Source organism: Leptodactylus fuscus, chromosome 11 (genome assembly GCF_031893055.1).
Source record: "Leptodactylus fuscus isolate aLepFus1 chromosome 11, aLepFus1.hap2, whole genome shotgun sequence".
In the NCBI taxonomy this organism is placed as follows: Eukaryota; Metazoa; Chordata; class Amphibia; order Anura; family Leptodactylidae; genus Leptodactylus; species Leptodactylus fuscus.
Window position 1 is genome coordinate 34,260,193 of NC_134275.1, and position 72,089 is coordinate 34,332,281.

Here is a 72,089-nt window from a genome sequence, read left to right on the forward strand (position 1 = left end):
AGTTATCCCATATGCTCAGGAACAACCCTATTTTCTCAGTGGCATGCAAATGTCAGCCTCTTCTCCAACATTGGGAGTGGCAGTAATAATGCTATTCCATCCAGTTGTGGAGAGGGCTCCATTGAATGTCTAGCAAAGTGGCTATCCAAGAACTAAAGCCGACCACATGTATAAGATAATGTTGGCAGAGCACTTGTTTAGACAGTAGTTATATTTCCATGATCGGATTGGTTAAGTATTCATGCGTCTGTCATAAATAAGAGGATAAGAAGATCTCTCTGGGAAAACAAAGGGTTGGGCATATTGAAATCCATATCTAACGCCACCATATACTTCAGATATCTATCAGCCGAACATAGCAAATATCTTGCTCAACTCCTCCATACACATGCACGCTCATCTATGAGAAAGGTGAGAAAAATCTGGTTGCAAGATATGAGAGAGCAAAAGGATTGGGAAAATGAAATCCAAATGCTGAATCCTTATCATCCTGACATCTGCCATTGCATGGTCAGCCAAAACTGTCAAAATCGGCAGGTTCAGCCAATACACATCTAAAATATATGGCCAGGCTAACCCTTGTTTGACATGGAGGATAAACAAGATGTCTCTATAGATTAGAATAACCTAATGTGTATGATACATTTCTACACATCTTACAGATGACCATAACTAAAGCCCAAGACAGTTGAGAGTTCTCCCAAACTGACTTTGCTGAGCATGTATGTCTTCAACAGAGAGAAGGAAATGAATCATGTTCCATCATGTCCAACTTAAAAATCAGATGCCCCCCCCCCCCCCAGCACGTGAGATTTTTGGCCAATCCTGGCAAAATTACGATACTTTTTTTGTCAAGTGTTTGGCCATTGTGGTCATTAAAACGTTGAAAAAAATCTTCAGCTCTGGTTATTGATCTGAGAATCTCATCATTTTTTCAGGAGCAATTTCAGTGTCACCTTTTCTCGCCTGCGTGTATCAGAGAGTTATTGCCTGATATCAGACGTGCGGCAGTAACTGCATCTCATTTTACACTACTGACTTTCTAAGCTCTGCAGCCAATTCAAGGAGCGACAGTGATGCCTGTAATTCCCTTCTGATTGACGGATTGTGATACATGTTACATAATATATAAATCCCTTCTGCGCTAAATTTCATAAAAATGCAAATCTCCACTTCCTAAATACAACTTTAAATAAGTAGAAGACATTTACATTGAGTTATCCTGTAGGACATGTTGAATTAATCCTTTGAACTCTTTGAAACTAAAATATATTCCAAGGGTTTTGTAGTTGAAGTCTTAAATGATTTCTTTATGCATTAAAGGGGTCTTCCGGCCCCAGCAGCATTTTGTCTACTATTGACCTTTCAATAGTATTGGCCATCAGTATTTGATGGTTGGAGGTCCAACACCTGGACCCCGCACCGTTCCACCAATCTGGCTGCCTCCAGACATCAAAAGGTGCTGTAGAAAAGGCTGGAGAAAACTCAGGACCTATTTAAGTGATGGGCACAGATCTGCAGCCCCATCTACTGTATAGCAGTGCCATCCAGGTACTGTAGATCTGTGTCTATTATTTGAATAGGTTATACAGAGCCACTTCTGGCCTTGTCCACAGTAGCAGCTTCCGATGGCAAGACGCAGCGGGATCAGTGTGGGGTCTGGGTGTCAGACTCAATCTCTTACTGATCAGATACTGATATCCTACCCCATGGATAGGTCATCTGTATAGGAATCACTGTTGGGCCTGGAAAACCCCTTTAACTGGACTGAAGTTGGCTATAGACGATGGGCAACAATGATTGGATCCCTCCTATGTAAACTGCCTACCTTTGCTTATGCAGTGTGTTTAAACCAGAAAACATTTTAGATAGCCTATGCCAATGTGACCTATTTTGCTATATTTTTACATACATATGCACTCTTGGCTCAACCAATTGGTGCATATGAACTAGTTGCTGCCATACTCCTTTGGCCATGGCCTATTTCCCTCAAAACAAAAGGATCAGGAATGTGAAATGTAATTGCCCATTCTTTATCTCCCCCAACATCTGTCTTCAGGAAAGAGTCAAGAAGACCCTATACACATATAGATGGTTGGCCAAACCCATCAAAATAGGTTGTAATGTGAATGGCCAGCTTTAGACTTGGCTCATATGGAAATGAGGAGATAATGTTCAGTTTTACTGCAGGCTGTAAAACAATACGACTTCTCTTTTGTAGTACACATGGTATGCTGACATCTTGTGGCCGAAGTGAAAACAGCAATATTATATAATGATCTAATGGATTATGGCATATTTCTTTTTCAATGGAACTGTTTTTCATATTGAGCCAATTTATGTATCTTTTATAAGAATATGATAAGAAGCTGGGGAATTGCTAATATAAAATCTCAAGCGGCTCCAAATGTGCTGCTAAGATTTCCTCAGTTGTTAAGCTTTTTTCGATTCATATTTTTCTGATTCTCATTCACTTAGCTTTGACAGATCCACGTAAAATAATGAAGATGAAGACCTCATTTACAGATTTAGTTGCCATACCTTGACAGATTGTTTGGTATTACCATATGTTTAAAGGATAAGTAGTAATTCCAGTTTTATATGAAATAGGGTTACACAATACAAAATACATAGGACACTATTTCCCTTATGGTCCCTATAATAGTGCTCCCATAAGCTGTGACTTGGTTAAATCTTGTCCTGGTAAAGCTGGGTAACAACCAGTATGGTGGGTTCTCAGAGCTGCTGTGTCTGTTTTTCTGCAATGCTATATGCCCAACTACTTAGTGATAGAGGATTCAAGAATCAATAAATTGCTAGGCAGGTTTTCCATTCAGGACCCCAGGACTGCTGGATGAGAACATTATGCAGTACTGGCAGCCATATTGTCACCCATCTTTTTCCATATACCAATATGAGTAGGACTATGTTCATGTCTGTACCGGAAGTCAGTCTGAGGCAGAGGCTGTCTGAAATCAGACAAAAAAGTCCTTTTTCATCCAATCATCTTAATGAGAAAATAACGAACAGTTAATGATTCCCATTAAAGTCCATGGATCCTCGGGATCTTTTGGTGTCTGTCATTAGATGGATAGTTTTTCTCATTTACTGTGATGGACCAGAAGAGCAGATTAAACAACACAGATGTGAACAGACCCTACAGTCCGAGATATAGATTTTTCTATTTTAGGGGAAGGAAGGGGCTAATGTGTTAAACATAGAGATGAGCGAACACTAAAATGTTCGAGGTTCGAAATCCGATTCGAACAGCCGCCCACTGTTCGACTCTTCAAACGGGTTTCGAACCCCATTAAAGTCTATGGGGGGAAATGCTCGTTTCAGGGGTACGCAACATTCGATCAAATTCTACTTACCAAGTCCATGAGTGAGGGTCGGGCTGGATTCTTCTCCCTGCGCAGCATCCCCATGTCCTCTTCCGACCTTGAATTCACTCTGCTAGGCATCGGGCCTAGGCAGAGCCGACTGCGCATGCCCGCACCCGCGCGGACATGCGCAGTCGGCTCTGCCAAGGCCCAATGCCTAAGCAGAGTGAATGCAGAGCCGGAAGAGGACGCGGGGACGCTGCGCAGGGAGAAGACTTCTAAAGGTAAGAGAAGAACCAGCGTTGATTGGCAATGTATAGCATTCTGCCAATCAACGCTGGTTCTGCATCGAATCTTAACTTTGAACAGCTAGTAGTATTCGATCGAGTACGAGTATTTCGAATACCGTAGTATTCGATCGAACACCTACTCGATCGAGTACTACTCGCTCATCTCTAGTTAAACACGGTGTGTGATCTGCTGGTAGCATGTTATAGAGCAGGAGGAGCTGAGCACATTGATAAATTGTTTTGTGGCAAAAAAGGTTTAGTATAATTTATTACGGGATTAGGAGTCCAGCCTTTCCCTGCTCAGGAGTCCAGGATCGCCCACTGGACTCCTCGGCATAAAAAGAGTCATAAAATAAACCACATATCGAATGTCTTACCACAAAACTATATCAATCCTCCTGCTCAATAACATGCCACCACCAGATCAGACACTGTTTATAACTTGACAGGTTGCCTTTAAGCTGCTGGACTGCGGTATTATAATAGATTTCCTCTTTTGTAATATTCCCATAGACTTGTAAATGATAAGTTGACTTTCTAAATAAAGAATAACAGTGATAATGGAGAGATTGGGAAGAATTCTTTTCTAGTGACCATTATAGGATGTTTATTACACATTACGGTAACCAGTTCAATTACGTTCTGGATGAGAAGCGGTAATTAAGATGTCAGCTTTATTGTTATGTATTAGTGGAGAATGGTTTTCGGGAAAGCGTTCTCTCTGTCTGGGTGAGATAAGGAACAAACGTTTTGCCCTGTTATATATAAATCTGTTACTCAGAATAGGTATATAATAGTAGTTTATTCTGAAGGGGACATAGATATTAACATCCCCTTTAAGATGGTACATCATCAATAAGAGATATAGCATTTACAATGCTGTTATATCATCCTTAGGCCACTTCTGTGTGAACAGGCCAATAGACATTTATTAGCCAGACGTAAGCCATGAGGGCGTCCTTTCAGCAGACATTTGCTGTGATATTTATCAGTGCACCTTTGCCTTGTATTTAACTACAGTTTTCAGTAAGACTGTCAAAAAAATTATCTATTGCTATTTTTCCCCCATTGGGTCAAAGGTAGACAACATCTTAAAGAAACCTGCCAACACATATTCAGCCCTTAAAGTGCTCTCATAACGTTATTTATGATGGTAATAGGTTTAGGTTGCCATCGCGTGCAATTTTTTTTTTTGTAGCATAAAGGAAAAAAATAGTTATAAAATATCATGTGTTCATGAGGAGTCATGCAGTTGCAGCAATCCAGTGGAGTCAAGGAGGTTAAGAGTAGTGGTCACAGTTGGGGTCAGGGTCAGGCTAAACCTACAGCAATCCCCAGGGTAGGTGCATGGATAAAGGGGGAGGATAGGAGTAGTGGTCGCAGTTGGGCTCAGGGTCAGGCTAAACCTACAGTAATCCCCAGAGCAGGTGCGTGGATAAAGGGGGGAGGATAGGAGTAGTGGTCACAGTTGGGGTCAGGGTCAGGCTAAACCTACAGCAATCCCCAGGGCAGGTGCATGGATAAAGGGGGGAGGATAGAAGTAGTGGTCACAGTTGGGCTCAGGGTCAGGCTAACCCTACAGCAATCCCCAGGGCAGGTGCATGGATAAAGGGGGGCTGCAGTATATAAAATGGTAGTAGTATCCCTGGGGCACTTCCATGTAGTGCGGCTCCCTGAACCAGTTGATGGTTAGAGTGTCCTTGATGGAGGTTAGAGGACTCGGGAGACAATGTTGAACAGTGCAATAACGTATGGCGTACTTGAGGTAAGGCAGGTAGGATGAAACAGCATTTTCAATGAAAAGTAAGTAGAGTTCTTAGGAACCAAAGGGATGGAGCTAAGGCTGAGTAATGGTTCTTCCTGGGGTCAGTCAGTGTCTCTTTCGCTTGGGTAGTCTTCTCAAAAAGTGTGCTCTAACTCTGCCACAAATACAAAAAATACCTGCAATGCCCATGCTATGGGTGCAGGTTCCAAAAAGTGTATCCAACTACACCTTTGTTTTGTATGTTGGATCGTTGCTATGAGGTCCACCCAAAATTACCCTCACAGTCTCTGTCATGCCCACTAGGTTCAAAAAAAGTGAGCAGGGCAATGGCTCATCTTCTAACTACAACAATGACAATGACAATAGGCTGAAGTGTAACTTACTGCTGTTAGCCCAACTAGGATACTCCAGTTACCTCCTTCTACCAGGGCTAAGGAGTTAGTGAGAATTGTCTGTCTCCCCCTAAGGATCATAGAGAACTTTCTAGTCTCTTCCCACTACCTAGAATACCATCTTCTCATTTTCCACCTTAAAGGTTTGTTCCAATTAAAGTGACACAATTCACATACAACAACGACATCAGGTTTTAAAATACAAATTCACATAAGGCAAAAATAAGCAAATGCAAACTTTTGTTATCCTTGTGCTCCACTGGGATGCTATACAGATGAAGCGGAGACTAGTACAGCTTGCTCCATTGAGGATACGCCCAATACCACAAAAGTTGTCCTGTTAGGACATATCTTGGCCTGTGGGTTGTCAATCAAGCCAGTGGGTGCATGAGATTTCATGAGCTCTCTGCAGTCCAGGACCTTCCAGATGACTCTTTTCAGGTAGCGTGCATTGCTTTATTACTTCATTTCTTTCCTTTATACTGATGACTTTACATTCATGAACTCTATTCAACACCCAACCTTTATTTAGAATGAGATCTGAAAAGGGTTGTGTCAGCGCTGACATTGGTAGCATATTGCTAGACTATACCAACAAGGTCAGACCATACTAAACTCATCGATCACTAGAACAAAGTGGTGGCTGTCAAAATACAATCTCTGACAAAAGCCTAGCTTTGAGGAGACTATTGGGTACTATTGCGTACTATTGGCTCTTTTTTATCACCACTGCTACTATATTATTTGGGATTCATCTTGAAGTAAAATGACCACTGCAAGATGATTTGCAGTAAATTTTTATACTCTAGGGTCTCTTCACTGATAATACATACAAAAACAATATAATTCACCGATACATATGTAAACAGTATATTTCACTGGTGCATATACAAAAATTTCACACACTGATGATACATATATGAATAGTATAATTCACTAATTATACATACTGTCAGGGTCTGGGTTGCTAGGTGGGGTGGCATAGACACACAAGTCTAGTTTCTTTAGTCCAAAACAAAGGTAGAGTTTATTTTCACTCAAAAATGTAGTGCAGCAACAAAAGGAAACAATACAAAAATAAATCCCTGCCCGGCTAGGCTCTAACTGAACATAGAATAGGTTACCTCACCTAGAATAACAGAAATCAAAAGCCAGTTGAGTCATTCAGGACACAGCTCCAAAAATATGACCTCTTTCTTTCACTCTCCAGCCAAGCTCTGCCAAAGTGTTGCTGCTGGAGTAACTTCTTGACGAGGAGACTCTCAACAGCTGAGTCACTGCCGGAACATCCCCAAAGTGTGGACTGGAGGGGGGTAGAATGACAGGTCCCACTACCAACCTACCTGTCATTCCTAAAAATCCAGCCCAATACTGAGCATTTACCAAAATGCTCAGCAAACGAAAGTTGTCTGCTGAGAACAAACATTCCTGGAGTTTTCTCATCTCACCCACCTGAGTAGTCTGGGTGAGATGTACACCCCCTCCATTACCTGACCAGCCATCGGCTTACAATACATTAACAGTATAATTCACTGATGATACATAAACATTATAATACACTGATGATACCTACATGGTCATATCAATTGGCAACCAACCAAGATAAAAGATGTAACTGCTAAGATGGCTAGAGAGAAACTTTTCTATGCCAGTTCCTACCTGGCATAGATTTCCATTTTGGTGCCAGGAACTTTGACATTTGGGCTGTCTATTAAGCCTGGTGTACCATATACCAGTCTTTATAAATTTCCCCCATTGTTTTTATACATAAACTGTATAATTCACTGTATAATTCACTAATGATACCTATAGAAACAATATAATACATACATAAACAGTCAGTGGCATAACTAGGAATGGCGGGGCCCCGTGGTGAACTTTTGACATGCCCCCCCCCCGACCGACACCTAAGACCTCAACCGACCCCCTCCTACGCATTTCTGCGCATTCTTTTATGCCCCATAGTGGCCCCTTAACACAGTATTATCCCCCATAGTGGCCCCTTAACACAGTATTATCCACCATAGTGGCCCCTTAACACAATATTATCCCCCATAGTGGCCCCTTAACACAGTATTATCCCCCATAGTGGCCCCTGCACACAGTATTATCCCCCATAGTGGCCCCTGCACACAGTATTATTCCCCATAGTGGCCCCTGCACACAGTATTGAAAGGAATTTACCGAGCAAACCACTAATTAGTCTTTTGAATAAAAGCCGAAGACTTCGTTATCAAATGGGAGCTTTTAACAGCAGCAGTAACGGCATCCGACACCTCCAAGGGCAAAACAAACGAAAGGACAACGGATCAGTGGATGAGGAAGAACTGCGCTTGCTCCAGGAGGGTAGTTCAAAACACGCACTTTTATTAAGATTCTTTTAGCAAGCGCAGTTCTTCCTCATCCACTGGTCCATTGTCCTTTCGTCTGCACACAGTATTATCCCCCATAGTGGCCCCTGTACACAGTATTATCCCCCATAGGGGCCCCTGCACACAGTATTATACCCCATAGTGGCCCCTCCAGACAGTATTATCCCCCATAGTGGCTCCTGCACACAGTATTATCCCCTATAGGGGCCCCTGCACACAGTATTATCCCCCATAGGGGCCCTTGCACACAGTATTATCCCCTATAGGGGCCCCTGCACACAGTATTATGTCCCACTGTGGACATCCATAAACAATTATTATACTATTATAGTATAATAATCGGAGACCCTGGGGGGAGAAAAACAAAAAAACACTGTTACTTACCTGTCTCCGGCTCCTACGCGGTCTTCTCCGCTGCCTTCTCCGCTGCTGTCCTTGTTTAATGACGTCTGACGTCACATGACCCGGGACGCAGGCCGGGTTCATGTGACGTCAGAGACGTCAGAAAGGACGTCAGGCAGAATCGTGGAGAGGTAAGTAACATGTTTTTTATGTTTCTTACCTCTCCCGTTCCGCCGATCATTATACGCGGGGTCTGCAAAGACCCCCGAGTATAATAATAGCAGCGGTAGCGGCTGTCACTGGGCCCCTAATGTCCCGGGCCCTGTGGCAGCTGCCTCCGCTGCTATGGTGATAGTTACGTCACTGTAAACAGTATAATCCACTGATGATAGCTTCATAAACAGTATAATACACTGATGATACATACAGTATATAAACAATATAATCCACTGATGATACCTACATAAACAGTATAATGTACTGATGATACCTATATAAATCATATAATTCACTCATGATACAGACAGAAACAGTATAATTCACTGATAATACATACATAAACAGTATAACACACTGATGATACATACATAAACAATATCATTCACTAAGGATATATACACGTAGGTTTCTTTCATTACGCATGAGATAAAATTACTGAATCTTCACAGCTAATAAAAACATGTCACAATCTAAAACTGCTGCAAAAAAAGTGATAATAGGAACTTTGTAAATTCCTATTTACTAAGATTACATAGCAATCCGCTGGGGTAAAACACCAAAATAATGAAATCACAGTGTTCTATGTGAACCCAATGAGAAAATCAGCTCTGTACAGCAATAAGTATAGCGTATGTGTATATAAATAATGCATGGAGATTGACAGCGAAATGCTAATTATACACTTCAGAGGGTACTTCATTATAGATTGTATTGTTTTTTTATTACTACACTTGCTGCTATACTAATCCCATATCGAATTTCTCAGATTCCTCCTCCCGCACCACACTGAGTACAGACAAATTTTCAGGTAGGGTTGCTGCGGATAAGTTCGGGATAACTCGCAGTGCTACCCATGCTATGCAGCTTCAATTACATCCCACAGGGAAAAAAGGCACAACCTGGGACTGTCACAAATTTCCATTATAGATAGGTCGCTGGCTTTAATTCCTGACTGCACCACTGCTAAAGGCAGCTATTCAAGCTCATCATCTATAATGAGTTTTTATAGTTATAGTGCCTTACTGACACTGGGGTGAAAGCTGCAGGTAGGGTCAGGGGTTCACCGATGTGTGCTAGCAGGATGAGAATACATATCATTATCTGTGACCCTCTGCTATACGCCCACAGCACTGTGTCTTCAGACGTTCATCCTTCACAAATGCTAACGTTTATGTGTAATAGAGAGAACCTAGTGCACGGTCAGCACTTCTATAGTCAGAGAAGCTTATAACTTCAAAGGCAGGAGTGTTTCTGCAGTGTCAAAGCAGGTAAGACGGACAAAGAGGTGGAGGCGTACAAGATACAAAAGCGGGGCCAGAGAGGCGGCAGCTACACCACTGTCTTCTGACCTGTCTGCACAGTCATCCCTGAGCTCCAGAGGATCAGATACAGGCCTATAATTAATAGCCCGCTTCTAAAGATTTGCTTAGATTTTTCCATTCGTAATCCGGCTGTCATTTCGAAGACTGTCATTTCATACCCTCATCCATCATATGGGCAGGAATGATTACATAGGCAGACCAGCTATTTTTCAGCAGCTTGCATGTGTTTTTTTTTAAGCCAAGCAAATTCTGGTTACCAAAAAAAATGTAATAAAAGCAAAGGTCAAGCTAAAGACATATGGACATGTGCATTAGATGAAGCTGACCATATACCTTAGACATTAACCGGCTGGAACATCCAATATTGGCCATATTGGTTTAAAAAATATTGAAACAATTGACTTAACCATAAATAGATTGGATGTGTTGGGGATTTTTTTTTTCTGCCGTAAACCAAAAATAAGAATATTTAACATTATCAACCACAAAGCACACTTTTGTGCAGAGTTATTCTATTTGTTTTATATTCTTTAATATGTCCTCCTGCTCAGGTAGGTGTTAAGGTGTTAAAGGAGTTAACTGGGGAGTAGTAAAGCATATCCATATACTCTACACCCTGGTCCTCTATTTATTACCCTTGCAAAGGGCAGCTGAGGAGACTAGAACTCTTGTCCCTCTGCTGACAAGCCAACTCTCGAACCTGTGATTGATTCCACGCTACTCCACAAGTAAAGGGGAGACAGTGAGGCTCGAAGTGCCTGCAGAAGGACAGACAAACAATATGTCCTCTATGAAGGTAATAGTTGGAGCTCCAGGGTAAAATTTGGCCAATCATACCATACATTTATATTTTTGGCTGACCCATGATCAAAAATTTCCAACATGATAGATCAGTTTACCAGCAAACAGAGGTCTGTAGTTGATCATCACAAGCAGTTATTCAAGGTGAATTTTTTTAAATGACCATTGGCCGAAATTAGCACTTTTGGATGACTTGCCAATTTTAAAGATTTTCTTTAACCGTCTTAGTGGTAACATCTGTTGTTTTGATAAAGTTGTCAATGGATATGACCATGAGTGCAGGAACTTTCTATGGTCTGGCACTTGTGAGAAACCCAGCCATGATGTCCTTATTGTGGATGGATTATCTTCTCATACATGTAGTGTCCTCCTGATAGCCAGCCATGACGTCCTTATTGTGGCCGGGTTATCTTCTCATATATGTAGTGTCCTCCTGATAACCAGCCATGATGTTCTTATTGTGGTTGGATTATCTTCTCATACATGTAGTGTTCTCCTGATAACCAGCCATGACGTCCTTATTGTATCCGGGTTATCTTCTCATACATGTAGTGTCCCTCCTGATAAACAGCCATGATGTCTTTATTGTGGTTGGGTTATCTTCTCATACATGTAGTGTCCCTCCTGATAACCAGCCATGATCTCCTTATTGTGGTTGGGTTATCTTCTCATACATGTAGTGTCCTCCTGATAACCAGCCATGAAGAAAGCCCACGGAACGGACCCAAAGGGATAGTGTAGGGGGCACATGACAGAAAATGGAATGCAGAGCAGACAGGTTCATGTAAAGGACAGAGGGGGGTCAGAAAAGGGACAATAGGTGGGGTTTAGTTATTGTTTAATAAACAATAGATGCTGGCAGACTCTCACTTAGTGACAGGAGGCTGTTGGAATAACTTGTCCCGCCCGCCCTCCCTTTAATATGGTTTTATTTGTCATGGCGGCGTGCACAGGAGGGGTCTTTGGAGGCACTACGGGGGTGGAGGACTAAGGGGTGATCCTCACCCACTCGCTAAGATGGTTACTGGTTGGGAAACCAGCTTAGTGAACAAGTCCTGTAGTAAGGGGATACAGGATGGAGTTGCCCTCCGATGGCGGTGCCCTTGGGCTAGGTGCATTACGGCCGGGGGTAATAAGCGGAGGTTCTGGCTGTGTCTTGGGGTTGGTGCCTTCAGAGGCCCCTCCTTTGAGGAGGGGAGGAGATTCTGTTTCCATGATTGTTTGGGATTCCAGTGTTATAGTAGTGGGTGGTGGTAATACATATGTTAATGAGATGTTAATGATATGTTAATAATATGCAAATGTCGGGATGACAATATGTTAATGTAAATGTGTATTATTGTTTTTGGTGGTTTATGGTAATATAAGGGATGTAATAATAAAATGCCGCTGTGGCCTTTCCTTCCAACCATTGTGTCCGTGTCCTTAATGGGTAGGTACAGGTAAAAGGGGGTTGGGGGGTTAGCCACAGGCTCTACTAGACCATTTTTATAGTCATGTCCTTATTGTGGTTGGATTATCTTCTCATACATGTAGTGTTCTCCTGATAACCAGCCATCATGTCCTTATTGTGTCCGGGTTATCTTCTCATACATGCAGTGTCTCTGCATGATAACCAGCCATGACGTCCTTATTGTATCCGGGTTATCTTCTCATACATGTAGTGTCCCTCCTGATAACCAGCCATGATCTCCTTATTGTGGTTGGGTTATCTTCTCATACATGTAGTGTCCTCCTGATAACCAGCCATGATGTCCTTATTGTGGTTGGATTATCTTCTCCTACATGTAGTGTCTCTGCATGATAACCTGTCCACAATAAGGATGTCATCGGTGGGTGTCTGACAAGTTCAAAACTATAAAAATTTTCTGCACTCATGGTCATATCCATTGGCAACCAACCAAGATAAAAGATGTCACTGCCAAGATGGTTAGAGAGAATCTTTTCTATGCCAGTTCCTACCTGGCATAGATTTCCATTTTGATGCCAGGAACAGTGACATTCGGGCTGTCTATTAAGCCCGGTGTACCATATACCAGTCTTAATAAATTTTCCCCATTGTTTTTCATTTGCCTGCTACCTTTTTCTATATAAGACATCTTGTAACACGCACTAGATGGGAACAGCTGGAGTCTAAGGAGATGGAAGCTATAAATGTGCCCATACCTGTGGTCACGTACTGCACCTTATTCCTTACAATGCAATTTTCTAAGAATGGGCAGGAGAACTGACTTGCCTACAAGGGAAGTAATTTTCAATCTCTTTGATAGGCACTAAAAGCAGCAGTTTAGTGGGTGAGATTGGGCCCTCTAGTTATACAGTATTAGAGTCTGCCCCAGTTTTAGCTTCCCTTAAAAAGCATTCAGAAGTAATTATATAAAATAGACTTGGGCCTGGGCATGACTTGGCATGGATAGAGGAAAGGTTGTGACTCACTGACTGGTGAGCGGTGGCAGCAGGATTCTGACTCATTGCACGCGAAAATGAGTATATAAAGGAAATGCTTATACATACTATACTTTATATGCGGCTGCCGGGTGTCATTATAAAAAGCTACCTGTCAACTGCAATAGCCCAAAATTCTCTATGCAGTATACAAATGAGGTTACTTTTTCAGTGCACTTTCCGGCTGCACAAAATGATTTTTTATTTTTTAAGGGACCCTTACAAGTCTTTTTGGCTTTTATAGATCCCTTGTGTTTATTTGCAGATGAAGCACAACCTGTAAAATCTAAGGCCCAGCCAAGAGGCGCAGTGGGAAAAACCACATTGGAAACGAATCGTGGGTTTTTCCCGCAGCACTTTTCACAGAAAGTCTGCACAGTTTTCTTCTGTGAACTTTCCGTTTCAATTAAACCTATATGGAAAACGCCAGCATTTCTGTAGGTATAATTGTCATGCTGTGATTTACATGTGGCAGCATGTCTGCTATGGATAGGTCATTGATATGAAGTCTTGGAGAGTCCCTTTATATAAAATTGATGTAGACAATCTACATTCCATCACAGACAGATCAATTATTGTAACTCACCCCTTCTACAAATCAAGATTAGATGTCAGCAAGGTTTGATATGATCTCATGTGGCAGTCACAAAGCAACTGACTCATTCCATGTATAATATATTCTGGTCTAGTCTGGGGTTAATACTGTATATGGCAACTAGATAGCAATGTCTACAGCACACTTCATTGACAAAACAATAGGAAGCAGCGTCACAGTATATAGGAATTCCTGGAACTACACGATAGATAGATAGATAAATAGAGAGAGAGAGAGAGAGAGAGAGAGAGAGAGAGAGAGAGAGAGGTAGATAGATAGATAGATAGATAGATAGATAGATAGATAGATAGATAGATAGATAGATAGATAGATAGATAGATAGCAGGAGTGTAGCAATAGTGGGTGCAGAGGTACCAGTCATTACCATACCCTAAAGAACAAAACCCCCTATAATATAATAAGTATTATACATAGCATGTGACAAATGGGGGCCCTTACAGGTCCTGGAGCTTTCATTTACACCTCTGGATAGAAGAGATATGGCATATAGAGGGAGATATTTTTGGATCTACTATCCATCTTCTTGTGGCATTTACCTTTGGCGCTTTGCATACAAATGACACGTATCCTTGCCTTGTTCACGTGTGCCCATCCATGCATTTTTACCATCTGCTAATGTCATGATACTAGAGTCATTGTAGGGGTATTATCATCAGAAATATCTGCAGTTATTGCTTTATGTGGCATAAGTGATATTTCCCATTACTATTTACACAGCAGTTAAGGGTAAATATCAGGTATGTTTATAGAGGATATATGTCTGCAGCAATGGTCATCTCCTTCAGATAAATGGCAGATTCTTCTGAAACTGTAACCCATTTCTCACCAATTTACTCTGCATTAAGAGAATTATTTCTTCCAAAGCATTTACATATTGTCTAAGGTTCCATTCACACAAATGTTTGCATTGTCATTGCGCTAGCTTTGTTATAAATGGATAAAATACTGACCTATTATATTATAATGGCCCCATACACATGTCCATTAGAGATGAGTGAACACTGTTCGGATCAGCCGATCTGAACAGCACGCACCCATAGAAATGAATGGCAGCACCTGTGACGCTGACTTTGCCGGCAGCCGGCCGACGTTACAGGTGCTTCCATTCATTTCTATGGGTGCATGCTGTTCGAATCAGCTGATCCGAACAGTGTTTGCTCATCTCTAATGTCCATGTAATTTCACAGGCCCTTGTATGGGGTTGTGAGTCTGGAGTCAAAAATTAGGACAGGTACTATTCCTGTCCGTTTTGAGGCCTGAGCTCACTTCAGGAAATCAATGGGTCAGTGGAGGCACATAGGGCACATACACAGATATAATCCCTGTGCCAACCGTGCCATTTTCCCATGAACCCTGAACATATATACATTTGTGAGCATGTAGCCTTACGGTGGGTTCAAAGGATATTGAGAACAAGAATCCAACACACAATGAAAAAGCAAAAAATAATGTACAAGAAGCAAAAACTTCCTATCAATTTGGGGAACCCATATGTCATACATGCTGACACCCCGAATATACAGGCAATTCAAAGATGATGGGAAACCAAATATATGTCTGAAGATTGGATGGCTAGTATAATGTGCATCAAACCTTTATAACTTCAAGCCACCTCCCAAATGTATAGAACTTTCCAGAAGCTCCCACCTTTGTATTGGACAGAGTAACCAGAAAGTTCACCGTTCCGTAGAAATCCCGGTTTTCGTCAGTATGCAAATGAGTTCTCCCGCAGCACTGGGGGAAGGCCCTAGCGCTCAAACAGCACTGGAGGCGTCCCCAATGCTGTGAAAGAACTCTCCAGTGCTGCCTCCATCTGCTTCAGGAGCGTCCTCTTCACGCACCTTCTTCCGGCGCAGGCGGTCAAACTTGTAGGCCTCGGGCAGAGCCGACTGCGCATGCCCACGGCCACAAGAAAAATGGCCACTTACACAGTAAGTAAGCGGTCATTTTCTTGTAGCCTGTGGGCATGTGCAGTGTGATTGTTGGGGTCTGAGTGCTGGACTCGCACTTATCATGAAAATAAAATTACCGAGGTGCAAACCAGCCGTGAAAAAAACTCATAAATCTCTCATATATGAGTGTATGGAGTGATCTGTGAAAATAGCCAAAAACAGAACATGACCTATATTATGATGGTCTGTGACAACAGACCATCAAAATAACAGTTATGTGACTATTCCCCAGACATTGAATTCGATACTGCCATGTGACTTTCGTGCGAATGTAGCTTAAAGGGGTATTCCCATGAACATAATCATAACTATTATTCTAGATAATTAAAAGTTGAACATTTTTGCAAATATAAGTAGTTAAAAATTCTGCAGTGTTTTAAAGATTTTCTCTAACTATCTTAGTGGTGACCTCTGTTGTCTTGATTGGTTGCTAATGGATATGACCACCAATGTAGAAACTCTCTATGGTCTAGGACTTGTCAGGAGCCCAGCCATGATGTCCTTATTGTAGGTGAGTTATCAGATGGGGACATTACATGTAAGAGAAGATATCCCGGCCACAATAAGGACATCATGGCTGATTTTCTTACCTTAGAAAGTTCCTGCATTCATGGTCGTATCCACTGGCAGCCGATCAAGATAACAGACTGTGACCACAAGATATTTAGAGAAAATCTTTAAAACTCTGCAAAATGTTTATTTACTTAAATTTGCAAAAATGTTTAACTGTTAATTATCTACAAATTTAAAAATGGTTATGTACAATACCCCTTTAAGTCTCCTGTGTGATTATAGCAGTAGTGCGCATGCACTTATTCAGCCTCTTCTATAGTATTATTAGAGCACAGTACTCAGCTACCAACATAAGTATCCACAGGACAACAGATAACTGTATGATTGCAGGGATCCGACTGCCGGGACCTGCACCAGCCACAAGTCTCCTACTATTAGAGCATTGTACTCAGCTGCCTGTATAAGCATCCACAGGATGGGATATAAGCAATGGCGTAATGATCACAGTCACATATAATTCTGTATGGGGGCCACTGTGGAGCCTATAATACTGTGTGGGGGCCACTGTGGAGCCTATAATACTGTGTGGGGGCCACTGTGGAGCCTATAATATTGTGTGAGATCCACTGTCGTGCATATAATACTATCTAGGGGCCACTGTGTTGCCCAGATACTTTGTGTGGCCCTGTAACCGTCAATATCAAAAATTTGCTGTAGGGAGGGAGAAGGAGGCCCCGGAAAAAAGTTTGCACCAGGGCCCACAAAACTTTAGTTACAGCACGGGATATAAGGGTATGATTATGAGGTTCCAACTGCAGGGACCTCCCCCTCAAATACATAATCAGGGGTTCCTGAATCTCCTGTGTTCATGGAGCAATAGTACACATATATGACCACTGACTTATTCACTTCAGTGGTTCCACTAGAGCACTGTACTCGGGTGTCTGCAAACGTCACATAGCAGTAAGTGGAACAAAGATTTCACTTGCACACTATTGGTCCAATCAAACGGGTGGCTCGGGGGCACCCATTCTTGTTATTGTAGGGGATTCTGGCAGTTTCACTACCAGTGATCATACATTTGTCTGTTGTGGTGGTCTCACGTGCGCATACCAGTAGACTCAGGGACCTCCACTCTTGTGATCGGAGGGTATTCCAGCAGTCAGACCACCAATAGTCCTATATTTGTCACCTACAGTGATCTGATATCCGCATACCAGGCCATTCACACAGGGGACTTAGGGACCTCCACTCTTGTAATAGGAGGGGGTTCCAGCAGTCAGACCAATGATGATCTTACGTTTATCACCTATCAACAGATGGTGGACCATGCTCTATGATGTTCTTATACACCAATGGAACATATGAAAAGGAGTTATCTTCCTAAGACAACCCCTTTAAGTAGATGTTTTGCAGAAGTTTCCTCAACTTTATTTTTATTAGGTTTGCAGAAATCCATCTACCTGCTCCCACAACAACCACACTAGGATGAATGAACCTGAGTTTCAAGCGCTGAAATTTCTTTGACTAATCTGTCATGAATTAATTTAACCCTTTTTAATATCACCTTGTACCAATAGTAGCATTTGGTCACTTAGAGACATATATAATATGGGAAAAGGATAAATAAATTCCAAGCATCTGCAGCACTTGTATTGTTTTTTTTATTTCTATTGGTTTTCAGCTGTCATATTGGCAGTTTAAAACCAATAATAGTGCTCTGTAGAGTATTTTAACAGATGTAGGGGTATATATAGGTAGCCACAAACTGATAAAGCAATGCATTTGTTGCTAGTTTCATTCCTCATAGATCAAACTTGCACCAAAAATTGGAAAAAAATTGGCAACCTATTAGGCCTTGACTACCACAGCATCTAAGAGGTTAAATGGTCACTGTGAATGAAAGATTATAAATGATAATCTGTTTTCCCTTAGCCCAAACAGCAGCACAACTGGGGTATTCCTGCCCCTATGAGCTGTTAGGACAGGTGGAATTTTTAATTACCTAACAGCTTTGACCCCTATAAGAGGTCGGAAGACCTGCTCCTCCCTTGTGTTAGTAGCAAGTATAAAGTACAGTGTATATTTCACAGAAATAATACAAAATAGTACACTATAGTACAAAAAATACAGCATAGGGAGGGAGCCTTGTGCTACTGTTTGGGCTAAGGGAAAACAGATTATCATTCATAATCTTTCATTCCCCCTATGCCCAACAGCAGCACAACTGGGGATTTAGCAAGTATAGCTTTTACCCTAGGGTGGGTGATCCTGGCAGGCTGATGCCAACACAGAGTGTCCGCGCGCCACGGTTTCAGCCATAAGGGACGTCTGGCCGCCGTGGAGAGAGCCATCGCCCTAGCTGCCAGTCTTGCCTGGAATCGCGTAGCCTCCGAAAGGTGATCCACTAGGAGGTCGATATCCTTGACTGCAGAGAGGAGATCATCCCTGTTGACTCCTGCATCTATATCCCTACTGAGGGAACGTAACTCCGTCTGGAGGCCCGAGACGACCTCATTAGCCATGATGGCCACAAAGGCCTGAGCGGAAGAGACTGCATAAGTACGCCTCAAGGATCCTTCTGCCCGCCGGTCCATGGGATCACGTAGACCCGAGCCGTCCTCTGCGGGGAGTACCGTGCGCCGGGAAAGTTTTGCCACTGCAATGTCCACCTTAGGTGGCGGATCCCAGGCCCCCTTCTGGGATTCAGTGGTAGGAAACAGTGCCCTGAACCTCTTGGACGGCACAAACGCCCTTTCGGGACGTCTCCACTCTCCCTCCATGGTACGAATTAGATCCAAACTGCCTCTGAAGGTCTTAGACCTGTGGCTCGGCCCCTCGCCAGCTTCCCGATCTCTAGGCCTGATGATCTTGAAGAGCCTAGGCATCCTCTCCAGCGGGAAGATCTCCCTCTCCGTATCCTCAGAGGAGGAATCCATCTCCCTGATGTGTAGCTTCTCCAGGGGGGGGGGGAGAGGGCTTGGTTGACTCCAGGCGGGGCCTCTTTGCCAGGTGGGAGACGGTGTCCTCCACCTTCCTCATGGAGTGTGACACAAAGTCCTTGACCCACGACACCACCTCGCGGATGGGGGTGGCTTCAGAGGGAGGAGCTTTGCACCCCTGGCAAAACCTGTATTCACAGGAGTCTGGCAGCGGGATCCTGCATTTGGCGCAGGCCAGATGCTTCCTCTTGGACGCACTCTTTCTCCTGGGAGGAAGGGCGGAAGAGGATGACATTCTAGAAAAGAAGAGACAAAACAATCAATATCCTTAAAATCAGCCACCCACACCCTCCCCCTCCACCAGACCTCACGCAGCGTAACTTTGTTTCAACAAAGCAAACAGCAAGCGAATACTACTCTGACACAGGGTGCTTGAGTAGGTGCTTGTAACCGGAGCGACAAGCAAAGACTGAGTGGTGGAGGAATGTTTTTAACTGTCTTCAGACAGAAGGGGTGGGGCCAGGATCCGAAGCCCCGCCCCCTAGCAAACCTGTTTTGACAGGCCCAATCACGGTCACTACCCCCTCTTGTAGCAGCTGTAGGGCGGAGGGGGTGGGACCGGCCATGCCTGGGAGTCCATTAGGACTATTAAAATGTAAAAATGTTGCCTCTACTCCTAGGTCGCGGCCTAGTCCGGGCCACGACCTACCATGCATGCCCGGCCGGACCGGAAGTGGCCGCCCGCATAGAACTGCCGCCAGAAACCCGCCCGCGAAACAAAGTTCCGCCCGGCCGCCGGAAAACAGAAAGTTCCCCCCCCTCCGGCTCCAGTGCGAGATATGAGCTGGCGCCAGCAAGAAGCGGAGGAGTCGACAAACCGGAGTGCGGCCAGGAAACAGGCCGAGGTAAGAGTCCAGGGGAGAGGGAAAGCCCTGGCCCCAGTAAGAGGCCAGAACACCTCTCCCCCTGCCACCTGTCCTGTCCCACAGGACAGAAAAAAACACAATGGGGAGTTGGTCTTCCGACCTCTTATAGGGGTCAAAGCTGTTAGGTAATTAAAAATTCCACCTGTCCTCCACAGCTCATAGGGGCAGCAATACCCCAGTTGTGCTGCTGTTGGGCGTAGGGGGAAAGGTTCTGCTAGGCACAGGACACCCATGCATTATCTTATAGTGGCGTAAAAACACAGTGATGTGCCTGGAGTCATCTTGATAGCCGCCATAAAAATGTGTTAATGGCATAAATATCGTGGTGATCATGTAAATTTAAGGCTCTGTTCAGATCATGTTTTTTACATCTGTTTATGGGATGTAAAAGAATTTACGCAAACATATGCCCGTCCATTTACATAGACAAATATTCATTAATATCAAAAATATTGATTTGCATCCATTTTTGTAAACTTTTTGTATCTGTTAAATGAATGTAGAAAATATGATTTGAATGAAGCCCAACCTCACTTATGCTATGGTCAATTTTTACCACAATATCCCTTCTGACATGTGAATGGCCCTCGACAAAACTGAGGGAGCCATTCTGTTACTACAGCAGCTAAAAGCCTTGTGAAGACTCCCAGACCTGCCACAATAAACTATTACAATATAATAATAATACATTTAATAATACATTTTATTTATATAGCGCCAACATATTTCACAGCGCTGTACAATTTGTAGGGTTCAAATACAGACAGAAAGATACATTATAAGAAAAGTCATTTCACACAATGGGACTGATTGCCCTGCTCGCAAGAGCTTACAATCTATGAATATAAATATAAATATAACATTATTCATACTATATTGTGAAAGGAAATAAAAAATTACAATGTACGAATTGCAGTTTTTTATTCACCTTACCACCCACGTAAAAAAGAATAAAAAGTTATATGTACCCTATAATGATATCAATAAAAAAATAGCTTGACAACAAAAATGAAAAAAGAAAAAAATGACAGGTCTCAGAATATGGTGATGCAAAGAAAACAATGAAGCATATAAACAAAACTTGTGAAATACTGGAGCAATTACATATTTTTCTAATTCCACCCCAATAAGGTGTTTTCTGGCATTTATATACTGATGACCTCTCCTTTGTACATGTCACCACTATGTGATAGGTGGGGATTGGACACCCAGCCGCCTCAGAAATCTGCTGGTTGAAGACGCTGCATCATTAGAGTGAGTGCTACAGCCTCTTTACTGCATGCCAAGCACAAGTCCATACATTGTGTAAGGGGCTGTTCACACAGGCACAGAGGGGGCGGATTATGTCGCAGAATCCACGTCATAATCCGCACCCTCACAATGGTGGTCTATGGAGACCCCTCGTGATCTTTTTTCTGTGAGCGTCAACATGCCGCTCACGGAAAAAAGAAGCGAGCTGCCCTTTCTTCAGGCGGATTCTGCGGCTAATTGAGCCGCAGCGTCCGCCTCGCGGCAGCACTCTCCTGACTAGGCCCACTCCAGAGTGGCTTCCCGCGTCAAAATCAGGACCAAAATACGCTATTACGCGCACGTGTGAACTAAGCCTAAGGGTTATGCTTGCTATTTCAGCTCAGCCTCATTCACGTCAATGGGACGGAGCTGCTGCTGTACCATGTGATGACGATTGTGATGTCATTGGCACAAGGTAGAGCCCACAGTGTTCATGAGCCCCGCAGCCTCTTCAGAAAACTAGATGCAGGGGCTCCAAGTGTTGGACCCCCACCAATCAATTATTGATGGCCGATCCTAAGGCTAGATCATCAGGATGTAGGTCCTGGTAAAATAATCTTCCAGCTTCTGAACTGTATGGAGCATTAAATGGTGCCATTGGAAAATACAACTTGTTCTACAGAAAATAAGCCTTCACCTAGCCACAGTATGTGAATGGAAAAATAAAAAAAAGTGCTTGTTTTTGGGAGGCAGGGTATAAAAAAATTATCAAAGAAAATGGGTGCAGCATGAAGGGGGCACTGAACACAGTAACTGCAAAACCTAGATAAATTTGGTATCACTGTAATTGTAGTGATGTTCAGCAGGGGCGTAACTACTAGAGATGAGCAAGTACGTTTCGAATAGCACGCACCCATAGCAATGAATGGAGCCTTCCAGCTTGCAGACGGGGCCAGCCTGCCATTTCGAATAGTACTTGCCCATCTCTAGTAACTACCAGGGTAGCAGCAGTAGCGGCTGCCACAGGGCCCAAGACAATAGGGGGCCCTGTAGCAGCTGCTATTGCTGCATTTTATTTTAATAGGCCGTTACCTGCTGGAGTAACTCCAGCAAGTAACAGGCCCTATTTACTTACCGATCCTCACAAACACTATCATTATACTCAGCGGTCTTTTCAGATTCCCGAGTATAATGATTGGAGGCCCAAGGGAGGCGAAGGAACATAAAAAAACACTGTTACTTACCTCTCCTGGCTTCAGGCAGGCTACAAGCCTACTTGTGTGATGTCCCTGACATCATATCAACCAGGGTTTGTGCCCTTATGTGTTGCAACACAAGCCCCGGCTCAAGTGACGTCCTGTACGTCATTGAAGATGGCCAACATTAGCAGGGACTGCATCGGAGCCCAGGGAGAGGTAAGTAACAGTGTTTTTTATATTTGTATCCTCCCCCTGGTCTCCGATTATTATACTCTGGGGTATATTCTGTGTACAAGGGCCACTATGGGGCACATCATACCATGTGCAGGGGTCACTACTGGGCATAACGCAGTGAGCAGGGGCCACTATGGGGTATAATTGTGCATGCAGGAATGTGGGGGAGGGGGTCGATCGGTTGGGGCGGTTGGTTAGTCAGGGTCTCCGACGGGATCAGGAGGGAGATGTCAAAACTACGCAACGGGGCCCCGCCATTCCTAGTTATGTCACTGGTGATGTTTCCATCATGTACCCAATATGGGCAGGAAGGGACAAAGGCAACCACAAAGGGCCAGGGTTTGTGCAAAATTAACCCCAAAAAGTTGGCACTTTTTGGGCATTCTTGGGTTGAAAAGGGTGTTCCCTGTGTTGGGGTGTGGGTGAATTTTGCTGCTAACTATGTATATACCAATTTCTTTTACTGTACATTATATGTACCTCACAATGGGATCATTATAAAATACAGTTCCACAAAAAAAACAAGCCCTCATATGTCTATACTGATGGAAACTTGAAGGTTATGGCTTCTTATGGCATGGGAAGGGTCAAATAAACGAAACCCAGGCTTACAACTTTGGTGCCACAGATAGGTAGCTCAGAGGGCATGCTGGAAGTTGTAGTTCTCTATTTTATTCTCCCACTGGCACAAATCATATGACGAGGACCACGTGACAGTCACAGGTCCTTAGGGCGGGCCGGCAATGAATGAGGTGGTCACGTGATGTGACAGTGACGTGTCTGGTCATCTGACACGGAGAGAAGTAACACTGTGGTGAACGGCGAGCCGGGAAGCTGAGAGAACATGGCGAGTCAGTCAGCGGGGATCCAGCAGCTGCTCCAGGCCGAGAAGAGGGCGGCGGAGAGAGTGACCGAGGCCCGGAAACGTGAGAGCGGCAGTTACCGGGAGGGGGGCGCCAGTGCTGACAACCTGTTGCATCTCCTCAGCGCCTGCCCAGGATTATCCCTGAGAGTCCCGGTGTGGCAGGCCGGCTTATGCTGGGCAGGGGGTGATGGAGGTTGTAGCTTACAGCAGTTAGAGGGCCACAGGTGGCCATAGAGTGGTGTCACTGCGCAGGCTTCATGTGGGAACCCCAAATATGACACCGCAGCTGCCTCATAGGTGGGGGGAGGGAGGAAAATAGTAACATGTATGGCAGGCAGAGGGTTAACTTCCTGTACCGGTGGGGGAGGGTACAAGTACCTTGTAAAGGTATAGAGATGGCCGGCATTATGGTGGGGATCATTTAAGGGGTCTTCCGATGTTTCCATAAACTGTGAACTGCTTCCACCTTATGGAAGGTTCCTGGGATCTGCACCTGTCATCAATCCTTCAGGCTGGAGTCCCTTCAAGGGAAACTTTACATTTTACCAATGCCATTATTCATCACAGAGCCCATCAGGCTCCTTGGTCATTGCTTTCGCTTAGATATGACCTTATCTATCTTTGCCCTGTATCCTTAGTCAAGAAGGACACAAATGACTGATTTAGGCCCTGTTCACACAAATTAATACAGACTGGAAAATCCGATCCCTACGTTTGCAGGATTTCCTGGCCCGAGCTCAGACTAGAGACACAGACTCCATGGATTGTAGTGATCTATGATGCCGGGAGTCCCTGCCTGTAGCGTCACTGTCCTATACTGTTATATAGTATAGGCCAAGAGGGCCGCAGTGCGGCAGGGACTCCTAACATTATACATCACTATGATACATGGCGTCTGTGTCCTGGCCAGGAAATCCAACCAATAATACGCTGCAGTGTAACACTGTAACAGAAGTCAAGTTACTACAAGATGGTCATAAACTCCATCAGGTTTTTTGTATTTTTTTGTGTCCTGGCCAGAGCTAATTATGAGTAGCAACGTAAAAGTATGGCAATGAAAGCAGCGCCACATTGCGATCTGTACCCATGCAAAGTGTGTCCATGCCTTGCTCACTATGTTACCCTAGTGTCACATACATGTTGCAGATCACAATGATACATTGCAATATAGTATTTCATGTTTATTCATGTGGTCAAGTTGCAGCATATCACATGACTGTCACAACCAAACTTGTTGGATTTTTTTTCTGCTAGTCACAAGTAACACCATGGACAAGAATGCAAGGTTTTTTTTTTTGTAAAATTAACCCCAAAAGTTGGCACTTTTTGGGCATTCCTGGGTGTGAGAGGGGCATTGCCTGTTGGGGTGTGGCATCTCTGGTTGTATACCACCTAGAAAAATGGTTCTGTTATTATGAGTAAGTTTTAGCTATAACAGAACACGAGATATCACAGTCAGAAATTTGCATATATAAAGCCATTAGTCTGGGTGTTAGAAAACCAGAGATACAGCCATTTGAAGTGACGTTTTGTACATGTGCCACACTGAGTACATGGGTACGGGCAAAATTGCCCTGGCATTGCTAGTGGTAACTTTACATTACAAAAAAAACAACACAATAGCAAAAAAATAACGTGAGTGACGCTTAAATATAGTCTATTATAGGGGTATTCCCATTTAAGTCATATTCTGCCCCTCTAGCCTTAGAAGTGAATGGAGAGAGCCAGACCTGTCTCTGCTCACTGAAGCCATTAGACTTGGTCCATGGACCCCATTCTCCAGATAGGTGTGAGTCCCAGGTTTGGGACGAGCGTTTGTCTGGTATTTAGAGCATGTATCTGGATATCCCATTAAATTATATCCCTTTTGTGGACGATAGCTATAGAAGGAGCACAAAATATGTGTTCTATGGTCCGTATCATGTGATCATCATCTTTATGCCTTAAAAGGGTTATCTAGTTTTTACTATTGGTGGCCTATTCTTAGTATCGGCCATCAATATTAGATCTGTGAGGATCTGATATCAAGGGATCCTGCAGATCAGCTGTACCAAGACAACATGGGTCCCAGTATTGTTTACACGAAGGAGCCACGCGGCTCACTTGCCATACAATGTGTAGTGGCAGGTTTTGGTAGTGCTGCATTGAATTCTGTGGGGCAGCGTTGCAGTACCTACCCCCACTGCTACAGTTTGTATGGTAAGTGAGCAGCATGGCTCCCAGCATGTCTGCGCTGTCTCAGTACCGCTGATGCCAGTCAGTCTGTGGTAGGGTCATGGCTGGTGCTGTTGGTGTAGCAGCAGTCGTATTGTTGCCCTCTATTCATGGCAGCTTCCACCATGTTTGCAGATGATGTGTTTACTACTGCTGCTGATAGTTAGCGCTGTCATGTTTCCAAAAGGCATTCAGCTTCTCACAACTCCCACTTTCTTCTACTTCAGGAAAGAACAGACGTCTGAAACAAGCCAAAGAGGAGGCGCAGGCAGAAATTGAGCAGTATCGGCTGCAGCGTGATAAGGAGTTCAAGTCTAAAGAGGCTGCAGTACGTATTGAACCCATATTTCTACAGGAGGCTTAAAGGGGTTGTCTGGGGAGTTAAGATTACCGTAACTGAGTCGAAAGACACTTGTTGATGAACCCGGAGGTTCTGGCCTGGTTGTAACCCCTGGGTCACATGATTGGAACCAGCCACCAATCTCCGGTCCCTCCACCCTCTCCTTCTGCTGGGCATTGAAATTTAAAAAAATGCAACCTGTTCTTGACTGCCCTGTTCCTCCAATCTAGCAGGAGCAAGTTGCGTGTCGGGGATATTGGGCAGGAGATAGGTGGGTTATTACTGCCTCTGTCTTCTCTTTTAAACGCTACTTAGTGCTGAATGATCTCTTTGTAGTGAATAATAGAAGGAGATACTGTGACACACTTAACTTTTTTTGGCATGGCCAGATTCCATTTTATTAAACCAGGCCCAGTTTCTTATTGCTTAGTTCTATAGCATACGGGGAAGCTCATGCTGCAGCCAGTTATAAGTGGAGGAGAGGGGACATGACTGACTTCCTGAGACAGAGATTTCTTTTATAGATTTAATTGTAATGCAGCATGGAAGGGGTTAATGGCTGGCATATTTGTGCAGTTCTTTCTGCGTGGTGTTCCTATATTGGAGAAGGTTCCTGTGTGTTGCCCTCCCCCACACACATGTATGCCTTCCTGGGTGTGCTCAGTCATTTGTTCCACTTGAAGTTCCCCCATATTAACATTTCACGTGACCTTGAAAATCACAGTAAATGAATGGCCATTGCCTGAAAATCGCTTTATGTCAAGCATTAGGATTTGACAAACCATAGGTTGGCGAGGGGAATCTGACAGGTAGGGTTTGCCTGCTTATTGTTGTGCATTCATTATTCTACATGCTTGAAAGCTGGCGGCAGTCTCTTCAGGTGGAAAATGAAATGTCTGCAGTCCTCAGAAGAAGTAATAAATGTATGATTTTTGGGCGTCCTAAGCCCCTATTCTGGGGGTGTTTGAGATTGACATTGTGAATGGAACACTAGTGCGCTTGTGTGACTGGCACTCCATTCACTTCTGTGGGGTCACCAGGACTGTAATGCTCCTGCCGGACCGTAGAATTGAAAGGAGTGCTGGCCGTGCAATCGCACTGGTGCTCCATTCTCAAGGAGGACTTCTGATCACTGAGGGACCCGGTGTTTGGGCCTCGGGCAATCAGACACTTATTCCCTGTCCTGTGGAAAGGAGAGAAGTGTCCATAACAGGACCACCTCTTTAATTTCCCTGCAGTGCTACCACAGAAAGAAATTGAGAATCACACAGTGTCATTGGAAATGAGCATGTGGGGTTATGTGAGAGGCACCTTGGCCAAGAGATGAAGATTCTGAGCGGAGATCTCCTTCTCTGTTAGCCTAAAATTTCCTAATAGGGTTTTGGAAAATGGGTTTCTAAACTAGCCAATGCCTTTAAATATGAATTTGTGTCCCTTTGTATTGTGGTAATGGTTTATGCATCTTTTCACTTTGCCTCTGCTCTTTTTTAGGCTTTGGGCTCTCATGGTAGCTGCAGTGAAGGAGTGGAGAAGGAAACCATTGAGAAGATCTCCATCATCCAGGGGAACTATCAGCAAAACAGAGAGATAGTTTTAGAGCAGTTACTGTCCCTAGTGTGTGATATAAAGCCCGAAATTCACATCAACTATCGTATCAATGGTTAAAGCCTCTTAGGTGAAGTTAGCCATTGTCCCCCTCATTACTATGTATTGTGCCCAGGCACATGAGCAGCTTTCCCTGGATTTAGCACTACCCACTGTTGTCTATGCAAAGCCCTAATGTAATAGTTGGTGGAGCCACAAGCAGCTCTCATTAGGACGTAGGGTTATCCAGATTTTACCGTGAGCCTTACACAAAGGAGTTAACCAATACACTGTATGAAATTTCTGATATGAAAGGGGAACCAAAAGACCGGAAATACTGAGGGCTGAAGGATCTAGAAGACTTCTGGTTTTACAAAGAATTGTGTCTTAATCAGGTCTTTCTCAGATTTTTTTCTGACATCTTAGTTTGCACTTCTTACTACCTTTTAAGATTAAATCTTTTCAGTTTTCCTTCACCATTGGTGTCTTTATTTCAATGCAGCTCCTTTTCGCTATATACAGGTTTTGCTATAGGAAGATCAAGAAGAAAGCTCAGGTGTTATTGAAATAAACCTCAAGATTGCAGGTACATGTTCTCTCATATTTAGGGACTGCATTATATGTGACTGCCTAAAATTATTACTTTAGTTATTCCTACCATTTGCCCCAACTGTCTCTAACGTTTCAGACAGTGTCTTCATTTAATAGCTTGCGATTCTGAACCAAAATGTAATGCATTTTATTTAAAAACAGTGCTGCTTTCTGTCTGAAGCACCTGTCTAAGGATCCGTTCACACAGCAGAAATGGAATTTGAGGTGGACTTCCATATTGAATTCCTCTCCACTTTGAGAGACTCTGGCTTTCCACCCCAGCTTTTACTCACTGACTAGCCCAAATCCAGGTTCACATCATCTTTATGCAACTGGAGACTCCCGTTGCAGTGTATATCAAAAATCAATGCACAGAAAAGTGGTGGAAGTTTGACTTTGTTGTCCAATGGTTTCAGTTTGAAAGAATGGAGCCCCAACAGATCCCATTATAGTCAGTGGGGTCCATCGGGCACAGTTTGTGTCCATTTTACCGTTCCGTGTGTCCATTGTTCTGGTCCATCAAAATGGACACATGAGCGCAGATGTGAACATAGTGTAGTGGGGTAAAAATGGGGTAATTCAGTGGAGTGTCTTGTGTGATGTGTTCAATTCCGCAACAAAGTTGATCAAAGTGACTTTGTTTTTTGCCTATTTTTAATCTCTGCTTCCCGTACAATAAGGATCAGCCTCAAAATCTGTACTAAATTATGCTGTGTGAACGTACCCTTGAAGTTCCTGCCACTAGGTGTCTCCCTCCTTACAAATCTGCTGTTCACTCCCTGGCCATCACAGGAACACGACAGTTGTCACGTGACTGAGTAAACATCAGCAGCAAAATGTGAAGTTCTTTCATACCCATAGAACATTCTTTGGTGTATTTTCAATAAGCTGACAAACTTTTTAACACTAGGTTTACTCTAGCGTTCGGCTTTCTGTCCTTCGGATCTTCTTGGGGACCTGAAAGGCGGGAACCCTATCCTTTTAAAAAGCTGTTAGACGCAGATAGAGTATGATTGGGTCTGCCTGGTTTCTGCCAAAAACAAGAAAGTCTTTGCAGGATGTTTCTCTTCCGATTTTAAGCAAAATCTGGGACAGAGAGGCTGGAACGCTAGTGATAGAAGATGGAAGCTGCATCAATTTCTCATCGCATGAGGCGTGCATGTAAATTTACCTGTATCTGAAAGGCACCTCTATTATCAGTATAGGAAAGGGTTCAAACAATGTATTGCACAGAATGTAAAAATGTTATGGATTTATGTTACAACTAATGTTATAAAGAGGAAGTGGGGGTGATTTTACTCCGATCGAAGCAAGTTACAGAGCGATAGTATGAGAGGATGTCTCACAAGGGGAAGCCAGTGGACCACAATACAGTGGCATATAAAATTCCTGCTCCAGAACTGCAGAGGACTCTGTTCGGCCATACTGTGACAGGCATGAGGCCTAAAGTGCAAATCTCTTGGTTGGTAAGCTTCAAATTATTATAATTTTTTTTTTTGTAGTTTTAACACTTGTTAGAGAACTGCTGTTTATGCATTTCACATATAACTGGGGGTTCACCTATACAGACCTACACCATAGCGCGGACTGTAACATTCCTGTAGAATCGAGCACGTGCATAGCATTTCCACGTTGGTGTTGTCATGAATACCTGGCCTTATCTGAACATCTGCACAGATATATATTTAATGAGTAAGTCCCAGTATCCTGCAGCGCTGATCAATTTGCATCCATGTTTGTAACAGTATAGAATAGTCAGAACATAAGAAGCATAAAAAGATCCAAGTCCAAAGGATGTTATTCCCTATTCATTGGCTAGGCGATAACTTGCAGATCAGATCCTCTACCCTCTCATTTTTGGGGCAAATAAAGAATCTAATGTTAAACTTCATACTTTTTGCTCCTCTGAGAGAGAAGTTTATTGCAGAGGTGTCTGGCTGTCACTTACTCCCCTCTCCACAATGATAACACATACAAGCTCAACCTTCCCATGCATTCATTTGTGTGGGGAAGCTGTCTGGTGATAAAGCTATTCTAGGTGTATGGGCAGCCTTAGGCTAAGGTCCCATATAGTGGAAGTGTAGCTGAAAAAAATGTGGTGTTTTTTTATACAGTTCCAGCAAAGTGAGTGAGATTTCCTAAAAGGGATTGTCCACAAATTTCAAAAACCCTAGAGGGGGAAGGGGAAACAATTTCATCATCACTGTTATGTTTGTTTGTTTTTTTGTTTTTTTTTAAATGTATAACTGTAATCTTTTATTGAAGAAGAAGATTTTTTCTCGACAGTTACAGAATCCAGAAAGAGAGACAAAACAAAAAACACAGAGACTGGGTGGGGAAACTATCACAAAACTCAGGGGTGAAACAAAGGGGGAAAACAGGGAGGGAAAGAAGGGAGGGAGGTAGTAGTCACAGACTCTGTAAAATACAGTACTTATCCCAGGGGGCCTCCAGAGTGTGGTTAAGGCTAGCAGGAATTCTAGGCTCCGCACATCCTTTATTCTGGCCAGAAGCTCTGGGTCAGACGGAAGAGCCACACTCTTCCAATTTCTAGCAATGTGAGTACATAGTGGTGGAAAGATACAATAATAGTCTGGATGCCTTTTTATCTAGCTGGAAGGTTCAGGAGGTACAGTAGATAAGAGGGTCGAAAGGGACCCCCTGTACAAGAGAGCATTCGTCAAGGCCCTAACCTCCCTCCAGAAGCCCAGGATGAGGGAGTACAACCAGAATATATGATACAAAGTGCTCACTGCAGCACCAACACTCCGAGGGGCTTGCTGGGTTCAGGGTATGTAGGAGAGCAGGAGTATAGTACCAGTGCATCAACAATTTGCACTGGGTCTCCACACAATCTGCCACTGTCCCGGGGATATAGAGCTACCCACCGCCTCCTCCCTTCTAGACATGTAATGGTGAGGGGGGGGGGGGAGAGAACTCATAGCTTGGGAGGAAAGAAGCTGATAAACTAAAGAGGTAAGGCCCCTAGTAGATGTGCCCCTATGGCAAATCCCCCCAAAGACAGTGGGGAGAGAGACCCTAAAGGACCCATGGAGAGAGTGGACAAATTGAGTCACCGGAAAGTAGTGAAGACTCTTAGTGGCCAGGAGATTTAAAGGGGTATTCCCACCTCACATACTCAGCAGTCTTCACTCTTGTAAAATCTTCTTTCTTCCTGGTTTCTTGCATCATTTGGTGGGCGGGGTTTTACAGGCAACCTGCCGTTTAGCTCCGCCCCCAAATTTATGTGTAGCTCCGCCCACCCACATTGAACTATGAAGTACAGGCAGCAGCAACTCCATTCTGTGTTACATACAGAGACTGCCTGTCTCTGCCATAATGAACACAATTGAATTAGCTAGCCTGATAACTGGGAGAACAGAAGAAATGAAAGCAGCTCCTCTATCTGAGTGCAGGACCTAGGTCACATGGTGTAGACACAGGATTAGCTAGATACACAGGCTCACTCCCTGCACTTAGCCCCTCCTCCCTTCCCCCTGAGAACAGGCAGATACATCATTTGACTCAGGAGCAGCTAGGTCAGGGCTGTGGCCACAAAAATTTGAATAAAGTAAGATAGTGGACAAACAAAGCAGTTTTGCTGAAGCAATGTATTTAGGAAAAGTCTTACATCCACATTAACAAGCATTATAGATAGGATCCTTGTGATGGGACAACCCCTTTAAGTTCGCTGTGGGATAATCAAAGGGCCTGAGATCCAACTTCACTGGGTCAACTATATCAGCAATCCAGAAAAGGCCCCCCTCAGACCACACCTTGACCATAGCAGAAGACAAACTCTCTGGTAAGAGGGGGTTGTATAGGATAGACACCATTGAGGATCATGGGGACATCAAGGAAAACTTAGCACGGCAGCCAGATCAGATAGACCTGGTGAAACGAATGAGGCCAAATAAATGGGAGAGGGGGAAACCTGACCCATAATAATGCATTAGAGTGCATGGGGGCAAGCCAGAGCTTTTCAATCTCAACCCCTTTGGTGTACGCCGGCATAGCTGCCCAAAATGGGATGCAGCGCAGGTGAGTTGTCCAGTAATAATGCAGAAGGTGTGGGACGGTCAGAACTCCGCACCCCCTCCCCGCCAATAGGGGATAAGGTGATGCTTAACCAGCCATATAAATGGAAAGATCACTTTCTGTAAGCTGCGCAGGTCTACCCCGGGAACTGGGAGTGTCTCGAAGAAATACAAAAGCTTCACTAGGAGAGTCATCTTGACCACGGCAATCCTCCCCAGTAAAGAACAGGGAGCTACTTGCCCAAGAGGGTTCTCAACTAGCAAAATAACTGGGGGTAGTTCGCCGAGTAAAGGGTCGCATAAGAGGAGGCTATCTGGATCCTTAGATAGCGAACAGAGGTAGTTCGCCATTGGAAATCATAGTCTCCACAGAAGAGAGCAAGGAGGTCTTGTGAGATATTAAGGGGAAGTGCCTCAGTTTTCGAGGGATTCGGCCTATCGTCAGAGAAATTGCTATAAGTCTCTAGCAAGCGCAGTAAGTCGGTTCCTTTCTTTAGGCCACTGAGACCGCTGATTGGCCTCAGCAGTCACGTGCGGCGAGAATGTCCAGGAGCCGCTGCGTGATGGACCAGACAGTTGATTGCCCAGAGACAAGTGAATATCTTCCTTTTAAAAAAAAAATAAATAATAATTTATTAGTTATTTTATTTTAAGTTTCCCCTTCCTGGCCTCCTCCAGGGTTTCCAAAATTTGTGAACAACCTCTTTAATGTCATCCACTCATTGTGGGGGTGGGAAAAAAAAGCGATATTCTTTTTAAAAAAAGCTTATGTTTTTGAAAATCACAGCATATTTTTAGCTGCAGAATTGCAAGTGTTTTCCTTCCCATGTTTATAAAAATAAAATATAATATATGCTTAAAGCTGCACTTTGCTATGTGAGGCCTTGGCCTTAAAGGGATTTTACAAAACTGAAATGTAAGCTTATGGACACATGTTTTTTCTGATTAAAAAATATAGTTCGCCAATTTACTGGTTTTACCACGACTAAACAATCCCTATACGATATACACAGTGATGTCACACCCATTGATCATGTAGTAACATGACCACATTGGTTGTAATGCAGACTGTGCATGGCACACTGTTGTCGCTTGACCAAGGCACGAGATATTACATGTACTGTGGCCGTACAATTCACAAGGCGTTTCTTCAGTTAGATTCCTGGGCTGTAATTTTTAACAGTGGTGCCATTTCATGCTTGTTCTCGTATTCTAGGTTTTTTTTTTTTTGCAGATCAGATTTTTTTCCTTGTTTAAAGTTTATGTAGCTTGTTGTCACTTTTGCGTCGCTCACAGGTATTGTGCTCTGTTTTATGACAAGGAATTGAATTTTGTTGTCCATTTTAAGTAAATCTTCATCAGTTTTATATATTGCAGGTCCTGACATGTTTCTTCTATATCCTTGGCTGCAGTCAATGGTAAATGAATACTAAAGTAGAAAAACACTTAGAAATTCCATCTACAGAGGAAGTGACTGCACTGCTGACATGTCCATAGATATTGTCCATAGAATACTGAAGCCTCCTTTCTTAGCATTTTGTGTGGTGTTGTTCCTTTATCAGTTTTTCTGGAAATGTATGAATAATTAGCATTGCTATTGTTCCTTCTAGTCAAAAGGGTGTGGACACTGACCACTCATCCTCTAGGTATTAGGCCTTATGCCGGGTTCACATCTGCGTTTGGTAATTCGTTCGGGGAGTTTGCATGGGGACCCCCTCGAACGGACTACCGAACGCATTGGGGTCCGTGTCCTTTTCGCGTGCTGCCCGCATGAATCATGCGGACATGAGAGTAGATCACCCAATAGTTTATTGGGTCGTGTGCTTTCACTGCACACCGCTTGCCAATGCGTTTGGTATTCTGTTCGGGGGGGATCCCTCTGCTAACTTCCCGATCGAATTACCAAACACAGACATGAACTAACTCTTAGACTAGATTCAAATGATTGACTTTCACTTGTGAAACTCAGTCCATATGTCAGTATGCAAAGAGTTCTCTCGCAGCATTGGGGGCGGGCCCCAGCACTCAAACAGCACTGGAGGCATCTCCAATGCTGCGAGAGAACTCTCCAGTGCCGCCTCTATCTTCTTCAGGAACGGGCTCTTTTCGCGTCTTCTTCCGGCGCAGGCTTCAAACTTCTAGGCCTCGGGCAGCCGACTGTGGCCGCTTACAATACTGGAGAGTTCTCTCGCAGCATTGGAGACGCCCCCAATGCTTCGAGAGAACTCATTTGCATACCGACACAAAATGGGATTTCTACAGGACGGCGGCGCGGAGAAGACATTTAAAGAACAGACTTTCTTAAGGCTATTCCTACGTGTTAAGGACAAAAAAATTGAGTTTTAATGATGGGATCCCTTTAAAGTCTGGGATTGCTGCCAAAATAATATCTTTTAGGTGTGATTTACATAAACCCCACCTCTGCATTTAGTTCTGTTTAGGTGATTGTATGCTATGGCAACTGCTATAGGGGCCTGAAAGGCAATGTATCGAGCTAGGCTGTACATGCCATATCCTCTGTATACAGTAGCTTGACTTTAAGTCTGGGAACGCTGAATAGCATCCCTTGTGAAAGTAATGGCAGTCATATTGGTTGTCACCCAACTTTCCCAGAAACTGATATGACCTCTTAACGGACGAACACAATTTTGAACAATTTGACAGAAGAGGACAGGATTTTGGCTGCAACTGAAAAATCTTAGTTAACATGCCATGTATACAGCCAGCACAATGTATTGTAAGCTGGTAGCATAGCATAGGGCAGGGGGTAGTGCGTATACTGAAATATTAATAAGATCAGCATGTGCTCACAAAGGTAATGAAAATTACAGCTCCCTGCACAATACCATCTAATATTGCTCACCCCATGAGAAGCAGGTACGCAGCACGGGGCTGAATTCAGTATGTACCCGTGAAGCCACAAAGCACTGCAGCTTTATGTGAGAACAAAACGCTAAATTTTTACACCTACTTGTTCCTATTATAGCCCCAAACACTGAGATCTTAACAGTAATATTGTGCACTTATTTCACACACTTTCAGCTTTCCATTCGTAAACTGTGCAGGCGCTGTTGTGGATACCTTGCCTTGTTACAGTAATTCTTTAGATTTCATAATTCAGATTTTGCAGGCACCTGTCGGGAGAAAGACAGAAAAATGAAGTTTTTTCACGGCTATTTTGCACTTTGGTCATGTGAAGTGAAGCCTAAGACCTAATACATGCAGCCAGACTGTCTCTCCAGCCCCTAAGGCCTTAGACACACGACCAAATGGCTGTTAATAATGTTTGTAATGGGCATTTTCTATCCGTTCTATTCCCTTGTTTGATGGTTAACTGTCTATTGTTTTGCATCTGTTTTTAACAGTTAAAAAAATGGATGAACCTCATGGGTCTTTGTTTTTTGACCCAATTCACTGATCTTCCTTTATCGGACGTAAAAGGAACATCAATCTATTTACATCAGTTAAAAAGATATCCATTGTCTTCTATTGGGTTTGGACGAAAAGAGAACATATCAGCCACTAAAAACGGACTGTCAAATAAAAATGGACTTGTGAATAGACATATTGAAATCAAGGTGTGCTCAAAATGGCCTTGTGGCGCATGTTGCAAAAATGGCCATTTTTCACTGACATGTCAGCACATATGTGGCCACGTCTCCATTCACCCTCCACCTTTATAGGGCAGGAGGTTCTGTGGGCTGGAGGTCAGGACACCAGGTTGTATATTCCAGAAGTGAGATAGCAACTATCAGTCATTTTTTTTCATCCAGATGTGTGTAGTGCCCTTTATACTTCACAGCTTACATCTGTTTCATATAATGCTGTGTGTGAAACCATCCTTAGGCCAGGGCTGCACGGGATGAACACGCTGTAGAATTTCCGCAGGAAAAAACCTCATTGACTTACATGAGCAATGTCACTAACAAACCTTGCTTAAATAAACAGTTCAAGAGATAAGGATTAAAGGGGTTGTCCCATCACAAGGATCCTATCTATACTGCTTGTTCATGTGAATGTAAGACTTTTCCTAAATACATTGCTTCAGCAAAACTGCTTTGTTTGTCCACTATCTTAGTTTATTCATTTTTTTTGACACATCCCTTGACTTATCTGGTCATAAGTCAAGTGATGTATCAGCCTGCTCTCAGGGGGGAGGGGCTAAGTGCACAGGAGCAAGCCTGGAAGGGGGGGGGAGTAGTTTACCCCTTTGGGGGGAAGGGGCCGCCAATACAAACCCGGCATCCGCTGTAATAGAGAAGTGGATGCCGGGGAAGGGTTAGACGCCGGCATAGATGCCTGCAACATCGCTATGCTCCTGCCCTGCATGAAGCCAGCAGCGGCAGGAGCGATGCTGCTATTGCGGGGGGGGGGGGGGGGGGGGGCGGGCTTCATGCAGGGCAGGAGCATAGCGATGTTGCAGGCACCTGTGCCGGCGTCTAACACTACCCGGCATCCGCCTCTCTATTACAGCGGATGCCGGGTCTGTATTCGCATTGTGAAGGCTAGACTGGTCTCACCATCTATGAGCATGCACGCAGGGCCAGCGGCATCTCGCCACTGGCTTTGCATATGTAACACCGCCCACCAATGACGCAACAAAGCAGGAAGACTGGTGAGTAAGTGATGTGGGAATACCCCTTTAAGGTACTTTATAATATATTTTCAGAGAGAAATACCTCTTTGTGCTCTTATCAGGCTGTTTTCCACTCATGTCTATAGAAGTATATGGAGAGGGGAAAGGAGAGGACTGAGCACGCAGAGTGTGGGGTAAGAGAAGAAGGGTGCTGAATAGAAGCTTTCTATCACAACCAAAGCACTTAATTCACATTAGCAAAGGCCAGTATTTCGGTATTCATGTCCTGCATGACCCTGGGGCTGTTTCGGAGTTAGGGAGAAACGGTTATGGAGCAGATTTTCCTCTACTCACCAGCTGACAGATGTAAAGGTATAGCGCGCAGAGGTTAAAACTGCTAAAAATTTCGGACAATGTACATACTTCTTAACTGTTCTGGATTCAGTGGGACACTTTTGGATTTTCAGTGCTTTCTTAGGTGGCAGTAGGTATGTCCTGGTGCCAATTCATCTGTGCATTCTAATTTCACCATTCAGCTCCTGCTGGCATCCTGGACACAGGCAGGTGCCATGTAATAATGTCACTATATTATGCATTATGTCTGCTGCTCCTAACCAGCCGGCCGCAGAGACCTGAGTGGTCTGCGGGAAATGGGGTGAGGTTTTGTTTTTATTTTGTATAAGATAATATGGCTTTGTTGAGTATGGGGGCCACACACAACATTGCAGCTAATAATGGTGAATGAGGTTGCATTGAAATCCATCAGGTTTGGGTTATTGGTGACTGTCGTGTAATGGTTGCATTCATTATCTTGTGTCTCCGCCTGACCACATTCACTATCATCACTGGTTATTCAGCAGTACAATATTGTGCAGCCGAAGTATCCATGCAGCCCTAGCTATATTCTGACATTGATGGATTAGGCTATACATCACTCCGAGGAAGAAGAGGGCACTGAATTCTTGGAGGATTTTTGTCTAAATTAACACCATAAGACGTATGTATTTTTCTCTTAGCAAAAAGCAATCCTGAATCCTTCACTGCAGTATTTGAGGCCTCCTGGAATAGTTTACCCTATTATCAGCCATTTAAAGGGGTTGTCCGGTAATGGACGCTTAATTCTCTATTCACAGGATGGGATAAGTGTCTGATCGCTGAGTTCCTAAGTGAAAAGGATGAAAGGGGACCGAAAGTTCCCCTAAAGCCTCCTGATCCTCAAACAAACGCACTTCAGGCTGTGGACGCCCCCAGAAATTACAGTCCTGGTAGCCCTATAGAAGCTTTAGAGGGATTTTTGATCCTACTGATCAATGGGGGATCTAGTGATCGGACCCCTAGTGATCAGGCAATTATCCCATTCAACCTCATCAGGAGCATGCCCAGACATTGTAGGGAGGTCATACCGGCACGTGGAGGCCACACACAGGCCATTTTGACATGTTTTAAGGACTTTACATCAAAGTTGGATCAGCCTGTAATGTGTTTTTCCACTTAAATTTGGGGGTGACTCCAAATCCAGGCCTCCATTGGTTAATACATTTGATTTCCATTGATGATTTTTGAGTGATTTTGTTGTCATCACATTCAACTTTGTACAGAACAAGGTATTCAATGAGAATATTTCATTCATTCAGATCTAGGATGTGTTATTTGAGTGTTCCCTTTATGTTTTTGAGCAGTGTATATGGACATGGAATAGCAGCTATTTCATATAGTATGATGGCGGTCTTTTATATAGTATAACAATGTAACTTATGCACATTTTATCTATAGCTTTATCTCATTTTATTGCCTGCAGTAGTCTTGGAGTCTTTATGCAAAGGATCTGGTAAGAATAATCCTGTTATCTATGCACATATTTCTTCAGCAGTTTTGCACTATTCTGCATTTTATTGGGACTCCTTTATGAGGATTTTTTTGCGAGGACCATTTTAATGAATGTCACCTACTTTTCTTTCTTGACATTTACAAGTCTGTGCTAATGATCATTTTCTTTGTTATTCCCTTCTGCCATATTACAGGTCAGTTCTACATTTCACGCTGCTATGATATTTGCAGAATATCTCCCCGTCAGCCCATCTGGATCTTATGATACATCAGAGGCAAGGCAGAGAAAGCTACATAACCTTACTCTGTACAGAATGTATATGCATACATTGTCTGCGACATACTGAGAATGTTTCTGCTAAGGCATTAGATTTTACCAATATACTGTCACCTGCTTGCTCTGACCGACTATAGAAGTCTGCCTGTATTGTAAGGCCTTGTGCTTATTGCAGGCAGGTTTGTAATGTTTGGCTTTCTGTTGATGTTACCCACAGCAAATTGATATCAAACCATAACTTGTTCTAAGGCCTCAGGCACACAGGAAAGCAGTTTCAATAAAACAGTGTAGTTGGACACAAGATTTCTTCCTGTGCACCTACTACACACAGTATCCCATGAGGAAGGGCTTTTCTATATCATTCTGCTATGTTCACAGCTGAGCCGTCTAATCTGTTCTTCTGGTCCATTGCAGGAGCAAAAGAACAGAAAAACAGTCAGCAACGCATCGTGGAAATGACAGACATGAGCTGTTCCTAAGGGACCCCAATGTCTATAATGGGGTCTGTCGGGTGTCTGTTTTTTTTGCTGAAATCACCAGACGAAACAGGCTTACAGGACTTTCATACTGCGAATTCTGATGGAGATAGAGAGACGGATGTGAATGTAGCATTAGGCTGAATTCACACAGAGTTTTTTGGTCAGGAATCTGATCAGGAAACTGACTCAAATTCCTCCTCCTAAAAACACCTCCCCATAGGACTGTATGGTGAGGCGTTTTTTGGAGGAGGAATTTGAGTTAGTTTCCTGACCAAAAAACTCTCGTGAATGCACCCTAAAAATGCGCGTGTATTTTTGCAAAATACACGTGTAAAAATAAGACTCCCATTGACTTCAATGACATTTTACAGGCGTATTTTTACACGTGTAAAAAATGTCATTGAAGTCAATGGGATAGCAAAATTTACAAGTGTAAATTTAGGGGACATTCACACGGAGTAACGCCGGGTGTGTATTACAGCCGTACACGCCGGCATTACGGCAGACTGCCGAACACTTCCCATTCACTTCAATGGGAGCGCTCGTAACAGCGGCGTTTACGAGCGCTCCCATTGAAGTGAATGGGAAGTGTTCGGCAGCCTGCCGTAGCGCCGGCGTGTACAGCTGTAATACACACCCGGCGTTACTCTGTGTGAATGCCCCCTTAGGGTCCATTAACATGGAGTAACGCAAGGCGTTTTTTTGTGCTTATTTTTAAAAAGATGTTTCCATTGAGTTCTATAGTAAAATACGCCTGTATTTTTACGTCCGTAATTTTACGGATGTTATTTTACGGACGTAAAAATACAGGCGTATTTTACTATAGAACTCAATGGAAACGTCTTTTTACGGCCGTAAAAATAGCACAAAATAAGCACAAAAAACGCCTCGTGTTACTCCGTGTGAATGGAGCCAAAGTGCATTCACAATGAGTAAACGCGCGTGTATTTTTGCAAAAGGGGCATTCACACGGAGTAACGCCGGGCATGTATCACAGCCATACACGCCGGTGTTACGGCAGACTGCCGAACACTTCCCATTCACTTCAATGGGAGCGCTCGTAAAAGCTCCATGTGTGTTTCAGCACTCCATTCTCATGGGGAACTCTTGGTTCCCTATTTTCCTAATAAGTGGGGATCACATGATGGATCAAACACTTATCCACTATCTTGTGGGTACTGCATAATTTGTACAGTATATTTTGGGAAAACAGGCCAATGATGTGAAGCTCAGTCTGATTCAAGTGAATGGGGCTGAGCTGCAATACCACACTGTGGTGTCAACAATGTAAGGTGCTGTGCTTGGTATTCAGTGACGTAGCACTCACCCGAACCACGGGGTCTCATCAAAGAGCTGATCTTTGGGTAACCCAAGTTTTGTACCCTCACCAATATGATATTGATAACCTATCCTAAGCATAGGTTATTAGTATTTAACTCTCAGAAGATCCCTTTAATTAGAGATTATTATTATTATTAATAATAATAATAATAATAATAATTCTTACACTCATCTGATTGATAACCGTAGCACATTAACATCCTGTTATATGTAAAGCTTCATGTACATGACCAACTTTGTATTCCAAGTGTCTTCCGATTTTGTTACGGATGGTACTCTGGTCACATCCAAGTGTCATCCGTTTTTATATTGATTTCAGTGGGCAGCTCAGATCCATGAAAACAGATCTGGTTGGGACATGCTGTAAAAATATCAGAACAGAACAATGGAAGATGCTGTTTTCTGGTGTTACTTATCGGGACACAATAACAGATCCTGGTTCTCCACCACATGGACCCCACCAATCACTATAATGGGTCTTAGAGCCAATTGCTTAGGGTCTGTGTTTTATGGATTGACAGTGGATCTGGTGGTGTGGCCCCAGTTGTTTTATATTTGTCACTTCTTTGGTGGGTAGGTGATACATATCCATTGTAGGAAGACCCTTTGAGGCTATAGATTGATCACATGTGCTGCAATTAAATCCCTCCGTATCTCTGTTATTGCAGTGGGTTTCATCCTTTGCAGTGCAAAAACCGTGCTACAACATATACGCCATGTGTGAATATACCACTAAAGGAATTTTTCTACATTGTGAGTGCCTGTAAAGCTGGCATGTACATTAAGTAGAAAACGCTAATTATAATCTGGCATTGAATGAATTAGAAGATGCTGCTTAGATACAGGTCGTATCCATAAATGTTTGTCGTGTCTCCTTTAGCTCAGAATCCCTCCTGGGTGTGAATTGTTTCTTATTGCAGATCCATTTTTGAAGAGGAGGACGTCAGTCTGTGCATTACTGTAAGAGCAGAGCACTGCGTGGTGTGAGTCACTCACTATAAGTGGCTTTATCTTTGTGTCACAGCCCCGGGGAACATTCTGTGATTTACACTTTGCATTTTCCGTGGCAGATAATGATTTCCTGACTGTTTATATCTGTAAAATCTGTCCCTAGATGAAACTGAAAAGCCTTCTGAAAGGCTGCATCAATTGCTAGAAGAACTTTCTGCTTCCAGTAGTCGCTCTACGGTGTGAGGATGTCTGCATGTGACTAAGCAAAGTGACAGACCATATTACATATGAAGAGCTCAACGGAAAAATGGCCTAAGTCCAAAAATCAATATTGTGAGAAAAACGAAATTTAAAGTTTTAGCCTAAAGCAAATAAATAAAATTAATTAAATATGGCTTACACATCGAAGGCGCTACAGCACACGTATCTTTATGGTTGCCGCAGCAGTCGGCTTAAGTGCAATCTTATGCTAATATCGTCAAATATACCGTAAAATTATTAAACGATGAAGAATAATAATTACCTGCCTCCCTTTTCGGCGCTAAATATGTGCAAAAGTCGATTTAGAGCCTTTTAAACAATAAGACAAAGTTTTTACACTAATATAAACAACAGACCGGAAGTCACGATTTCAATGAAAAAATGACCAACGAGAGTGAAGTAAGTAAGTTTGTATTGGACTTAGGCCATTATTCCATTGAATGTAAATTCTTCTGCATTGAAATATATGGACTTAGGTCATTAATCCTAGGTACCTTGTAAACCCAATGCATAGAACAAGGTACAAAGAAGCTTTCTAGGTAATAATTTGAAATATGACAAAATGTGGACTTAGGCCATTTTTCCGTTGAGCTCTTCATATGTAATAATGTGTATGATAGTTTATATAATCTTCTCTGGCAAGGAGTATGCCACTAGACCACCATGGCCACTGATTTTCCTAAGAAATAAAAAAGAAAAGAAAAACTTGATTTCAGTTAAGAAAAATTAGTCTCCCCTTTATTTAGGACTTCATTATGGATTTACAGCGCCCAGAAACCCTGCAATGTCCTAATGGAGTGCCAGCTGTAAAAATGGCCAAGGGTTTTCCAGGGTCTAGATATTAATGACATAGATCATTCATATCAGATTGGTGGTGGTCTGACAGCTGGCATCCTCCATGAATCGGCTGATGGCAGAAGTGACCGTACTGGGAGTATCACAGTGTACAGAGATGGAAATTCACAGTCCCATCCACTTTATAGCGGCCATGTCAGGTTACTGCAGATCAGCTCCTTTTCACTTGACTGTTCACCCCTCATTGATCTGATATAGATGAGCAATTCTAGGAATAGGCTATCAATATCTAAATCCTGGAAAACCCTTGTAACGTTTTCATAGATTCCTTTGACCAGATGAAAGCTAAAAGAGTGTTGTATTGGCCTCTGTTTGGCCGCCATGTGCTGCCATGCAATTTCTTTCAGCTCTATGTGTATTCTTATACTGAGGACCATGGAAAAAGGTATACTTTTTTAACCATTGATTCCCTTGGGTGATGTATGGCATCCATCACAGGCCCTTGGACATGTATGTCTTTAATATATACATCCGAAACTGGGCATGGTTACAATGTATATGGAGCATAATAACATTTCAGACTGTTTATTGTGGCCACAAAACCCACAACTTCTGCTGTTTTCCCAAACTAAATACAGGTATCATATTCATCTCAAAGAGGCTGGAGAAGGATGAGAGAATTTGTTACTATGCAAGTATCCTACTAATATATTAAATGGGTTTCCCACAAAAGATACTTAGAACTTATCCACAGGGCATGCCATAAATATGTGATATAAACTGGATCCAACCCATGGGACCCACACTTTTCTCTTACACAGCTGTGTGAACTGCGTGTAACATTGGCTACATACTGCAGCTATGCAACAGTATTCAATGTGGGAGCCTCAGCTCTGCTCCCAATAGATTAGAAAGCTATTATACTCTGAACCAGCCATGCCTGGGGCGAAAGCACCTGGAGCAGCTCCTCTGGGCTCTCCACTCCTCATGGAAGGTATATTAGGACTGAATCAGCTTCTCACCTATACACAATCATTACTGTCTGTACTTCCAGATTATAACACAGTAATAATGGACAGCAGATGTGGTGGAGACAAGCAGATGAGAGTAGGCAGGGGCCTGATCCTCCTAATCCCCAATCTCCACATGGAGGACAGAGATGCTTATTGACCTCTGGGCACCCCATTCATGTAAGTTAGTGGAGAATTACTTCCTATTGGAGGCCCTTCCCTGCTATAAACCCATCTAAAGTCCAGAATAACCTGTTGCTGCAGCTAGGGAAGTGTTCCTTATAGCTATGCTACTGGAGGGAGGAGAGAGTGAGCTGTGTCCATCACTTATTGTGAATGGTGTGATCCTATATTGTCTATTTAGATGTCAGCTTGCTCGCCGTTTTCTCTGCTGGTCGGCCGCTGACGACATTAGGTTGGGGTCTATTGCGGGGTCCTCCACCTTGCCATCTCTCAGTTCACTCAGTGACTCTTCTCCTGGCTCCTCTTTGTCATGGTTGGAATATAATCAACTCACTGCGTTTTTCCGTAAGTTTTCCCTACAGCTCGTTCTCTCCACTGCCCAGACTGCTTTAGAGACTGTGTTTCGTCATTCGGCGGTGCGAACCCGCGTACTTTCTCTCCTCTATGACATCCTATTGACAGCTGCTACCCCGGGCCTTCCCCCCCCTTCACCAGGTCCGTTTGTCTGATGCCGATTGGGAGAGATCCTTCCTGTTTGTGCACAAATTGCCTCTGCCCTGTAGTGCCCAAGAGAAAAACTTCAAAGTCTTATCTCGCTGGTACCGGTGTCCGACCCTTCTGTATCGAATCTACCCGTCTGTGTCTGACGTGTGTTGGCGTTGTGGAGCCGCAGTGGGATCTTTCTTCCACATTTGGTGGGATTACAGAGAGATACGGGTATTTTGGTCCTCTATTTTCTCCATTTATTCTAAGGTCAGTGGTCACTCTGTGCCCCCCTCCCCTCAGCTGGCCCTCCTTTCCCTTATTCCGGGGAAGATCTCCGCAGTCAAGGGCGATCTGCTGCGACACTTTCTCACGGCCGCCAGGACTGTCATCCCCCGCTACTAGTGTAGTACCGTGACACCCTCTTTGACGGAATGGCTCCAGGAGTTTCTCCTCATTAGGAGGATGGAGGCTTTGGTCGCAGAAGACTCTGTGAACCCTTCTAAATTTGAGACCCTCTGGCGGCCGTGGGTGGGTTCAGGAATCAAGTGAGTTTTTTCTTCCCTTTTCGCTTAAATCCCCCCTATTAGCCCCCTTTCCGGGTCTTCTGGGGACTCCTGTCCCTTTTCTTATTTTCTAGCCTACCTCTGTCTGTTGCCCCCTCTCGTTTTGTGTCTACGTATGTGTTGTCTTTCTGTTGTTTCTTTGTTGTCTCTCTGGATCAGTGTTGGATTTATATTGTATATTGTTGCTTTGTTGTTGTGCAAGTCTCTGTACCTGCCCCTCCTGGGCGCTAGTTTATAATGCCATTTTCGTTCTGTGACATACCTTGGACTTGCCATTACTCTGCATTATTGTGTTATTGTAGTTTCGTTTTACTTCTTTGAAAAATTAATAAAAATTTGTTTACACCTATTTAGATGTCAGCTGTCATGGTATTCCTGCCTGTGATGATAATCAGATGACTGCTGAGAAGTGATCTCTACCGAACAGGAAGTGTCATCCTATTCTAAAACTTAGTGATTAGAGTAAAAGGATTTCCGTATTTTTATATACGGTATAGAATTTATAAATCAGATCTTCCATACTGTATGTAGTCACTAGAGATATGACTAATGTACTTGTAAAGCCTTCAGAACTGGAATTTCACAATGCACTGTAGAGGCACCAGAGATTACCCACAGAAGTTTTGGGTATACATGAGCAGTCTACTTTTCCCCCATGTAGTTTTATTTTATTTCACCATCATGGATTCAGGAATTGTACTATAGGCCTCAAGTTTGAGGTTTTCATTGTGCAGCCAAAAAATAATTTGGTGTTTGTGAGGCCCCCAGAGGTTCCTGGTTTATATTGTAAAGTTGCCAGATATATAGCATTACCCCCAGAGATTAGTGGCCGGCATCGTCCAGTTACCAGACACGTCTTGGTTAGCCACTAGAGTTTTAGGGTGGCATTATCTACACATCAGAGACCTAGAATTTGCCAACTAATCCCAAATATGCAAAATTGCTGCAATATGATGTTGCTGTGTAGTAGAATTGCAAAACATTGGGCAATATAATAATGAAATACTAGAATTTCGGTGACCACACTTCCTGGCACATATCTCTTGCAATGCGTTGCACTTTACCCTGGGAGAAAAACTCATTGAACCATAAATATGTGAAATACTTCTCCGGATTTTAATAAATTTAATCCTTAGGGATCTGAGCAGATTGCCAGATAGATGATGCCAGAAGATACTGAGTGACTACTACAGTTCTGTTCCAATATTTGTTGTTGACCTTAGGGACAAATAATCCCAGTTTAGTAGTGTGTTGTGTTTTTTTTTTTTTTTTACATATTTGTGCATTTTACCATGTAACTAGTATTCAATTAACACCCAGCAGCCAGACAGGAAGGAGGAGACCCAGCGCTCTGTGAGAACACCAAGGAATCTGTGAAAGACTGCACAGGAATCCTGAAGTTTGCAGAAAGTCCTTAGGAAAACCATGCAGAGGAGTGACAGGAGCAGACGACTATTGGGTAGGGCGTTTTCTCATCTGATACATTATTAGTGTACGATTTGTAATGAAAGTCATGACAGATTTATTCTAATTGACTATATGGAGTTAAACCAGTGTGCCTATAGTACAAGGGGCTGCATGCTGCTCCTGCTTACTATTTGCTTGGGAATTCTGGTCTCCAGGCTCTTATCAAATCCATATAACAAAGAGATTTCACCAGGGATGTTTGGTTGTGAATCTGGAGATTGGAAATTCAAGCAGACATATGGCAGGGAAATACTGCGAGCCAGCATTTCTCATTTTAGATTCACTCTAATAAATGAGTCTCCACCAGAACCCAGCATATCGCCTCAGCCCTGCAGATAGATAGGTTAGGGTCATCTGAGTGAAATAGTGTTTTCGCCTTCTGAATTGGTGCTTTTGTTGCTGAGTTATTGCAGCCTCTCTCAAAATGCAAATCAGCTCTTTGGAGCAATGAAGGCATTGTCATTGCTCCAAAGTGTTAAGTGGCAGGGGTGGGCATAACATTGGTGCAAGTTGTACAGTTGTACAGGGTCCAGGTAGGTAAGGGGCCCACTGTCATCCTAAAGCAGCTTCCTACTGTCTATCGTATTGCATATAAATGTCTGAGCTATTGAAGTTCATGGCTAATACATTGTTGGGGTGGATTCACACTACTGTTGTATAAAGCCTGTTGTATTATCCATCACAGGATGAGAACAACAGACATTGAATGACAGATGCACACAGAGTCATCGGGTGTTTGTCTGCATTTATTCATATGTCAAAAGAAAAAAAAAAGCATAATGGAAATTTTGTTCTATCATGCTTTTAACTCTTCTGACGGAATGAAAAGTGCTGCTGGACTTTTTCTTCCATTACAAAAGTAAATACCGGGAAACATGATGGAAGAAAGCGTCCGCAATGATGGTTACATTAGAGTCATTGGGAATGGACCCAGATGCGGACGGCTCCCTCTGTGCCCATTACTCTACTACCATTAATGTACATTACTTTTATCCTATGACTGATGACAGCAACGGACCCCAGTGTGGACATACCCTTAGATATAAGAGTGATGTACTGTTCTAAGATATGGAGCCCATCTACTATTCCTACACAGATGCCCCCTGCTGTCTTTGTCCACCACTGACCAGCTCCTTTCTAGCTACAAAGAGCTCATTTTCATATTGTCAGAAAACTTTATATCTTTACATCCCAGCAACAGAGACAGCAATTCACAAGCGGGGAACCCTGTGTGATTCAGGTGGTCCTAACCTATCTATCCGCAAGGTTGGGTTGATATGCAGGTTCTGATGACAGACTCCCTTTGCTGGCAATATTTGTTACCAATGTAAAGCCAGGAACTGGAAACTCTGGTTCAGTTTGGTTTAGATAGACTTGTTAGAGCTTAATCCCCAGCTCAGTCTGCTGTGCTATTCCTAATGGCGAAGGCCAAAAAGAGCTCTCTTGGCCTTTGTTGCTATAATAGAAGCCTGTGGGTATATTTGATGTATGAGCCGGGAGATTTCCTATATTTTTTGGTAAATGGTTTAAGAATAGAATGAAGTGGTTAAAAGAAGGTTCTTCCTGCTGCAGCTTAGATCAAGTAGGAGGTGCTACCTTGGCTTTGGTGGTGTTAGCTGTATGGTGTGGGGGACTGCACTCAGCAGCCTATCATAGCTAGCACACCCTCTGCCTAGGCATGTTCAATTGCAGCATGGTTCAAGTAGTAACTTACTATCCCTCTCCTGAATGTAACCCTAACCTGTACTGTTTGATATGGACACAATATAGTTGCCTCTTACTAACCATCACACAAGGTTGCGTGGACATCGGAGCTGAGGCAGCGCCATCTTCTGGATCCACACTGGTCCAAGGAGAACCTTCTATTCTAGCATCTACCATGGTAAATGTCCAGGGGGTGCAGTATGAAAGGTGTACCACATCATAGGCTCTATTTGGCATTGCACCCTGGCTACATTCATTTGTTGAAAGGGACTGTGCTGCAGTACCAGACACATTGCATGGACAAGGGTGGTGCTGTTTCTAGAACAGACTTTATAGGATATACCATATAATTGCATGACATAAATGTATATGCTGAACGTGCTGTGAACATGCACAAGCTGTACTGCATTAAGATAATCCTATAATTTACACTGCGTTCCAGATTATCGCCTGTTACACCTTGTAAAGAAGGGGCTTTGGAATATTTCTGAATGCATAGACGAGGGTTTTCATACATTTGTGCCCAGAACAAATGGCATGAATAATGTTATTACACAGAATGCTGGGCTCTAATGTATGGCCATGAATGCCCCAGTGTTTACTTATATTAAAAGGAAATATCCCAAATACCTAGAACATAGTGCCTATTGTGCCCGCTATATTATAAAGTTGCTGAATAGTTATATTCAGCCCTGAATCCTTTCCTTAATAGGACTGGTGGCTTTTAGCCGATGCTGTGATCTTTGCAGTAGTCATGGTGACTGATGTCGCTGTGACTTCTTTGTTGAGCTTCCCTCCTGCCAAAACGGAATTAATTTCTAGGACAAATGAGTGTATAGATATATTATATACTGTGCTTGTCATCGGTGGTGTATGCAGCTATTGCTTATACTGACACTAGACTATGCTGGATACACTTGACCTGTGTACTGTCACTGGGATGCCTTGGTTTTATTGCACTTTATGTATCATGGCATCATGGGAGAAATGGTAGTCTGAGACATCCCTGTACTAGGGCCCTAAGGTTGTGGCTGTAAGTGGATGGAACGGGCACATCTGATGAGCGCATTTACCACTGTCTGCCTGTCCACTCCATGCCAAAGCTGTTTAATATAACCCTGCATCGCCAGTCTGTTATCTGGGGCAAAGACTCCAGATACCCAATGCTGTCAAGAGGATTTGGGTGGGGTGTTTCACAGGAGAAGTAAACCTGCCTAAACACTTTAGAACCCTTTCACATGGAGCAAAATGGCGCTGTTTATGGCGCCGAATTTACCGTGCATAAGAGAGCGCGTCCCATTGATTTCAATGGGTGCCGCTCGCTTTTTTCTACCCACGAAATCTACTGCGCGGCTGAAGGAAGCTTTTTTTTCCGCTAACTAGAGCTCTATGGGGAGGCGTTTTTCCACGTGGATTCTGACATGGATTCAGCGCCAAAATCCTCCCCAAAAAACTGTGTGAATGGACCCTAAGATAGACTATCAATATTAGATCTGTGAGGGTCTGACACCAGGGATCCCAACAGATCACCTGTACTGAGACAGCACGGCTCTAGGTAATGTTTACATACCACAGACCGCACTGCTCACATATACAGGACCTGCTCCATATTGAATCTGTGACAAATACAGCTGTGTAGACGGGTGCTTAGACATGAATTTTTTTTTGTTTTTGTATATCATTTTTTTATGTGATATTTACAGAAGTATAAAGTAGAGAAAAGGTAGGATAAAGGGCTTATAAAATGTAGATATGAAAATATTACAAGGGTGAGGAAGTACGTTGGCCGTATAACTATATTTGGCGTGATTTATATATAGAGTGCTGGCCCTAATATAACTTGTATTTTGTTAGGACAGCTGGTGCTGAATTACCAAATTCTATCAGCAGAATTTACTCGCAGTTTCAGCATTTTAATTCTTTCTTGTTTTCCCCCAGAATCCTTTGCAGACTGTGTAGTTGCCAAGTGATATGCCGTTATATGTCCCTCTGTTGGGAAAGGCCGCTCTCCTATCACCAGCACAGGAGGATTATTGGCTGAGCAGGGCCACCTTGTGTGACGCACCAGCAGAGGGAGGAAACCGTGACTGTGCAGGCAGCAAGGGGTTACAGAAGGGGAGGAGAGCTGCACAGGCTGCAATACGTACATGGTAGCTATAGAAAGTAAAAGCAGGAAGACTCCTGCATAAATATATACACCATAGGTATATATAGAAATACAGAACGATTGCACTTCCTGTCTTGTGATTGATTATTTACACAATGACTCTGAAATCGGGTCAGGCTGTACGGTCACGTCCTTATTACACACTGGATGAAGGCGCAGAAGGCTAGCTGTAAGTGCAGGCTGTTACCTGAGCCGCTATTACATAACAGAAGCTCTTCTTAGAACTTTTCGCTGACTTGTTCACAACTTTTAGCCCTCCAGCTGATGTAAAACTACATCTCCCAGCATGCCGTTGGGAGTTCTAGTGGAATGACATCTGGAGAAGTGCAGGTTGATGACCTCCATAACTAGAGCTTTACGCTTTAACCCTCTCTGTTTCTGTATTCTTTCACGGCTTCATGCCTTGCACTTGCTTTTACTTTACCGGGGTTGTATAGGGGGTTCCATATTTTTTTTGTTTCAGCCAGAACAGAGCAGGTTTAGTGCTTTGTTCCTAAAATAGATCAATGCTTATCTCGGAGGGGATGAGGGAGGATAGCTTGTTTACGTAATGTACGTATATATATAGGTGTATGTTTGTATGTGTGTGTATATACATATATCATTCTTCTTTTAGTGATTGGGGTAAATATATAGATATACAGATGTAGCAGGAGCGTCTGCTCTTTGATTCACCACTCACCCGCTGTCTTTGGGCCCGTTTTTTTGGGAGCAAGAGGCGCAATGTAGTGACGTCACTTACATCCTGCCCATTGCGCCTAGAAGACACCGGGACCAGAGAGAGGACTATATGGAGGAATGGGGAAAGATGAGTGTTAAAGTTTGTTTTGGGGATTTTTATATATACAGTGGGTGACACAAAACTTTGCGGACAACCTGGGGGGGGGGGGGAGGGAGAGGACCTGATATTGTGGGGCAACCTGGGTTGAGGGGGTAGGGAAAATGACACTATGGGGACAACTTGGAGGGTATGAGGACCGTGGGGGCAACCTGAAAAGGGCAGTGTGGGGAGACATGAATTTGTGAGAACATGATACTATAGAGGCAACCTGAGGGGGGCATGACACGGTGGGAACAACTTGGAGAAGGGGGGGGTGAGATGGTAGGGGCAATCAAGGGGGTGGAGGGACATGAATTTGTGGGTACATAATAAGGAGCATATTGTATGGGGCTGCTAGAGAGCCATTATACTGTGTGAGAGCCACTAAGTGGCATTATACTGTGTGAGGACCATTGAGGGAGCATTATAATTTGTGCAGGTCAGGTATTTCTAGGTGATGGGGGGCCCACTTATGAAATCTTTGCACAGTGCCCACAAATGTATTAAAATGGCCCTGTCCCCCGTGTTTGTCAGGCCAAGGCATCCCCCTTAGTCACTTCCTCAATCTGTCTCCTTTTGTAAAAAGTGGAAAGTATGGCGCAAAAGAAAGTTCCGCATTTTTGGCTCAAAAAGGGCCCACGTGCCACAGATGCACCACCACTATTCCTATGTACAACAGGGTTTTTTTTACATCAAAGGAATAGTAAACGGAGTCTAGACACTAGTCTTAAGAGGTTTTTGTGGTATTGTTGACCTATTCTCATGATATGGCATCATTATAAGATCTGTGGGGCTTTTAGCATGCCTGGTGACCCTCTAGTGTAGAGGCTGCGGTGTTCTTATACATGCTGCTGCCTCTTCACTGCATATCAAGCACATTGCCATGCATTGTATAGCTGAGCTCTAAACAGAGCACAAGATCAGTGACCCCTCCCTTCAAACAGCTGATTGGTGGGTGCGTTGGACCTTCACCATTCTAATATTGATGACCTGTCCTAAGGATAGACCATCAATATCCTAATTTTGGAAAAACTCTTTAACTGTATTCCGCAGTGCACTGTACTATATCAGAAAACCATTGCATTGAATTCAATAGCCAGTCACAATAGAGGTTGTAGCTTATTAATAATGCAAACAAAATTTCACATTGATTCTTAGGTCAGCAATTAGATAGGTGGGGGGTCTGACACATTAGTGAGCCCTGTTCAAAGATTTGATAAATGGACCCCACATAATTTCAATCTCAATTTCAGTGCTCATGGCACGTCCCTGCTGCAGACATCATCAGCTGAAGCCTGGATAGTGAGCACAGAGCTGATCATGTTATTCGCCATTATTTTATTCAATCTTATTTGCATCCATAAGAGTAGAGATTATTACCTGCCTTCTGGAAATGCAGGACTGTAAGGTTATGTTCACATCTGCGCTCGGTGACCAAAAAGGACTTTTCTCTCTGCATTTTTCAGGCAGAAACCAGGTGGAACCCATTATAGTTTATGGGGCCCGTGGGTTTCCATGGGTATTGGCCTTTTAAGCAGATTAGACTTCTATTTTTCGGATCCCCAAGTGTCACATAAATTCACATTAAGTTTTTGCAGGAAAATTTTTGAAGCGGAATCCACCTCAAAAATCCCTCCCAAATCTCATTCATTTCGATGGGAGTCAGGCAGATTTTCAGCTAGAGGAAAAATGAAGCATCAGGACTGATCCTCAAGTGGATTCTTCTTTGTATACCCCATTGAAATGAAAGGGAGATAGAAAAACACATGTGCTTTTTTGTGCAGGTTTTGCAAAAGTTGCTTCAAAAACCACTATTTTTTTCTGCCTCATTTCAATGGGCTTTGCAAGGGAGAATCAGATTGAAAAGGAAAAAAAAATGCTCATGACTCATTGAAATGAATGAGAGATGGGAGGCAGATTCCATCTCAAAATCAGCCTGCAAAAAACTCCTTGTAAACTGGGTAAACTCCTTTCATCTGGGTTGGATAAGGCCCCCCACTACCATAAGGCCCAATGCAGATGCACGATTTGCCCTATGGCTAAAGTAGCTCCGGTCCGACCTAGTAGATAGTGGCTTATGTATGTAGCTAGAAGCAGGCAATGTATTGGCCCTAGCAGGCTACTGTAGCTCAGTGGCCATTCAAATCATTGCTGAGGGGATTACCGGGTATTGGACCCCACTATCTGATATTGATGAACTGTCCTAAAGGTCTATATCTTAATAGCAGAAAATTCCTTGTAAAATGTACCAAAATTTTGGGCTGATTCTCTATATACACACAGGAAAAGAGGATGTGGTTCATCTATAACCTTCGTATGTACATATAGTTGGTTATTCAAAGTTCAGCCAAGTCTTCAAGTAACCAACATAGATTCTTCTGTTAATAACCCTTTAGGTTCTGTCTCAGATTCTATGAATTCCAGCACACAGAAGTTATACTGCAAGGCTTATGTAAGGTCTTAGTAGTTGAGAGAGGATTAGATGAGTATTTGATATATAAGTGTATTTATCGTGCATCTAACCAAGGAAATAGAGGAAGAAAATCACAGGTTTGCTCAGGTCAGACTTGCAGGCTATTCTTTGGGCTGCTGCTTAGTCATTGGGGGTGCTTTTATGGCCTTATTCACAAGAATAGGTAGTGAAAATGGTCATATGATGGATGTTTTTATAACCATGAGAGTCTATGGGGCTATTCACATCATATGAGGATTTTTCACATGTCATCAGAGGGTCTTGCTTGGGCTATTTTGTCCAAGGTTATTGAAGCCTCTTTATTGGATTCTGTTCCCTTTTTGTGGTATCACAATCTCTGGGTGAGTGGTTTCTGGAAGGAGAGGAGCGCCTGCCCATGACTGTCAGCCATTTATGAAGGAGGCAAAGTCAGGCTGTGGAGAACTAGAGGAGTCAGTCGGTGGTTAGACCTACTGACTCCACCGCTTTGAGTGTAACTCTAGAGAAGTTCTTCCCAAGATGCAATGCTCCATCAAATTACAACCAATGAAGCATTTCGTGATTTTACCTGTGAAGCCAACAGGAATAAAACTCTTCTTGCTTCTGAATGAAACTGAATACAGCGGTATTGTTGGACCACATCTGAGTCTATCCTCTAACAATTTGAAGTTATGTGGCGCCGTTGTATGTTCATGTGCAATGTCTGAATGGATTTCTAAGCTTGTCAGGATCCCAGTCAGATCTAATAGCAGGACAATTATATGTCAGACCAAAATGTTGCTGACAAAATAGTTCATATTGTGTACATGACTTCCGTCTGTGGTGCAGTAACTAATATATACATGCTAACGTATGTCCTCTATACAATGACAGGTGGTCTATCGTGTGGAAATGACCTACAAGGACTTGAGCTCTTCTGAGACCAACCACAGTTTTCCTATTAGCCTCTTCTAATGGTATGATGACGGAGACGGATGGGGGCGAAGGTCCTCGAATTGACACCTCAGAGCCAGTGGTCACATTACATTCAGGTGAGAGATGCCATGTGTGTGTACAGTGACAGAATAGCAGGTCCGTGTCAGTCCTCATAACATAACCAGCTGTGGAGAGGAAAAAAATCAATACTGCTAATAACATGTATTTCAGCTTTTGTCAGTCATTGATGCCACCAGTCACAGAGAATTACACTCCATGCTTGGCTGGAGACCTTACTAAAGCCTTATTTTCACCTATAGCGGCCACACTATAATGAATTCTCCAGATAATCCTCTCTTCTTAATGGCTAAGTAGTCAAGTCCTCTAGACATTTGGAAGCCTGTCCAGTAGATGCGGAAGGCTTTGTGGCTGCGAATACTTGAGGGAATTCGATGTAGTAATAAGAAAGCTTCAGATTTCAGTGGCTTTATTTATCTGGCTTTGCTGTAGCTACCAGAAAGTCAGTATGTTTCTTAAAAGGAGTCTCCCAAAACGATATAAATGCAGTGTAGGGGCCTTTATGAGAAGTAGAAATATACCTCTATGGCTATTTACCTCTGCAGAGGTGGTCATCTTTTATGGATATGCAAATTGGCCTTCAAGTGCATCAGAGGCGGGGCCTGGTTTACAAGATTTGCCTGCAGATAGCCACAAGTGCTCCGGCTCTACTCTTCAATCCCAACCCTGTAGCCATGTTTGACATTTTTAGCTTCTAAATGCTTCATGGCCCTCTATAGGCAAATCTGACAAATCGGGTCTGTCTCCGATGCACTTGTAGGCTGATCTACTTGTTTATAACCAGTAGAATATCTCTACATTGCTTTGGTTTCTAGCCATAAATACATATTGTAAAGTCTAAAATGATATATGTAAATTAACCTACATGAAAGCGACACAAGGGTTAAGTAATTGGCTTCATAGTCTTCTATGGGACTTTTGGGGCCTATTTGCCAGGATCCCCAGATACTGTGGTCATTGTTGGACTGGCCCACCAGAGTACCAGAGGATCCATCAGTGAACCCAGGCTCTAACATGACAATGGCCCAGCAGAAGACATAAATGTGGAGAGTACTATGGTCTGTTTCCTAGGGGTTGTTGGACGATAAGAACCCAGAATCATTTCACCTTGTGGTCCCAAAGATCTCAGCCTGACCCTGCTGTTATACTTAGTGCAGGGCCACAGTAATTCCCTGTGTCACGCACCTGCACTAGATATCATAACACTGTGTGTATATACATATATATATATATATATATATATATATATATATATATATATATATTTATTTTTGCCTGCAGTATTCTCTCAAGCTTTTGAAACTCCCATAGGGTATGTTCATGTAAAGACCTATCCTGTGCATATTTTTGCTGTAGAACGGTAGGGCAGAACGCTTATTGTTTCAATACATTGACATTCATTGAAATTAATAGGAGACAAGTTTCTTTCTAACGAAGAGTGGGCATGAAAACCTATTGTGTGAACATTCCCTAAGCCATTACTTTTTTTCCATTGTGACATGATCTCTCATTCACTTTTTTTAAAAAATTTCCTGCTGCATTTCTGCAATGTGTAGCCTCAGCCTTAGTGTTTTATGGCCTGTGTTCACATTTGCAATAATCAGTAATGCAGTAATTTCCCCCTCTTGGCGGTGTAGTATTAGACGAGTAGCAATGTAATTCCTTATTTCACTCTGTAGTTTCCTAGATGATTTCCATCATGTACAATAACCCCTGATTAACCCCTTTGTGGCTTGCTGTCTATTGCAGTCAATGTCAGTATGCTATAGTTTCTCTGGTGAATCACCAAGGTCACTTTTTGTTCTTTCATCTTTAATAAGGTCTCTACAATGGAAGATTATTGACTGTTCTGCCCTATACATCAAGAGCTGTGCAAGCTGAGCAATGCCTGCAGAGGCTCCAGGACTGCGGCATCCAGGTACCGTGGAGAATGGTCATTTCTTGTGTCATGTGCCATTGGCTGTGCTAATAATGAGGAGGAACCTGCCGGCTGCAGTCACATAGTCACTAGTCACAGTCCAGGGCTTGGGGATGCTTTGCGCCTACTGTCATACTAACATCTAAGCTTCATTCTGTACAGAGATGTCATGAGACTCCTATAGAAATGTACGTATACATATATCCATGACATATTGCTTCTGTGCGCTGACATGTACATAAGGCCTTATAATGGGTTTCGCTCCATTTGAGTATACAGCACAATTTTTACATTTTCTGTACAATTGCTCCCATTAGTAGATGAAATGTAATCCTGTGGTCAGATCACCCATTTTAATCATATATCACGGATGTTTGTCTAACCTCATACATTAAAAATGAATCCATTTCTTGTACCATTGGTTTTCATATGTGTTCCCAATTCTGTTTCATAAAATAAGATAAGATAAGATAATCCTTTAATAGTCCCACAATGGGGAAATTTCAGTGATACAGTTTCATAGATGGTACAGTAGTATACACTCACCGGCCACTTTATTAGGTACACCTGTCCAACTGCTCGTTAACACTTAATTTCTAATCAGCCAATCACATGGCGGCAACTCAGTGCATTTAGGCATGTAGACATGGTCAAGACAATCTCCTGCAGTTCAAACCGAGCATCAGTATGGGGAAGAAAGGTGATTTGAGTGCCTTTGAACGTGGCATGGTTGTTGGTGCCAGAAGGGCTGGTCTGAGTATTTCAGAAACTGCTGATCTACTGGGATTTTCACGCACAACCATCTCTAGGGTTTACAGAGAATGGTCCGAAAAAGAAAAAACATCCAGTGAGCGGCAGTTCTGTGGGCGGAAATGCGTTGTTGATGCCAGAGGTCAGAGGAGAATGGCCAGACTGGTTCGAGCTGATAGAAAGACAACAGTGACTCAAATAGCCACCCGTTACAACCAAGGTAGCCAGAAGAGCATCTCTGAACGCACAGTACATCGAACTTTGAGGCAGATGGGCTACAGCAGCAGAAGACCACACCGGGTGCCACTCCTTTCAGCTAAGAACAGGAAACTGAGGCTACAATTTGCACAAGCTCATCGAAATTGGACAATTGAAGATTGGAAAAACATTGCCTGGTCTGATGAGTCTCGATTTCTGCTGCGACATTCGGATGGTAGGGTCAGAATTTGGCGTCAACAACATGAAAGCATGGATCCATCCTGCCGTGTATCAACGGTTCAGGCTGGTGGTGTCATGGTGTGGGGAATATTTTCTTGGCACTCTTTGGGCCCCTTGGTACCAATTGAGCATCGTTGTAACGCCAAAGCCTACCTGAGTATTGTTGCTGACCATGTCCATCCCTTTATGACCACAATGTACCCAACATCTGATGGCTACTTTCAGCAGGATAATGCGCCATGTCATAAAGCTGGAATCATCTCAGACTGGTTTCTTGAACATGACAATGAGTTCACTGTACTCCAATGGCCTCCACAGTCACCAGATCTCAATCCAATAGAGTATCTTTGGGATGTGGTGGAACGGGAGATTCGCATCATGGATGTGCAGCCGACAAATCTGCGGCAACTGTGTGATGCCATCATGTCAATATGGACCAAAATCTCTGAGGAATGCTTCCAGCACCTTGTTGAATCTATGCCACGAAGAATTGAGGCAGTTCTGAAGGCAAAAGGGGGTCCAACCTGTTACTAGCATGGTGTACCTAATAAAGTGGCTGGTGAGTGTATAACAAGAGAGAAACACATACAAGCTCATGGCAGATAGAGAAATACTAGGAATCATAGCAACTAAAAAGGAAAGAAACACAGACACACTGCAGGATCATTTAGTTCTCTGTGCGGATTGATGTTAATAATACAGCCGAATGTGGTTGGAGGACACGAGGAGGGGAGTCACAGCATGTAGATATAACAAGCAGAAAACATTTTTGCAGAGGTGGGGGACATATGCAGCTATCATGATAACATGTGGTAGTTCTTTGGTACGTAGTGAGATCTCCTGCTCACAGCTGATAGTTTGGTATCTTGTATCAGCACTATTGTCCATTAACCACAAAAAAATGCCCCAAATGTCCTTCATTACAAGCCCTCCTCCTCCTTTCTTCTTACCACTGTGTTCTACTGCCCTAAGAGGTCTGAAGCCATCCGGGTAGGCAGGGTGCTGCTCTCTTGCCAAGCTTCCATAACTCCTGGGGTAGGTGGGTGATGGTAGGTTCCCAGGTTGTAACAGAGTCCCACGTGTCCACAGTAATAGAAAGAAATACCAGTCAGCTGTAGGCATCTTCACACATCAGCAATAGACTCCAAAAATCATCTCCTTGAAAGAAGTCCACGCTTCCATGTAGGTTTTCTCCTCCATGTCGCATGGTGTCCATGCTGTCCTTAGCTCTTGGGGGGATGGTAGCAGGCACATGTGTACACACAGGAAACCAGCTGAACCTTCACACTACCTTCACACTTATGCCAGTCTCCATGCACGCATGACTTTTTCATCTGCTGCTTTCAGTTTTAAGACCATGGATCCCCGACCAACTCTAATATAGTCAATGAAGTCTGCCGGACTCCGTATGTAACCACTATTTTAGCGGTCCTCATATCCAATGTTCAGCTAATCAATGGGCAGCTAATGCTAGTGTGAATGTAGTCTTAACAGTGGGACAACCTCTTTAACAATTTTCTAAAGGTTAGTTTTCTCTGGTCAATCACACAATATGCACATACTTGATAGAGTGCCCCCTGGTGTTCTTTTGAGTTCCTTTCAGAACATCCACCTAACATGTTCCGTGTCAGTGGTTGCACATGAGCATGGTCTTACTGCCTTGGTCCTTTTTACGCAGGCAGTTACTCCTGGTATCCCACAGGCCAGCCAATAAGAATCTAAATACTAGAAGTGACTACCACCTACCAACCAGGGGGTGACAAAAGTATCTGACAACTCCCAACATGCATACTTGCTTGCTATTCTTGGAGCTACCGACAGAACTGAATGGAGGATGCTGGGAGTTGTTTTTCCACATTAGCTGGCGTGCCAAAGATTCACTTATCCTAACACAGAAGAATGTAAAAAAAATTTTTTACAACTGAAAAATGATGTTGTTTGACTTCTGCAATACTTCATCATGTCCATGTAGGGGGTCCTATTGATTTGTATTGATTTGGCATTGTGAGTATGTCCCATGATAAAATATCAGAACAGGCAAATTTTGCTCGTATTGATTTTTGGAGTCTGAGAAAGTAAATTGGTGCTTGAGATATGTAAACTGGCCTGTGCTCTACGTCTTTTGAAGTTGCACATATCCTCTGGCTCTCCAGTTTTTCATACCAAGATTTTTGGTTTTCTTTTTCATGTGTTTGTCTAGTGCGAGTCCCTGGAGAAATTGAATGCGCTGATGTTTATACAAGAACTACAAGGGATCTTGTTCTATTAGGCTGTATTCACATCTGCATTCGAGGTGCTGTATGGAGCCACCATTGCAGATTCCATGCCAGCATGGCGGCTCAGTGGTTAGCACTACTGTCTTGCATTACTGCAGTCCTGGGTCAGTCAAGGACAACATCTTGTGTTTGTCTGGGTTTTCTCCAGGTCCCCCAATTTCCTTCCACACTCCCAAGGCATACTGATAGGGCATACTGATGTGAGCCTTATATAGGACAGTGACCAGCAATGTCTGTAAAGTGCTATAGAATATGTTGGCGCTATATAAGTAAGGGAAATAAATCACAAGCAAAAACATCATGCATAATGGATAACAGACAGACCCCAGTCATATGTCCAATCTGTGATTTCTGTTTTCCTGTCCCTATAAAGGAACATAAAATCAGAAATCCCGACAGAGATGTGAACAACCATCTGAATGGCCAACACTGCGATCTGTGCTCCTCTGACTGGGTAACTAAAGTCTTGCAGGCTTCATAACACGTTTTGGACACCGGAGGGGTGAACCCGCCCCTTTCGCCGCCCGAGGCGAACTACAGAAAGCCACCCCCCGGGAGCAGGGGGCGGAGCGCGGAGGGGGTGGGGCGAAGCAAGGGGCGGGGCTTAGCTGCGTGAGCAGGCAGGGAGAGGCCTGAGCGTGAGGGGAGGCTGCTGGAGCAGCGCTACTTCAGCGGCTTCCCCAATCCACCGCTCGGTGCTAAGCCAGTCCAGGACAGCTTGTCCTAGACTGGCTTAGGTAATCAAAAATGCCGCCCTCCCTGGGGCCCTGGCATAGCGCCGCCTGAAGCGGTCGCTTCAGGTCGCCTCATGGGAGGTGCGGCACTGGTAGGTAACATTTGTGATGAGCCACAATATCATATATGTACCATATAGGTAAGTCCACATGGTTTTACAGATCAGGATGTTCATACACACATACTGTAAAGTAAGGAGTCCAAACACTACTCTGGTTACCAAAAAAATGGCACAACTGTAGGTGAATGCATGTGGTGTTTAACCATGTGTCAGCTGTACTCCCTTGTGGAGTGAGGCAGAATCTGCTCCTTTGTTTAACACTTAGTGTTGGCGGATCCTATAGATGGGGCTTGAGCCCTGAGGGTTCCTCCTCAGTTGTGGTCCATTCTCCAGCTGATTTACCTGGTTTATTTGTCTCTTTAGATGCGGCTCCCATATCTGTCCCGAACTGGCTTGCTCTGGACTCCTTCTAATCAGTGCCACCTAGGCATTGGCGTAGATTCAGGTGCCCTTCCTCTGCCATCTCCCATGAGAGACCCAGGAGAATCCCCTCTCCACGTCCTCCTCCAGCGATTGACCCCCCTGGGTCACCGCTGCACCCCCGGACTTGTCCAGTCAACTTCCCTCTGAGGTGTGACACTCCTCAATATAGGCCTCTGGCCCGTCTACGGGACTGTGCCGCTGCCTTGCCTTGGCAGGTGGTCTCCATCCTGCTCTATCTGGGACATTAGGTCTGTATTTGTTTTCTTGTTTCCCCTACAGTCTCCCCTACGATTTCCCTGACTGCTGTTAGGTCGTTGGGGACATTGTAGATATTACTGTTTTTTTTTCACTGTGGGGATTGTTCTGTTTGTTCCCGGCTCTTGTCCCTTTATGGGCAGCCTTACCAAAGGCTTACCAAAGGTACCAAAGGCTGCCCAAACTGCGATCTTGGAATCTTCTATAGTGGAGGAAGGGATCTTTATTGCTATCTCTTGTATGGCCTCGGGTAAAGCTCCAGGTCCGGGCAGCCTTCCTCTCGCTTATTATAAAAGACTCGACCCCGAACTTAGACCTCGGTTACTGAAAGTTTTCAACTCCCTTATCTATGGCTCGGCCCTGTGCCGAGATTCCCTGCAGCACCCCATATCGCTTATCAATGTTGACCTTAAAATTCTGTCCAAGATCCTCTCATCTTGTTTGTCCCCCCTGCTAGGTGATATTATCCATCCTGACCAGGGTAGCTTTATGCCTGAACTTGAGGCTAGGGACAACACTACTAAAGCTATCAATCTCATTCATGGGGCTAGAATATCAAATTCACCTCTCGTGCTTCTTTCCCCAGATGCCGAGAAGGCCTTCGACAGGGTTAATTGGCAATTTATGAAGGAAACCTTGCTACATATTGATCTTCGGGAGCATATGTTCAGCTGGATTCTGGCTTTGTATTCTCTCCCCACAGCGATGGTCCGGGTAAACAGGTTGCTCTCTCAATTCTTTCCCATCCTAAATGGTACTAGGCAGGGATGTCCTCTGTCGCCCCTTTGTTCTGACCCTCAAACCTTTTCTTCGGCATGTTAGGGCTAACCTGAACATCTCAGGTGTCGCTCACTCTGCTCGTCTTTACAAAGTGGCCTATGCGAATGACTTACTGTTCTTTCTTTCTTCTCCACATGTTTCTCTGGCTGCCTTGATGTCAGCCTTCCAGGAGTACTCGGTGCTCTCGAATTTTAAGATGAACTTCTCGAAGTCAGAGGCCCTCAATGTGACTCTTCATGCCCCTCAGGCTACCCCCTTGAGCCACTTTTTCCCATTCCATTGGGCGCCCTCTTCTCTTAAGAATTTAGTGATTTATCTCACTCCTGATCCGAAAGACCTCTTTCGTTGTAACTTCCCTCCTATCCTGGCCTCCATCAGGGCTGATTGTAATAGGTGGTCCTCTGGAACTTTCACCTGATTCGGGAGATGCACCATCTACAAAATGAATATTTTACCACGTCTCCTCTACCTCATATAGGCTCTACCCATCCGTATCCCTGTTCCTTTTCTCCGGTCTCTTACCTCCACTCAGTTGCAATATATCTGGTCAGGTAGACCCGTTAGAGTGGGTAAAGCTCTTCTCTTCCTCCCCAAAAGTTGTGGTGACCTATCTCTCCCGGACATGAAGGCATTCTCCTCAGTTCCGTTGCAACCGGCTGCATGGTTGGACCCTTCCTCTTTGTCCTCCCTCTACTCGCACCCAACTATTGGTCCCACACTCCGGATCTGCTCTAGAGGTTTCATCCATTCCACCCTGCTTCCTGGGTAATCCTGAGTTTTTTCCGGGACTTCACAGAGTTTTCCGCAACTGGCGTCATCACAGGATTTTCTGTGTTTGCCATCTCCGAGGGTTGGCATACGTTACTGGGCCCCCTAGTCCCTTCCGATTTACCTCCTCTGGATGCGTGGCGGGAGATGCAACTCCGCCACTTCCTCAGTTCTCTTCCTGCACCTGCGGAATTTCAATCTGAGCCCATGCCCTTGGATAGGATTTGTGTGGGGGATGGCCCCCTTTGTCCTTCCCTTTCACTTACTTATCGGCTCCTGATAGAACCCCCGGAGGACTTTGTGCCGTCTTTTTTTGCTGAAATGGGATTCTGACTTGTCTCTTTCCCTTTCCCAGGATCAGAAGAGGTGTATCTCTCATCTCTCGCATGTTACCTCTATCAGCTCTCGCTACAAGGAGGCTAGTTATAAAATTTTGTTGGTATAGGGTCCCTACGAGATTGCACACAATTTTCTCTCAGGTATCTCCACTGTGCTGGTGATGTGGTCAGGAAGAGGGCGACATGCTTTATGTCTTCTGGTCATGCCCTGCATTTTCGTCCTTTTGTGACGGAGTTAAGCAGATGACCCTGCAACTCACTGAGACCTCTCACCATTTGGGCCCGGCCTTGTTCCTGCTCAATCACTGCAATTCTTCTGTGAAAGTGTATAAGCGCTCTCTGCTTCAGTTTTTGGTCCTCGCTGCCTGGGCATGTATTCCGCTCTTTTGGAGGCGAGTCGAACCTCCTCCTCTCTCCCTCTGGATTTCAAAGGTAAATGAGATTATGTGTATGGAGAATCTTACTTCTTTCCTGCATGGCACGACTGAAGCTTGGTTCCACTGGTTCAAGTTTCAGTGGTCTGGGGAGTATCGGGCACTTCTGGGCTCTGGACCTTCCTCCTAGATTTGGCTGGTATTCCTTGTCTGTGGATACTACAGGTAACCATTTTTCTTATTCATTGAATTTGTTTCTTCCTCTTGTCAGGGGCTCATCGGTCTGTCAGAGGTAGATAATTTAGTTGGTCTGTCTTCTCTCCCCCCCCCCTTTTTTCCTTTTTTTTTTTTTCTCTTTTCTTCTTTTTCTCCTCTTTTTCTTGCCTTCTATGCTCCTGATCTCCTCATCATGGCTCCTCCGGGGATTTCCCTGGTGGCCCAGTGTAGTTCCATGTTTACTTTTTACAGTGTTTTTTTTATTGTGTCTATTCATGTCTCCTCATGTTTCGGGGCGTTTCTAGGCCCTGATATCTGTTTTGAAAAATTTCCAATAAAAAACTTTGAATTAAAAAAAAAGCAAAAAAAAAAAAAAAATTGTGAGATGAGGCAAAAGATGTGCCAACATTTTGGTGCAAAATTGGTTTCTGGTAAGATTAAGAGATGGTATGACGTATCTGAAGATGGACCAGACTTATCATCCAGCATGTGGTAAATTTGACGCATCTAGTCTAGTTCTGAGCTGTCAAAATTTAAGGGGAATTTGTCATTTTGGTCCAAAATGTCTCTAAAACCAATAATAGTACCATGTAGGGCAGTGGTTCTCAACCTTACTATTGCCGCAGTCCTTTAATACAGTTCCTCATGTTGTGGTGACCCCCAACCATAAAATTATTTTCATTGCTACTTCATAACTGTAATTTTGCTACTGTTATGAATCGTTTTTTTGCAGTAGTGGATATTACAGCACATGATTTTACATTAACCCATTAATTACAATTCATAGTTTAATTTCCCCCTCCAGCTGCCCCATTTTAACTGTGAGCAACTAGAGGGGGACATTAAACTGTGGGGGCAACTGGAGAGAGACATTAATGTCCAGCTGCCCCGAGTTTAATGTCCCCCTTTAGTTGCTCCCAGTTTAATGTCCTACTCCAGTTGTCCCCATCTTAATGTCCTCCTCCAGCTACCCCCAGGTTTAATGTCTCTCCAGTTGCCCCCAGTTTAATGTCCTTCTTCGTCTGCCCCCACAGTTTAATGCCCCCTCTATCTGCTCCCAAAGTTTAATGTCTCCCTCATATGCCCCACCCAGTTTAATGTCGACCTTCATATGCCCCCAGTATATTGCCCCCCCCCCCCGCATCTGCCCCTACAGTTTAATGTCGGTCCTGAGATGCAAAAGATTAACATACAAACACTGATACTCACCTCTCCTCGCTCCCCTGCTGCGCAGTCTGCAATCTCTTGTCCCAGGAACTACAAGCGCAAGGTGAGTGATGTCATCACATCACGCCTACAGCTCCCAAAGCCAGAGCACGCAGGGACACAGTGAGCTGTCTGCTTCTGCTTCACCACTGTATTGAACAAGTTGAATATGGGACAGACCTCCCGCTGACCGGACCTGCGGGACTCAACCCGGAATCCAGGACGGTTGGGAGGTATGGGAGCGATGTCTCAGTTCCTAAGATCATTGGAGATATGTGTTTACCAGCATTCTTAGGCAACCCCTATGAAATATTCGTTCGACCCCAAAGGGGTCACAACCCACACATTGACCCTCTGATGTAGGGGCTCTTGGTAGGAACAGAAACATACCTGTGTGGCCACAAATCAATGGATAGATAATCATTATCTTATGGATATTGAAATCAGTCTGCAAGTGCACTGGGGGTGGGGCCTGATTTGCCAGAAGAGGGAACCCTCAATCCACATTTTACACTCTATGGGAGGTGCTCGGCAGGTGATCAGTTGGGATCAGACCCTCAGATTGAAGGGGCCATCATGATGTAGTAAGCATGCCTACCTGTTTCTATGAACATCCTACATGCCTGTTTTCATAGATCTGCCCCCTTTGTGTGTTGTGTTATGTATCGGCCATGTACAGTATAGCACTCATTTATAGGATTACTGGCTGTGTTCTCACCAGTTTCCTTATTTTTCTTTCCTTAGCTCCCGGTGGAGCAGTGTAAAGACTCCCTCCAGATCCCTACTCTTATCCCAGAGGTCCACAGATACATCTTCTTCAGCTCGAGAGGCTTTATTATGATCCTAGCAATGGTAAATATCTTTGTGCCTGTAGCAAAATCCTGCAATACTGTGAGATATCACAAATCGAGATCAGACTGTTTCCTTGTATATGTACATGTATAGGTAGAGATTTTCTTCTTCTTAGATTTTATTTCTGGCAACACTGATGTCACTTTACAAGTGATAGAATGTGACGATTAGCGCTGACTCCACCATAAATATGTAACTGCGCCAGTTTTGTGACATTATGATCCACGACACATTTATACTATAATTTGTGACTTGCTTGTCTACACTTTTGATGGGCATTGCAGGAAGCACAAAATTGTGAAAAAGCTGTGAAAATTACGCCAGCTCTGTTTCACTTTTAATGCCATGGTTTACCCTATGCAGTAACTGTGATTTAATAATTTAATAGATGAGCGGGGGTCCCCTATTCAGGACCCTCCCCAATTAGCACAAGTAGAGGTACTATGTAATGCATCTTTTATTCCTATGGTGACGTTGCTGGGTCACAACTGATGCTGATATGGATGACAGATTTATTATTGGGCAATCCCTTTTGTAGAGTGGGATAACCCATTACTGCAGGGGCGTAACTACCATAGAGGCAGCGGAGGGGACTGCCACAGGGCCCAGGCCATTAGGGGGCCTGGTGACAGCCTCTACCGCTGCGTTTTTTTTTTGTTTTGTTTTTTTTTGTTTTTTTTAATAGGCCATTACGGGCCCTATTCACTTGCCGATCCTGGCTGGGCCGGGATCGGTAAGTGACACCACGGGCCCCACAAATACTATCATTATACTCGGGGGTCTTTGCAGAACGAATCCCTTCTCTTTTCTCCAAACTCCTTTACTACCCTTTGAATTCAACTACTGGAATATGTCTGTACCAATGTGAACTCTGTCTCTTCTGAACCCACCCTCTGGGAAGGCTGTCGTGAGGGGTCACTCTATTGCCTTGGCTACCCAACCTAAGAAAGATAAAAGGACCAGAGAGGCCTTTGTCAGATCACCTTGCTCAGGTCCCTTCAGTCTCCCTTCTCCGCCAACTAGTAGCAGCAAGGGCGGATCTTCGTGATCGTGTCTACCCAGCACCTTTTCCTATACAGCCTCCAGCTTTACTACAAGAGGGGTAACAAAACTCACACTTTGCTTGCTAAGGCCGTCGTGATCACCAGGCCTCTTTCACGCCGCACGCGGTCCGTTTCCCTCATGGTACCCACCACCACCATCCTGACACTATAGCATCCCTATTTAAAGACAATTACACAAAACTATAAAATCTCCCCCCTCCTTTGGTCACCGATTCAGCAATCCAGGACACAGCCTTAAGCACTTACCTTGATTCCTGCCTTCTTCCTAAGCTTCCACCCTCTGCACTTACTACTCTGAATGCCCTGATTACAGAAGAAGAGCTTACTGCAATCATTAAGGGTCTCCTGAACTGCAAGGCTGCGGGGCCAGATGGGTTCACTTATCTGTACTACAAAACTTTCCAATCTGACTTTCTCCCTTACCTGTACTGACTCTAACTCCTTCGTAGAGGGCACCTCTATCCCACAAACCATGCTTCACTCCTATATCATCATAGTTCCTAAGACCCGTAAGGATCACTAGGAGTGTTCTAATTATCGCCAAATTGTTCTTCTGAATACTGACCTAAAACTCTTCACAAAGGTATTGGCCAACAATCTTGGCATTTGGTTGCCTTCTCTTATTCATAAGGACCAGGTGGGTTTTGTCCCTTGCCGTCAAGGGGGAGACAACACCAGAAGGACTATGGATTTAATTGATGTTGCCAACCACTCTGCTATCTCTACAATTCTCTTGAGCCTGAATGCCGAAATGGCCTTTGACTGTCTTGAATGGTCGTTCACGATTGCTACTCTTAAAAAGTTACAGTGGTTAGAACGCTATACTCCCAACCTTTAGCTATGGTTAACTCCCTAACTCTCTCTCTCTCCCATTCCCCATCCATAATGGGATGCGCCAAGGGAACCTCCCTAATTTAGTCCAACCCTGATATCATGGGTGTTGCAGTTTGGGATAGGGACTTTAAGATTAGTCTGTTTGTGGATGACGTCCTCCTGACCCTTAATAACCCTCACACATCCCTCCCTAACCTCCTCCAGGTGCTAAAGAGTTATGGTGACCTCTCTGGTTATAAAGTTAATCCCACCATGACAGAAGTGTTACCCCTTAACATCCCTGACTCTCCCCTACAGCTGCTTCGGTCTAGCTTTGACTTGCAGTGGAGGGAGCGTTCCCTGTCTCTGATGTATTCCTCTTTTTACTCAGTCAATTATCCTCGCCTCTTCCACAAGCTTTGCTCTATTTTAGACAAATGGCGCCCTCTCCATATAGCCCTCATAGGTTGCATTACGGCAGTTAAAATTACTCTTCTTCTTAAGCTTCTCTATTTCTTTGAAACTCTCCCAGTTACGGTGCCCCGGTCAGAACTGCGCTTCCTTCAAAAATCGATCTTCCAGTTCATCTGGAGTGGTAAACGCTATTCCATCCCTTGTTCAGTGATGTTCTCAGGCAAGAATGGGTTGGGGGGTTCCCCGTGTACTTTTTGTGTTGCTGATTTGACAATTTTTTTGTAAAAAAAAAAGACAAAACAAAAAACGGACCTACTGTACACTCCAATACCTACTAACTTGTCAAAGTGTCAAAAACTTGTATTTATTGTGGACACCTTACATTGCTTTTTAGGTCATTTATGCCTCCATTTGGACGAACCTCTACTCCACAGCACAGATGTTCTCCAGCAGCCATAGCTGGGTCACCAGTATACCTGTTACCATCACCGCTGCTTTTGTCACAGTTGTGGTCATCTTTGCCATCAACAGAAACCAAAAGAAGGTGAGGTGACCATCTGAAGTAAGAGAGGGAGGTGGAGGGGTTTGTTATATTTTACACATCACAAATATCATCTCTTCATCATGGTAGATTAACATCAACACAGATATAAGACTGTCTGCAGCCAATGAGATCTTCATGGAGTACAACGTCCTGCTGGGCATCAGCGACCGATCCAGGGGTTGTCAGATTGCTCCCTCAGTATCCTTCACATTGTGGTGATGTTATTTGATAGTGATATATCTGAAGTTCTAGCTGTCACGCCATAGTTTTTTGGATTTTTGTTCATGAACTATAAGTCAAACAGAACAGGCCTCATCCACTCAACCTCTAAGACGTATAGAGTTGTAATATGGCAGCCCTAGGGTGGATATACATATTACACCAATCCTGTATTGTGAATGGGGGGCCCCTGGACTCTTCCCTAATGGCAAATGTTAGTGGAGATAAGGATCAGGGAGGTGGATTTCAACATTCCCCATACTGTCGGACAGCGGCTTTTGCCTCCCTCCCTATTGAGGGCATATTCACATACTTCCCAACCGTCCTGGATCTGGTGGGACAGTCCTGATTTTACACTACTGTCCCACCCTCCCTGACAGCTTACGGCTTGTCCCGCTATGCCCCTGAAGTGTTTTGCTCGTTAAGAAACTTTTCCCTGATCCACCGGCTATTATCCAAGTGTAAAGGCTAAATTTTATACTCAATAAGGACCTTTTAACCTCAGATGGTCACGTGGTATTCTCTAGGCACATGACTGGGTAGGCATGTCTTTGTTTGTAAGAAGTGTGTGTGTGTGTGTGTGTGTGTGTGTGTGTGTGTGTGGTGTGGGGTGGACTGTGTGGCAGGAGAGATGTGGGGTGCAGGGTCGACTTTGTGGCGGGGAGAGAGATGTAGGGTGCATGTTTGTACTGTGGATGGGAGATGAGGGGTGTGGGGTGCAGGGTGTACCGTGTGGGGGGAGAAATGTAGGGTGCATGTATGTACTGTGAGTGGGAGATGTGGGGAGGAGAGATGTGTAGGGTGTATCCAAAGAGAAATAGGTGGAGTCAATTTAGAATTGGGCGGAGCTATTTGCCACGGCATGCATAATGCGCCCACATTATGTCCCTCTTTCTGTCCTTTAAAGGTTGGAAGGTATGCATTCATGCTCGACTGAGCTGAGGGTGCATGTGTTTGTGGGAATCGAGAGATATGGCTGTTGGTTTGGTTTATGAAGCCCAAAATGGAACAAGGTTGTTGGGAGAAGTATAAGGCTAGGTTCACAACTGTACATGGCTCTCTGTTGTTCGAATCCATCAAGGAACCCTAATGACGGACCACTATATAGTCTGAGGGTAAACATTGTTTAAGACTATAATGGGGTCTGACATTTTTATACTGAAACTGGCGTTTTCTTTTCTCTCTGCTGATTTCTGTCTGGGTCCATATAATCACTTCCAGGACTTCTCCTCCAAAGGGCAAAGATCACACCAAATATTGATGGAATTTACATTTCTCTTTTCTTCATTCACTCCATTGTGTTCAGCGACAAAAATAGACTATTAACCCTTCAATTACTGAAGGCTTTTTTACTATGCAGCATTTTCCTAAGGCTAAAGGATTTATAACAGTATTGTGTGTGAAAATGTTTGTCGTAATGGCCATGTAAAATAAGTCACAGCATTGTTGGTTTTACTAGGATAAGCCTAAGGGCTCGTTCACATCTGCGCCCGGTCTCTGTTCATGCAGGTTTCCGTTTCCTGCACAAAACAGAGGCAGGAGACGATAACCTGCAGGACTCTTTCATGCCCATTCATTTGAATGGGTTTGAAAGATGTCTGGCCGTGAGCGGCGGTGAGCCTTTTATGCTCTCCGTCGCGAAACCGTTTTTTTTAAATCGGACACAGAGTCGGACATGCGGTACTCTGTGTCCGGTTTTAAAAAAAACGGTTTCGCGGCGGAGAGCATAAAACGCTCACCGCCGCTCACGGACGGACCCGGTCTAACAGCTTTCCGTCTTCTGCATGCAGTAGACGGAAAGCTCAGAATGGACTCTGGGCGCTAGTGTGAACCTAGCGTCAGTCTTCCACTCAGTCAGTATATAGCTTTCGGGATGAGCTGTGTAATACATATTAATAAGAGTCCTCTGGCCTGAAGGATGTGTTTGCCTTTTTCATTTGCTAAACAGAACTTCACAAAATTAATGACTTTGTAGAATATGAAGTCCATGCATACAGTAACATGCACAGCACGGTGCCTTATTCCTGTTTGAAGCTTTCTTCATTTGGCATAAACTGACATGAAATAAAAGATTTCCCTTAAAGCCCCATCCAGCTCTGCTTCATATACTTCCATGTGTGGGGCTGCCACCAGAAACTATCCCGCCTTTTGGCCAACATGAGCCAGGTAAAGAGGAAACTAATAATGTGTAATATCCTACTAATATTATAAATGTGAAAGTTTGTGTGTTTGTTAGTCAATCAGGCAAAAACGGCTAAACGGATTTGTATGAAATTTGGCACATAGATAGATTATAACTTTTTTGATCTTAGCTAATGGCTGCAATGAAACAAAGAAGGAAAAATTTAAAGGGTCTGAATACTTTCCTTCCTTACCCACTGTGTGTGTGTATGTGTATATGTATATATATATTATCAATTTTATGTATATATGTGTGTATACATTACATGCATCCATATAGAGAGGATAGATAGATAGATAGATAGATAGATAGATAGATAGATAGATGGATAGATAGATAGATAGATAGATAGATAGATAGATAGAGATATATACACACACATGGAATAGTATTCCCCTAGATACAATTAGAAGAGACAGGTTAACAAGCAATGAACTTTAATTAAACAATTAAGGCCATCCTATAAGAGGAACCACACCCTACTCAGCCTCAGTATGGTACCCAAGCAATAAGCAACAAATAGGAGTGGGTAAGTGGTACTTCCTCCGGTCTACAGGAAATGCAAATTTCATAAGGTAAATTTCATCTTTCCTGTTC

The 72,089-nt window shown here is 43.7% G+C and overlaps 2 protein-coding genes across 4 annotated transcripts in view; both read left to right on the forward strand.

Annotated features, from left to right (window-relative positions):
• Window positions 1–23,639: 23,639 nt before the first annotated feature.
• ATP6V1G1 (ATPase H+ transporting V1 subunit G1) lies at window positions 23,640–28,362 on the forward strand. Its single transcript, XM_075261075.1, has 3 exons — window positions 23,640–23,809; window positions 26,190–26,290; window positions 27,794–28,362. Exons 1-3 carry the CDS (start codon window positions 23,728–23,730, stop codon window positions 27,965–27,967), a joined length of 357 nt encoding a protein of 118 aa, XP_075117176.1. The 5' UTR covers window positions 23,640–23,727; the 3' UTR covers window positions 27,968–28,362.
• Window positions 28,363–46,617: 18,255 nt separating this feature from the next.
• TMEM268 (transmembrane protein 268) overlaps window positions 46,618–72,089 on the forward strand; it is a 59,284-nt gene continuing 33,812 nt past the window's right edge. The window contains exons 1-7 of one of the 3 annotated variants that reach the window (XM_075260209.1): window positions 46,618–46,722; window positions 54,747–54,904; window positions 56,687–56,784; window positions 66,149–66,256; window positions 68,942–69,091; window positions 69,179–69,289; window positions 71,405–71,476. In XM_075260209.1, coding sequence (XP_075116310.1) covers window positions 54,832–54,904; window positions 56,687–56,784; window positions 66,149–66,256; window positions 68,942–69,091; window positions 69,179–69,289; window positions 71,405–71,476 — 612 coding nt within the window. In that variant the 5' untranslated portion in view covers window positions 46,618–46,722; window positions 54,747–54,831. Of the gene's footprint in view, window positions 46,723–50,562; window positions 50,771–54,746; window positions 54,905–56,686; window positions 56,785–66,148; window positions 66,257–68,941; window positions 69,092–69,178; window positions 69,290–71,404; window positions 71,477–72,089 lie in introns of those variants that run through there. The other 2 variants (XM_075260208.1, XM_075260210.1) reach the window with 2 other exon arrangements.

Excerpts from the sequence above, each read along its gene's own strand:
- ATP6V1G1 (XM_075261075.1), top strand. The coding sequence starts at position 23,728 with ATGGCGAGTCAGTCAGCGGGGATCCAGCAGCTGCTCCAGGCCGAGAAG. Across the intron at positions 23,810-26,189 it reads AGTGACCGAGGCCCGGAAAC|GAAAGAACAGACGTCTGAAA; the intron begins GTGAGAGCGGCA and ends CTTCTACTTCAG. Across the intron at positions 26,291-27,793 it reads TCAAGTCTAAAGAGGCTGCA|GCTTTGGGCTCTCATGGTAG; the intron begins GTACGTATTGAA and ends GCTCTTTTTTAG.